The 71,202-nt window shown below is 47.6% G+C and overlaps 5 annotated features.

The window, feature by feature from the left end:
- Nucleotides 16,763-17,408: an enhancer, noted in NCBI's record as "H3K27ac-H3K4me1 hESC enhancer chr20:55450301-55450946 (GRCh37/hg19 assembly coordinates)". NCBI's record gives its function as "activates a minimal SCP1, AML or CMV promoter by ChIP-STARR-seq in naive H9 embryonic stem cells {active_cell/tissue: H9 hESC(naive)}" and the evidence as "EXISTENCE:reporter gene assay evidence [ECO:0000049][PMID:30033119]".
- Nucleotides 20,018-20,550: an enhancer, noted in NCBI's record as "H3K4me1 hESC enhancer chr20:55447159-55447691 (GRCh37/hg19 assembly coordinates)". NCBI's record gives its function as "activates a minimal SCP1, AML or CMV promoter by ChIP-STARR-seq in primed H9 embryonic stem cells {active_cell/tissue: H9 hESC(primed)}" and the evidence as "EXISTENCE:reporter gene assay evidence [ECO:0000049][PMID:30033119]".
- Nucleotides 43,939-44,084: a silencer, noted in NCBI's record as "fragment chr20:55423625-55423770 (GRCh37/hg19 assembly coordinates)". NCBI's record gives its function as "represses an EF-1alpha promoter that drives an FKBP-Casp9 reporter gene in an ReSE screen in HepG2 liver carcinoma cells {active_cell/tissue: HepG2}" and the evidence as "EXISTENCE:reporter gene assay evidence [ECO:0000049][PMID:32094911]".
- Nucleotides 59,209-60,002: an enhancer, noted in NCBI's record as "H3K27ac hESC enhancer chr20:55407707-55408500 (GRCh37/hg19 assembly coordinates)". NCBI's record gives its function as "activates a minimal SCP1, AML or CMV promoter by ChIP-STARR-seq in primed H9 embryonic stem cells {active_cell/tissue: H9 hESC(primed)}" and the evidence as "EXISTENCE:reporter gene assay evidence [ECO:0000049][PMID:30033119]".
- Nucleotides 60,003-60,796: an enhancer, noted in NCBI's record as "H3K27ac hESC enhancer chr20:55406913-55407706 (GRCh37/hg19 assembly coordinates)". NCBI's record gives its function as "activates a minimal SCP1, AML or CMV promoter by ChIP-STARR-seq in primed H9 embryonic stem cells {active_cell/tissue: H9 hESC(primed)}" and the evidence as "EXISTENCE:reporter gene assay evidence [ECO:0000049][PMID:30033119]".

Below are 71,202 nucleotides of genomic sequence, written 5' to 3'. Positions count from 1 at the left end.
CTAACAGGGGAGGGAGATTTATTTGGTGGGAAATGAAGTCCAACTCCAAAAACCCCATTAGCCCAGAGGTCCCTGTAGCCCTCTACCCATGCACCTGACTCTGACTTGGAGACGGCAGAGAAGTATCCCCAAAGCATGCACAGCTCAGGCTTTTCAGGGATTAATTTGCACCTCAAACATCACAGAGTGTGTGAGTTCAGAATTTGGGATTACTGAGCGGTTCAGAGGAGATGAGAATGATTCCCAACAACGCATAATTAATCATTATGTTGCAAATGACAGAAAACCCACTCAAATAATAAAGGAATTACTTGTTCAGAATCAGAAAAGTCAAGGATTAAATTAATCTCAGGCAAGGCTGGATCCAGCCACTCATGGTCATATCATGAAGAACTTTATTTCTCTATATCTATTCTTTCTCCCTTTTTTCTTTTATTTTCTTTTTTTTTGAGATGGAGTCTCGCTCTGTCACCCAGGCTGGAGTGCAATGGCAGAATCTCGGCTCATTGCAATCTCTGCCTCCTGGGTTCCAGCGATTCTCCTGCCTCAGCTTCCCGAGTAGCTGGAATTACAAGCATGTACCACCACACTCGACTAATTTTTGCATTTTTAGTAGAGACGGGGCATAGCCATGTTGGCCAGGCTGGTCTCGAACTCCTGACCTCAGGTGACCCACTTGCCTCGGCCTCCCAAAGTGCTGGGATTACAGGCGTGAGCCACAGTGCCTGGCCTCTTTCTTCACTCTTCAGTGTGAGCTTAATCATAAACTATACCTAGGAACTGCTAGCAGATCAAGTCTTCCCCTTTTGGTGGCAAAATGTCACAGTTACTTGCAAATTTCATATTCTTATGCCCTACACATGATCCCATGCAAGGGGCTTTATTTTCCCAGAAGTCCCCGTAAATAGCTGTTCATATCGGGTTTTTAAAATAATATTTTTAAAATTTTAGAACAATTTTAGATTTACAGGAAAATTCCAAAGAAAGTACAGAGTTCCCATGAACTCACACCCAGTTTCTTCCATTAACATCTTAGGTGACCATGGTACATTTGTCATGAGCTGACATTGATACAATATTATCAACTAAAGTCCACATTTATTCAAATTTCCTTAGCTTTTACCTAATGTCCTTTTTCTGCCCAGGATCCTGCATGACATCTAGTCATCGTATCACCTCAGGCTCCACTTGGCTGTAACTGTTGCTCGGATTCTCCTTGTCTCTAGTGACCTGCACCGTTCAGAGGAGGACCTGTCAGGTATTTGCAGACTGTCCCTCAGTTAGGATTTGTCTGATGTTTTCTCATGAATAGATGGGGTTATAGGTATCTGGGAGGAAGATCCCAGAGGTAGAGTGCCCTTCTCATCCCATTACGTAAGCATATATACTCTGAACACAACTTATCGCTGTTGATATTAACCTTGATCAGCTGGCTGGGGTGAGGCTTGTCAGGTTTCTCCACTGTGAAGTTACTCTTTCCCCCTGGACTCTTTGGAAGGAAGTCCCTATGTGCAGGCCACACTTCAGGAGTGGGAGCTATGCTTCCCCATTGAGAGTGAAGCATCTCCATACATTATTTGGAACATTTCTGCATGAGAGATTTGTCTACTTCTCCCTATTTATTTAATAATTTACTTATATCAGTATGGAGCATATATATTTATTTTGAACTCTGAATAAATATTTATTGATTTATTTTTATTTATAAGCTAACACTCCTTTACTTTCCTGCTCAAATTGCTCTCGCTTTGACCACAGGGAGCTCTTTCGGGTGGCTCCTGTGGCCTTTGGCCATGACCCCATGATTTGGGGTTATTTGTTTGTTTGCTTTAGCATTTCTTACTTTCTGAACTAGAAGATGCTTCAGGCTTATGTTGTATATTTTCTGCCCCAGTCCTGGGATCTGCCATTTCTCCAAGGAGCCCCGGTTCCTTTTATTGTAAGTTCTGGGCTCTAGATGTACTTGTTTTGTTGTGAGATTGGGTCTCACCCTGTCGCCCAGGCTGGAGTGCAGAGGTGCCATCTCGGCTCACTGCAACCTCTGTTTCCCGGGCTCAAGAGATTCTTCTGCCTCAGCCTCCCAAGTGGCTGGGACCACAGGTGGGCACCGCCATGCCCGGCTAATTTTTTATATTTTGGTAGTGACAGGGTTTTGCCATGTTGCCCAGGCTGATCTTGAACTCTTGAGCTCAAGCAATCCGCGTGCCTTGGCCTCCCAAAGTGCTGGGATTACAGGCGTGAGCCACTGCGCTGGCCTAGGTGTACTTGTTGATATCAAGGTGACGTTGCTTCTAGACCCTCTCAGTTAAGGGAGCAAGGAGACATTATTTGTTTTTCGTGTCTTTTTGATGTGGATTTGAGATACGCCTATTCACTGAGCCAGCCTCTGAGTCGAGGGAACATGCAGGCTGGTTAGACAATCAGAGTCTGCCCTGAGGCAGGCCAGATGACACGTTTGGACTCAAACTACAGGGCTAAGCCTACCAGTTTACCCAAGAGCGCTCAAGGTGCTGATAAGGAAGAGGGGAGATTGGTGTAGATTGGTGTTCAGCAGTAAGGACAAATATCCATTACCATGGGGGAATAATTAAATAAGAGTGGCCAGAGGCCGGGCGCGGTGGCTCACGCCTATAATCCCAGCACTTTGGGAGGCCAAGGCGGGCAGATCACTTGAGGTCAGGAGTTCGAGACCAGCCTGGTCAACATGGTGAAACCCCATCTCTACTAAAAAATATAAAAATTAGCCAGGCATGGTGGTGCGTGCCTGTAATCCCAGCTAATCGAGAGGCTGAGGCAGGAGAATCGCTTGAACCTGGGAGGTGGAGGTTGCAGTGAGCCAAGATCATGCCACTGCACTCCAGCCTGGGTGATAGAGCAAGACACAGCCTCAAAAATAATAAATAAATAAATAAAAATAAAAATTTTTTTTAAAAAAGGGGTGGCCAGAAAGAACTGCAGTTTCTTTGGCCTGATACTTTATTACAAATCCCCTTTCCTTTGGAGAAAGTGCTGGGCAGTAAGTGATTCAGGAAAATGATAAATTCTTTGAGCATCTATTCCCAAAGTCACGTGTGCAATAATGAAATATTTTTAATCTTGTCCTTCAAACCAGCGGGCTTGTCTGGTAATAGGTCCCAATTAAATCCTTTTTCTTAAATTACATTGTTGTTAAGGACTTTGTTATCTTCACAGGATATTCCCCCCCACCGCTCTCAGCCCAACCCTCTCAAAATTGCCTCGCCATCCTCCTTTCCTATTAAAAAATGGAAAATTGCACAATTCACCTAATTAGTCAAATTTGAATCTTCTGTGGCTATCACAGCCCAATGGTTGAATTTCACACACCATTTGAAAAGCTATGGTAGAAACGCCGTTGTTGATTCCTCCTCACACTCCAGTGGTACTATTCAATTACAAAAGGAATTATTTGACTTTCTGTCGCCACGATGCTCTAGCAATATGCTATTAACCTCGATTGATTTTTGCTTAAATGTATTCAAGATGGGCACATTTTTGTAAATCTAATGTGCTGGTATTTAAACGGAAATATTTCATTAAATGGATTTTCTTTTTAAATGAAATTTGCCAAATGGTTATAAATGATGGGAGATGAGTTTTGAACTTGAAGACGTGACGTGAAGGTTCTGGGAAGAGGCTTTCTGTGCCACCAAACAGGCTGGGGCACTTAGAGTGGATTTTGGGGGGAATGCACACAGCAGGGGAGGCAAGATTCTCGCCCTGCTGCGTGCCTAAGCTGGTGAACATAAAAGCACCTTCCTTGCAGGGCTGCTGGGGGCCTTGAGGCCAACACAGACCAGGGGTGTAGAGCCTTGGCAGGCAGGAAATGGTCAGCAAAGGTGATGGTGATGATGCTATGGCATCTATGAAGTATCAGTCACTCATGTCTATCATATATTATCACTATTAATGGCTTTAAGAGAAATGTTTACAATTTGGGGGAATCTCATGAAAGTATAATCTATTTTATTAACTAGAGACATAAATAAGTGAAGCCCCCTTGAGGCAGAGACCTCCCCTCTCCAATCCTGCTCTCTCTCCAGGCCTCAACTTACAATGTACATTCACAAAGATCTCTCTTTCTTTTTAAAAGCTTTTCTTTTTTTTTTCTGTTGTTGTCAGTTTGAGGGGAAGAGGAGCTTGTCAGTGTGTGTGTGTGTTTTGTTTTTGTTGTTGTTGGGTTTTTTTGATGATCAATTGCCTCTCATTGTTCTCTGGTTTAGGAAGCGTTTACCAATGAAACCAGTTCCACCCACCTGGGCATGGAGAGGATACAGTAAAATATTCTGATAGCTTTACACACACCTCCGCATCCCTCTATATCTTCTAAACACATCCCACTTTTGACTAGCTCTATCCAGGGAGGGGGACATTTATAGGAAAATTGCAGACGCCAGGTGACCCACCCCATTTCAAGTCTGTCCTTGGAATGAGGCGAGGATGGGGTTGGAGAAAGAGCCGCTTTTCAAAGTGCCCTAGAATAGGCACAACTTGAGCAAATGTGAAAATAAGTTTTAAAATGAAAAGTCAGAAGTCACGGGGATGCTGGTCTCGGACAGCCATCAGTTCTCGATGCCTGCCAAGAAAGCTCAGTTTTCCTCAGGTGTGGACAGAAAGTGGCTTCCTTCTGTATGTGGGACAGACTTTTGCTTATTCTTGCTTGATTTTTTTTTTTTTTTTTTTACTTAGCCTATCCAGTGAGCTTGAGACTTGAAGGAGCGTGGCCAACATCTTTACTGTTCTGCCACAATCCTTATAATAAAATAATTCAATAAGTTCCACCGACGGCACACTCACCCTGCACTTCACTCATGTTTAGGTAAATGGCTCCATTTATACCCAGTTAGACCAAATTCTTGGTGTGGCCATTGATTTCTCTTTTCTATAGGCTTTTATTTTTTATTTTATTTTTTATTTTTTATTTTTTAGACAGGGTCTTGCTCTGTCACTCAGGCTGGAGTACAGCGGCTGGCTCACTGCAGCCTCGACCTCCTGGGCTCAGGTTGTTACAGGAAGGGGGTCCCGATCCAGACCCCCAGAAAGGGTTCTTAGATCTTACGCAAGAAAGAATTCAGGGTAAGTCCATAGAGTAAAGTGAAAGCAAGTTTATTAGGAAAGTAAAGGAATAAAAGAATGGCTACTCCGTAGACAGAGCAGCCCTGAGGGCTGCTGGTTGCACATTTTTATGGTTATTTCTTGATGATATGCTAAACAAGGGGTGGGTTATTCATGCTTCCCCTTTTTAGATCATATAGGATAACTTCCTGACATTGCCACGGCATTTGTAAACTGTCATGGCGCAGGTGGGAGTGTAGCAGTGAGAAAGACTGGAGGTCACTCTCGTGGCCATTTTGGTTTTGATGGGTTTTGGCCGACTTCTTTACTGTGGCCTGTTTTATCAGCAAGGTCTTTATTTTATTTTTTTATTTTATTTTATTTTATTTTATTTCATTTTTTGAGACAGAGTCTTGCTCTATCACCCAGTCTGGAGTGCAGTGACACGATCTCAGCTCACTGCAACCTACGCCTTCTGGGATTAAGCAATTCTCCTGCCTCAGCCTCCCGATTAGCTGGGATTACAGGCTCGTGCCACCACACTTGGCTAATTTTTTTGTATTTTTAATAGAGACGGGGTTTCACCGTGTTAGCCAGGATGGTCTCGGTCTCCTGACCTCGTGATCCGCTCACCTCGGCCTCCCAACGTGCTGGGATTACAGGTGTGAGCCACCGCGACCGGCCCATCAGCAGGTCTTAATGACCTGTATTTTGTGCTGACCTCCTACCTCATCCCGTGACTTAGAATCCCTTAACCGTCTGGGAACACAGCCCAGTAGGTCTCAGCCTCATTTTACCCAGCTCCTATTCAACATGGAGTTCTGGTTCACATGCCTCTGACAAGGTGATCCTTCCACCTCAGCCTCCTGGATAGCTGGTAATACAGGCACGTGCCTCCATGCCCAGACAATGTTTTGTATTTTTTGTAGAAACGGAGTCTTGCCATGTTGTCCAGGCTGGTCTCGAACTCCTGGGCTCAAGCGATCTGCCCACCTCAACCTCCCAAAATGCTGGGATTACAGGCATGAGCCACTGTGCCAGGCCCCATAGGCTTCAGCCCATTTGCCAGTACTTTCTGTTGGTCACTTCTTCAAAATGCATGCAGAATTTGTGCCTCTCATTCCCTCCATCATCGCTGCCCCTCTCGAAGCTACCATCACTTCTCACCTGGACCCCAGAGCCTCTTGCTGGTTCTCCTGGGGCCCGTCCTTCTTCCCACATGCCTCCCTTGTACAGCAACATTGGCAAATCTCTCTAAGCTGGGCAGATCCCACCAGGCACCTGTCACAACCTCCAGCAGCTTCCCACCCCTCAGGGAACAAACTGCATGTCCCTGCCTTGCCACATCAGCACCTTCTCCAGCCTCACCTCCTACCCCAGCACCAGCCTCCAGCCTTGAACCTGACAACCCTGATCTGCTCTGTGGCTGTACCATTTCCTCCCAAATACCCACATGGTTCCCTCCTTCCCCCTTATCACCCTCCACCCCCAAAGGAGCATGCTGTGACCTCTCCACCTGAAATCGCATACACGACACCCTGCCATTCTTCTCAACTGTAGTTCCCTGACTGGCTTTTCCTAATAGTAGCTCATCGTTATCCACTGTAACATCAGGGGCAACACATATTAACTCATTTGCTCTTGTCGTTTACTCTTGTCAGCCCATATTATAGCTGAGAAAATTGAGGCCCGGAGAGGTCAGACAGTTTGAGAAGGGCCCTCCACCACCTGGCGTTTGGCCGCAGCGTCTGTGCTGTGAACCACCCAACACAACGTCCTTCCCGACGTTCGACGTTCTCTTCTAGGTCCATCTGTGGGCTGCCTTCCGCGACCAGGAGGGGACTTTGTCAGTTTCATTTTCAGCTGTAGTTCCGCAGGTGCAGAGCCTGGTATACAGGAGGAGCTCCTGAGTGCTTGTTGAATGAATGGCAGATGCCGTGCTAAGGAAATGACACACACTCATTCATTTCACCCTTAAAAGAGCCCTCTGGGAGAGGTGCAGTTACAGCTCCATTTTATTTTATTTATTTATTTTTTTGAGACGGAGTTTTGCTCTTGTCGCCTAGGCTGTAGTGCAGTGGCGCAATATCGACTCACTGCAACCTCCACCTCCCACGTTCAAGGGATTCTCCTGCCTCAGCCTCCCAAGTAGCTGGGATTACAGGTGCCCACAACCACGACCCGCTAATTTTTGTATTTTTAGTAGAGATGGGGTTTCACCATGCTAGTCAGTCCGGTCTCGAACTCCTGACCTCAGGTTATCCACTCCCAAAGTGTTGGAATTACAGGCGTGAGCCACCAAGCCCAGCCATAGCTCCATTTTATAGTCAAGGAAATGGAAGCCCAGGGTGGTTGTGTGGTTTGCCGTGTGAATGGTCACTGGGGTTAGAGCAGAATTGCTCAGTGAGATTCCTGACTTGGGCTCTGAACCAGGAAGCATTCTGCCCACAGGCCTGGGCCCGGGGATGCAGCATGACTTCAGTCCCTGCCCTCAGGGAGCTCCCAGTTGGGAGCAGCTGTGGACACTAGCAAACCATCTCAGAGAGGAAGGTGTTGAACCTCAAACTGAGAGAAATGGCCTGAAAAAGAAGGGCACATGGGCCCAGGAAGGGTGAGCTTTGGCAACTGAGCTAGACCAGGGGTCCCAGGGGAGTTTCCCTGCGGTCAGCACACAGGCAGGGACAGCGTGTGCAAAGATCCTGCAGCAAGAATGGGAGATGTGGTGGCTCATAAAGGGGACCAGTGTGTCAGAGGCGCGGGAACCCGAACAACTCCGTGTTGAACAGGAGCTGGGTAAAATGAGGCTGAGACCTACTGGGCTGCATTCCCAGACTGTTAAGGCATTCTAAGTCACAGGATGAGATAGGAGGTTGGCACAAGATACAGGTCATGAAGACCTTGCTGACAAAACAGGCTGCAGGCTGGGTGTGATGGCTCACACCTGTAATCCCAACACTTTGGGAGGACGAGGCAGGCAGATCACATGAGGTCAGGAGTTCTAGACCAGCCTCGCCAGTATGGTGAAACCCTGTCTCTAGTGAAAATACAAAAATTAGCCGGCCGTGGTGGTGGACGCCTATCATCCCAGCTACTTGAGAGACTGAGGCAGGAGAATCACTTGAACCTGGGAGGTGGAGGTTACAGTGAGCCGAGATCACGCCACTGCACTCCAGCCTGGGCGATAGAGCGACTCCGTCTCAAAAAAACAAAACAAAAACAAAAACAAAAAACAAAAAACAAGCTGCACTAAAGAAGCCGGCCAAATCCCACCAAAACCAAGATGGTGACAAGAGTGACCTCTGGTCATCCTCACTACCACACTCCCACCAGCACCATGACAGTTTACAAATGCCATGGCAATGTCAGGAAGTTACCCTATATGGTCTCAAAAGGGGAGGCATGAATAACCCACCCCTTGTTTAGCATATCATCAAGAAATAACCATAAAAATGGGCAACTAGCGACCTTTGGGGCTGCTCTGTCTATGGAGTAGCCATTCTTTTATTCCTTCACTTCCCTAATAAACTTGCTTTCACTTCACTCTATGGACTCACCCTGAATTCTTTCTTGCGTGAGATTCAAGAACCTTCTCTGGAGGTCTGGATCGGGACCCCTTTCCTCTAACAAGTGTGGCTGCAGAGTGTTGAGGAGATGAAGAATAAGACTTCGAAGAGCACTGAGAAGCCAACAAGGGGTCTTATAAACTGTGTTTAAGTTGGGAGAGGGTCACACCTTGAATAAGTTCCTGGTCCCTGCCTTGCACTTCTGACTGTGTGCAGCATCGGGGAAAAAGATCCTGAAAAGGGTGGAGTCCCAGTACCTAGAGCTTTGCACCCAGAAGGCTCTGCACTTCAGAACAGCATTGGGGTTCTGCTGATGGGAGAGATCCCTGTAAAAAAGTGCTCTTTCCATCCCAACTTGCTGCTTTTTACCCCAGAAGTTTTCCTGGAGCCCTGTATTGGTCGATTTTCACGCTGCTGATAGACATACTCGATACTGGGTAATTTATAAAGAAAAAGAGGTTTAATGGACTCATAGTTCCATGTGGCTGGGTAGGCCTCACAATCATGGTGGAAGGTGAAAGACACGTCTTACATGGCAGCAGGCAAGAGAGAATGAGAGCCAAGTGAAAGGGGAAACCCCTTATCAAACCGTCAGATCTCATGAGACATATCCACTACCACAAGGACAGTATGGGGGGAATGGGAGGAACTGCCCCCATGATTCAATTGTCTCCCACTGGGTCCTTTCCACAACATGTGGGAATTATGGGAGCTACAATTCAAGATAAGATTTGGGTGGGGACACAGCCAAAGAATATCAAACCCCTTTCCTCCAGATAAGAATTACAGAGATTGGCCGGGCACGGTGGCTCACGCCTTAATCCCAGCAGTTTGGGAGGCCCAGGCGGCGGATCACCTGAGGTCAGGAGTTCAAGACCAGCCTGGCAACATAGTGAAACCTGTTTCTACTAAAAATACAAAAAATTAGCTGGGCATGGTGATGCATGCCTGTAATCCCAGCTACTCGGGAGTCTGAGGCAGGAGAATCGCTTGAACCTGGGAGGCGGAAGTTGCAGTGAGCCGAGATTGCACCATTGCACTCCACCTTGGGCAACAAAAGCAATGCTCCATCTGAAAAAAAAAAAAGAATTAGAGAAATTGTTTGGAAGAGAATTGGAGGAGAAAAATGGGGCTCAAAATCAACTCCAGGGTGCTGGGGGATACCCAAGAAACAATCCCCTTTCCTTCTCATTTATTTCATAAAAGTCTTTTATTCTGAGTTGCAAAATAAGGGGCTGTCCGGTTCTGGGGAAGGCCCTGGAGAGCCGAGGAGGTGGAAGAGGCCCTGGGAACTTCTCCGAGTTATGTGTGCCTGTGTTTTTTGGGAGGCAGAAGGTACTGCATCAGCAGCCCCACCCCTGCCCCTTACAAGTGGCAGCAGATACAAAGAGGGGAGACCTCGGATCTTGGACATGTTTAAGCTACCATTTACTGAGAGCTGCTAGGTAGTTTCCATTCCTGGTGCTGACTGCTTTACATAGTGGTGAGGATAGCTGAGCATTACAGATTGGTCAGTGCCAAGCAGACCTGGGCTAAGAGTGACACACTGTGCTCCCAACTCCAGCTAAGAGCCTCTGGGCTCCTCTGTATGTAAGGGGCTGTGCTCAGCCTTTTACACGCAGCACCTCTGTGCATCTCTCCGTACCTATGACAAAGTACCGTAAACTAGCCCCTCCCAAAGCCAGATCCAGTGTAACAGCAGAAACACAGAATTGTGTGCTGATTCCTGAGATTTGATCAGAAGATTTCAGAGCAGATGGAGAGCCTAAAAGGTTAAAAATAAGCAAGATTTCTTTTTTTTCTTTTTTCTTTTTTTTTGAGACAGAGTCTCGCTCTGTCACCCAGGCTGGAGTACAGTGGTACGATCTCGGCTCACTGCAACCTCCGCCTCCCGGGTTCAAGCCATTCTCATGCCCGAGAAGCTGGGATTATAGACGTCCACCACCACACCTGGATAATTTTTATATTTTTAGTAGAGATGGGGTTTCACCATGTTGGCCAGGCTGGTCTCAAACTCCTGACCTCAGGTGATCCGCCTCCTTCAGCCTCCCAAAGTGCTGGGATTGCAGGCGTGAGCCACCACACCTGGCCAAAATAAATAATTAAATAAATAAGCAAGACTTCTATGAGAACAGAATAGTGAGCAAGGGGGTTGGGGTGCATGCCCCACCTGGGTCCCCGTCCCAGCTCTGCTTTGTATCAGCTGTGTGACCTCAAGAAAGTCACCTGGCCTCTGAGCCTCGGGTTCTGCATGATAAGTTCTGAGCCAGCTGTCTCCAAGCCAGGCACTTCTTTGAGTCCTTACAGCAACCCCGGGGCAGGTAAGCCCATTATTCCTGGGAGCAGATGACAAAACCCAGGCTCCCAAAGCAGTGGGTGGCAGAGCTGGATCCTGCCTGTTCAGGCACATTTAGAAGCTGGTGTCTGCCGGGCACGGTGGCTCATGCCTGTTATCCCAGCACTTTGGGAGGCCGAGGAGGGCAGATCACGAGATCAGGAGATCAAGACCATCCTGGCTAACACGGTGAAACCCCGTCTCTACAAAAAATACAAAAAAATTAGCCGGGCATGGTGGCGGGCACCTGTAGTCCCAGCTAGTCGGGAGGCTGAGGCAGGAGAATGGTGAGAACCCAGGGAGGCGGAGCTTGCAGTGAGCCGAGATCGTGCCACTGCACTCCAGCCTGGGCCACAGAGCGAGACTCTGCCTCAAAAAAAAAAAAAAAAAAAAAAAAAAGAAGCTGGTGTCGGTTCCACTCAGCCATGCAGCCCCATATCTGAGAATAATGCCCCCTAATAATTATTTTAAAAATCTAAAGAGAGCTGCAACCCCTGGTTTTGGGCCTCCCTTGGCCTCCCAGGGCTTCCCCTGGTTTGGGGCCTCCCTGGGCCTCTCCTAGTTTTGAGCCTTCCAGGGCCTCCCTTGGTTTGGGGCCTCTTCGGCAGCAGACTCTGTTTTGTTTCCTTCTAAGCCTCGTGGCTCCTCCTTCTGCCACCTGGATTATGGCCCCAAACCCACTGCACTGTTCACTCTGTCTTGTCACCTGTCAGAAGGCATTGGATCTCTTGAACCATTCCCTGAGCACGCAATGTAAAGGAGAAAGACAGCAAGAGCCAGAGAGGGTGAGGCAGGAAGACCTCGAGAAGAAAACAACTGCAAAAAGATCTTGGATGGGAAAACCAGACCTCTTCAGCTTGTGAGCCACACAAACACAACAAAATGACAACAATCAAAAAATTAAAAATGTATATATATTTCCCAGCTGCGTTACAACTGCAGACCCTAGATTCCAAGATTAGACTCTAGGGTGCTCCCTTAGAAAATAGAGACTCACCTTTGTTCAGGTGCTGGGAGCATATCCTGCCATAAAGTCATCTGGGGCATTTGAAGCCTTCTCTTTGGGCTGTGGTCCCCTGACCCACCCTCGTGAAAAAGTCTGGCTGTCATAAGTCCCTGCAGGACTCTTCCTCTCTCTGCCTGGGAATTCACACCTTGGCAGTGTTGTCAAAGAAAATACGGGAAGCCAGTTAGATCTGAATGTCAGATAAGCCATAAATAATTTTTTTAGTATAGATATGTCCCATGCAACTGCTCAATTCTGTCATTGTGGCAGCAACCAGAGGCCACAGGCAATCCAGAAACAAACAGGCATAGCCATATTCTGTAAAAGCTGATTTATAAAAGCAGGAGGAAGGCCGGATTGGGTTCATGGGTTCTAGTTTGAACCCCCTGTTCTAAGGGCCTGGGGGTTGGGTGTATGCCTTAAGGGGTTTGAAGTCACAGCATAAACACAGTGTTGAGTTGAATGGAAATGTCATGTTAAATTTTTTCCTTCTCTTTTGTTTCATAGTGCAGGAGAATGTCTTCCTATCATGTCAATTTTTAAGGCAATAAACACATTAGCTCAGACTTAGAATTAATATACTTATTAGCTTATGATATGCTGGGTCTTGATTGAAGAGCCAATAAAGTACAGTGGTAAAATTAGCCTGAGTTCAAATCCCAATCTTTGTTTGTTTGTTTGTTTGTTTGTTTGAGACAGGGTCTCACTCTGTCACCCAGCCTGGAGTGCAGTGGCGCAATCACGGCTCACTGCAGCCTGGACCTCTCAGGCTTAAGCAATCCTCCCACCTCAGCCTCCAGAGTAGCTGGGACTATAGACGAGCACCACTATACCTGACTAATTTTTGTATTTTTTGTAGAGACAGAGTTTTGCCACGTTGACCAGGCTGGTTTCAAACTCCAGGCCTCAAGCGATCCACCCGCCTTGGCCTCCCACTGTCCTGGGATTACAGGCATGAGCCACTGTGCCCGGCCCCCAGTTCTTTTCTAGCTTTGTGGCCCTGGACAAGCCACCTAGCCTCTCTGAGTCTTGGTTTCCTTATTTGTGAAATAAGCTAATGAAACAACAGTAATAATAATGCCCACTCCAGAGGGTTATTGCTAGGATTATATTAGCTTGCAAATGTAAAGTGCACCAAGGAATATTCAGCACATACATTCTTTTATTATTATTATTATTATTATTATACTCTAAGTTCTTGGATACATGTGCAGAATGTGCAGGTTTGTTACATAGGTATACACGTGCCATGGTGGTTTGCTGTACCCATCAACCCTAGCCCCCTACTCCCTGATAGGCCCTGGTGTGTGATGTTCCCCTCCCTGTGTCCATGTGTTCTCATTGTTCAACTCCCACTTGTGAGTGAGAACATGTGGTGTTTGGTTTTCTGTTCTTGTTTTAGGTTGCTGAGAACGATGGTTTCTCAGTTTCAACCATGTCCCTGCGAAGGACATGAACTCATCCTTTTTTAAGGCTGCATAGTATTCCATGGTGTATATGTGCCACATTTTCTTTATCCAGTCTATCATTGATGGGCATTTGGATTGGTTCCAACTCTTTGCTATTGTGAACAGTGCTGCAATAAACATACATGTGCATGTGTCTTTATAGTAGAATGATTTATAATCCTTTGGGTATATACCCATAGTGGGATTGCTGAGTCAAATGGTATTTCTGGTTCTAGATCCTTGAGGAATCACCACACTGTCTTCCACAATGGTTGAATTAATTTACACTCCCACCAGCAGTGTAAAAGCATTCCTATTTCTCCACATCTTCTCCAGCATCTATTGTTGTACTGACTTTTTAAACACATACGTTCTTAGTGCCTGACGTGTGTTGTCTCATTCAATTCTCTCAACCTTCTCTATGGGCTTAGAAAGAGAGGAGGAGCTCAAAGATTCAAGCCATCAGATTCTCCAGGCTCCTAAATCTTCACTTGGTTGCTGCAAAAGTGGTCCTTGGGGTTGGGTGCAGCTGGGAAGGCGATAAGTTCTAGGAGTGGGAGCACAGAGAAGCTGTAGAGGAAGGAGGTTGTTTTAGCCTGTTCTCACATTGCTAATAAAGACACACCCAAGACTGAGCAATTTACAAAGAAAAAGAGGTTTAATGGATTCACAGTTCCACATAGCTGGGGAGGCCTCACAATCATGGTGGAAGGTGAAGGAGGAACAAAGACATGTCCCACATGGTGGCAGGCAACAGAGCGTGTGCAGGGGAACTGCCCTTGATAAAACCATCAGATCTCATGAGACTTATTCACTATCACGAGAACAGCACAGGAAAAACCTGCCCCCATGATTCAATTACCTCCCACTGGGTCCCTCCCACGACATGTGAAGATTATGGGAACTACAATTCAAAATGAGATTTGGGTGGGGACACAGCCAAACCATATCAGAGAGGAAAGCGTCTGTCCCTGCCTGCTCCATGTCCTTCCTCTCGCCCTGGCTCACACGGCTGCAGCCACACAGACCTCCTCCTTCTTCCTTGAATGCAGCAATCCAAACTTGTCCCTCGTATAGCCTTGCTCTGGATGGTGTTCTGCACGGAAAGCTTTTCCCTAGAAATCCACAGGTTCATCCCTTCACTTCATTCTTATTTCATCTAAAATGTCACCTGCCTGACCACCAAACCAAAGCTGTCTCCTCTCCCTCACAGTCGTATCCTGGCCTACTTACCATCCTCCATGGTTATCCTATTTATTAGAGGGTTTACTAGCTTATCATCCAATTTTGCTACCAGTATGTAAGTACCCTGGGTGGAAGGACTTTGTCGAAGTAGCTCATGGCTGTGTTGCCAGGACCCAGCACAGTGCCTGGCAGGATGTAGACACTCAGCAAATATTTCTAAGAAGCTCATCACAGCTGGGAAGCACTGGGTGCTTTGCTTCACCTCTCTGAGTGTCCATATGCTCATCCCATGCAGAGGTGAAATGAGATGGTGTGGACTTCTGGCTTCTGGTGACAACCACAGATGCTGGACAAAGCATGAGTAACGATTCCCTGAGAGCACTGGGCAGTGAGCAAAACTAGGCAGAAACTGGAAGGCAGCTGACACTTGGAATAACCAGGGTGACTTTCTCATTGTGTAGTTTTTTGCCTTTGATATAGATCATAGCCCAAGACCCACTTCTAGAACAAGAGGGTTAAAGCTATGACAAAAAAGCCACAGTTTCACTGAGTTGAAGAACCATAGGCTGGAGTTTGGGACAATCACATTCTCAAATTACTTCAAAGGAAGGAGGAATTCCAAAACAGAGAGAAGCAGAGAGAAGGAGCCCTAACTTATTTGTTTAAAATTTGACCTGGTCTCTAGCTAATCCCTGAAAAGACTGAAAGTCAGAATCCAAGAAGTCCAGCAAGGTAAAAGAACTTAACAGATATTTTAGCCATGGACCACTGCAGAAGGGATCAATTTTATAGTTTGAGTCTAGCCAAGTTAACTGTATGCTTTAGAAAATAAATAATAAATAAATATTCTTCAGAGAAACACAACAGCATCTGGAATCTCTACATATACAATTCATAATATTTAGAATGCAACTAAAAATTAGTAAGCCTTCAAAAAAAAATAGGTAAATGTGACCCATGCTTAAGAAAAAAGGCAATTGATGGAAAACAACCTCTTAATAACCTAGAACTGAAATGACCAGACAAAGATTTTTTTTTTTTTTTTTGAGATGGAGTCTCACTCTGTTGCCCAGGCTGGAGTGCAATGACGCAATCCTCAGCTTGCTGCAACCTCTGCTTCCTGGGTTCAAGCAATTCTCCTGCCTCAGCCTCCCAAGTAGCTGGGATTACAGGTGCCCACCAACATGCCTGGCTAATTTTGGTATTTTTAATAGAGATAGAGTTTTACCATGTTGGCCAGGCTGGTCTTGAACTCCTGACCAGGTGATCCACCTGCCTTGGCCTCCCAAAGTGCTGGGATTACAGGCATGAGCCACCGTGCCCAGACCAGACAAGGATTTTATGCCAGTCGTATGCTCAAGGATTATAAATGACAGTAAGCATGTAATAAACAAGTAAGAAATCTCAGCAGAAAAACAAAAACTATAAAAAAGGAACTAAATAGAAATTCTAGAAATAAAAAAATCTGAATTTTTAAATTCACTGGAGGAGCTTAACAACAAGATTGGCAATGGCAGAAGAGTCACTTGTTTTGATGATAAATAAATAGAAATTATCCAATCTGAAAACAGGGGAAGAGGATTTGAAAAATTTGAACTAGAGCCTCTGCAACCTATGGGACAACATTGAAAGGTCTAACACTGACTCTTCTAGACCTAGAAGGAGATGACATAGAAAATAGGGTAAAAAAAAAAATCATGGCCTGGTGCGATGACTCACTTCTGTAATCCCAGCACTTTGGGAGGCCGAGGTGGGCGGATCACGAGGTCAGGAGATCAAGACCATCCTGGCTAACACGGTGAAACCCGGTCTCTACTAAAAAATACAAAAAATTAGCCAGGCATGGTGGCGGGCGCCTGTATTTCCAGCTACACGGGAGGCTGAGGCAGGAGAATGGCATGAACCCAGGAGGCAAAGGTTGCAGTGAGCCGAGATCACACCACTTCACTCCAGCCTGGGTGACAGAGCCAGACTCCATCTCAAAAAAAAAAAAAAAAAAAAATCATAAACGATATCTGAAATGTTGCAAATCTGATGAAAGACATACATTTACAGATTCAAGAAGATCAGTGAACCCCAAGAAGGACGAAAACAACAACAATAATTAGGCACACTATAGTCAAACATGAAGAGAAGATCCTAAAATCAGCCAGAGGAAAAACAGCCCGTTACATGCTAATTACTTCTAACTTCTCTTCAGAACCCATGGAGGCCAGGACATAATGAAATAACATCTCTAAAGTACTTTGATAAAGGAGGGGGTGTCCTTTTGGCCTTAGCCAAATTTCATAGATTTTCCAGTGACCTGTCTCTCTCACAAGGCTGGGAGATCCTTTAAAATAAGGTCTTCCAGAAACCTTGTTGAATTAAATGCAAGGAGAATTGCTTTTTAAAATCATGATTATAAAAATTAATAAGCACTAAGCACCTTCCATGAATTATCTCAATTAACTCTTGCAAAAACTCCTCAAGGAAAGTGCCTTTGATTATCCACAGGCTCAGGGAGGCTCAGTGACTTGCCCTGGGCCATGTGGCTGCTGAGAGATGGGCCTGGGATTTGAGCCCAGGCAGTCTAGCTTGAGAGTCTGCCTAGTGTAGCTTCCCTGGGAGCACACCCTCAGCACCATATTTTGCAGTTTGGGGGAGACCAGTTCCGTCAGTGAATTTCTCACAGCGTCCTAAACGTACTCTTGTCCTCTACCACTCCCAGGAAGACCAGGCATTCCAAATGAAGCAAGCAGCAGCTCAGGACTGTTTATTTTGCAGAATCAGCAAACCGGGAGGCTGGGCAGCCTCTGAGTCAGAAGTGACTGCACAACCTGTAAGGCAGCTGCAGCTGAGGATCCCCAGTGAGAGGAACTGGGCTACTGGACCACACACCCCACCCTGTCTGCAACAACTGGGTGGAGTCTCTGGCCAGACCAGCGGCTCTGCTAGCAGCTTTCCTGGTTGGTGCCGAGCCTGGAGACAAAGGCCAGGCCAACTCTGGTATGGAAGCGTCAAGGGGCTAAGAGACCTTGCCTTGCTCTGCTCTGACCCAGCGCAGACCCGCCACGCTGCTCTCTGGCATCGGGGAGGCAGAGCTCTGCAGTGGTAACAGATCCAGAGTCAGATCGGCCTGAGTTCAAATTCCTGCTCTGCTTCTTTCAACCTCTAGAAAGGGACCTTAGAAAAATCCTTTTATCTTTCTAAGACTCAATATCCACATCTGTAGAATGGAACAATAACAATGATAGAAGCTTCCTTTGAACTGTCGTGAAGGTCAAATGAAATAGCATGGAGTACCCAGCAAGTGTCTGGCCAGCATGCACCGGCTCTCTCTCTGCATTCTCTTCATCCCCGTCCCCAGGGCGCTCACCAATACTCTTAGAGCATATGCTCTAAGTTCCCTGCCCAGACGTCCCTCTGTAGACGGCACATGCATCCCCCGCAGCTCTAGGGCTGTGGATAAGAGCTTCACATGCAATCTTCCTAAGACAATTGTCCTTCAGGGATTGACGCCGTTTGCCTGGAGATGCCGGGGTAGAGAGACATGCTTTCTCCCCTGAGCTTTCTCCCCTGAGCACCCATGACCCGATGGGGATACAAAAGCCCGCTCCTTTGCCTCAAGGTAGGAAGACACCACGTGTGGCCATTCATGCCCCAGAGCTCCCCGTGGGTCAGGCTGGCTGTAGATTCCAGCTGAGCCGGAGCTGTGCTTGGCCTCTTCCTCTCCCTCTCCTGCTTCCTTCTCTCCCTTAGAGGTTGTTCTTCTCCTGAGAGCACCCCAACAAGCCGCTTGCCCTGTTCCTAGGGAACCTGATCTAAAATAGCTCCTGATATGTTTCTGCCTTTAAAGAGGGGCCCTTGTCCCTTGGCAAATGGTGAATTTCAAAGGGAAACTGCAATGCACGGAAAGGCGAGCCGGAACAATATTACAGGTCAGATGGGGCTAGAGCGGGTCCCCAACCCCTGGGCTGCGACCGACTGCTCTGTGGCCTCCTAGGAACCGGCCGCACAGCAGGAGGTGAGCGGCGGGCGGGCGAGCATCACCGCCTGAGCTTCACCTCCAGCCAGATCAGTGGCGGCCTTAGATCCTCACGGGAGCGCGAACCCTTACTGTGAACTGCGCACGCGACGGATCTAGTTGTGCGCTCCTTCCGAGACTCTAACGACTGACTGATGCTTCATCCCAAAACCTCACCCTCCGCCCTGGGCCGTGGAAAAATTGTCTTCCACAAAACCTGTCCCTGGTGCCACAAAGGTTGGGGACCGCTGGGCCACAAAGGTTGGGGACCGCTGGGCTAGAGCTTACAAAAAGAACTTGAGTTCAACAGTGGCCTGTGTCCCTCTGAAAGTTTCACCCAAGAACCCATTAACTCAGCCATGCTCTTGCCCGCCCAGTGCAGACTGTCCGTCCCGTGCTCGGGTGGGAAGAAAAATCAAGCCGTCTGCGTGGTACACCGGCTCACTGGCTCAGAGCCCGGAGCTGCTGAGCGGCACCTAGGGCCCCAGAGGGCAGGGAGCTTCTCCCGCTCCTGTTCCATGAGTCAGGGTGGGCTGCCCTGCTGTCACAAATAGACCCCAATGTATGATGGCTCCAACCCAATGCGGTTCATTTCGTGGCCATGTAACAGCCTCGGTAGATGTTCCTGAGGCAGGGACTCAGGGTCCCAGGCTCCATCGTGTGGCTATGAATTCTTCTAGAATCCAGTTCGCAGAAGGGGAGGGTATGGAAGAGGCACTCCACTCGCCCAACCCTGCGCCCAAAGTGGCACTTCGCCATCGTGTTCATTTCACTGGGGGATATATTCCTCACCTTCCTTCCCTTCCTCCTTTTCTTCCTTCCTCCCTTCCCTTCCCTTCTCTTCTCTTCCCTTCCCTCCCTCTCTCTCTTTCTTTTTCTTTCTCTATTTCTTTCCTTTTTCTTTCTCTCTTCCTTCCCTCCCTCCCTCTTTTCCTTTCTTTCCTTTTCTTTCTTTCTTTCTTTCCTTCTTTCTTTTTCTTTCTCTCTTTCTCTCTCTCTCTACTTCCCTCTTTCTTTCTCTTTCTTTCCTTCCTTCTTTCTCTCTCTCCCTCCCTCTCTCACTCTCTCTCTTTCTTTCTTTCCTTCCTTCCTTCCTTCTTCCTCTTCCCTCCCTGTTTTCCTTCCTCCCTTCCCTCCATAAGTATTTACTGAATTCCCATTCAGTGCCACACACTGTGGGAGGTGCTGTTGCCCTAGGCCAGATCATGTCCCTCCCTCTTGGAGATGACGGTCCTATTGCTCAGTGGTGGCTGCCTGGGGCCCTGTACTGAGCTTGGACAGTGCATCTGGACCAAGTAGGAAGGAGCTCTTGGGTGTTCTGTGATCACAAGGCTGGGGTGGTGGCCACCAGACCTAAATTCAAACCGTGACTCCACTCCCTCAACCCACATCTCTGTGACTTTGGTCAAGTTCTCTGCTTTTCTTTGCACTTTGGTTCCCAACTGTGGAAACATTGGTTCAACACTACTACCTCTTATGGTTATTTCATGTGTACATAGATAGAATGTCTGGAAAGCCCTCAGCACATTGGCCAGCCTTTGTAGGGATCACCAAGTCCCAAAAGATAACACAATGGGAGGAATGTGGCCACAGAAGCTGGAGCTGAGTCCAGCATGGGAGGGGTCAATGGCCTGGTGTCTCAGCGGCCAGGCCCACTCATGGAGGGCAATTGTTCCTTTCCTAGCTCTGCGTGCCTATGAGGACCTGTCTGTCTGGGCACACCTGGTAGAGACTCGTCTTTCCTGGAAATGATGTTCTTGCACTTCTATCCCAACATCTCATTTTGAAAAAGCATGTGCCCCTCCCTGGAGAGCAGCGATGTGGGCGGAGAGGAAGGTCAGCTGCAAAGGACATCTGCAGCCAGACGGGGGCTGGCTGGGGGGAATGTTGAGACTTTGTCCCAAATTGAGGTGTCATGCGGGGTTACAGAGCCCTGTGTGCCCCCTGGACAGAGTGTGGGCGGCTGCAAGGGTGGCAGCCGCTGGGGATGTGTTTTTTAATGGCTATGGACACCAGCGCAGACAGGAACTATAATCATAGTGAGCACTGACCCTTCCCAGGGGCCTCGGGGCAACAGAGGGCTCTGGTAGACAAGCACGGCCGAGCCAGCAGCCTCTGAGGACACCCGTGTCATCTCAATGTAGGCCAGGACCTGCCCGTGGAGGGAATTCCTGAGGGGAATCACAGGACATGGGTGATCAAAAGGAAGGCGGTCGCCTCTTGGGAAATGGGGCATCAAAAGCCCACACCTGCGTTTGAGGTGTGCTCTCAGAAGGAATTTTCCCTCCCTCACCACCTTTGTTTCCAGACACATCTCTCTTAGCCCCTCCAGCTGTTGCTGTGTTTTATCTTTTTTCAAAAAAAAAAAAAATATATATATATGTATATATATATGCTGGCACCTGTATCTGATAAAACCTCAAATATGATGCAAAAGGTTATACGAGGAAATGTAAGCTTTCTCCAGCCCCTGAGTCCCCAGGTTTCTCTGCTCGCTTTCCCAGAGACAAATAAGCCCCTGTTGCTAAGTTCTGAGGTGCCCCCACAAGATCACCCATGCTTCTTACAGACACGCGTGTTTCTTTTCTGTTTTTCCAAAGCACAAATTATCATGTGGTATACGCTCTATACGGCATCTGACTGTTGTACCTGATATATCTCCGCAGTCTTTTTGAATCAGTACCTAGAGGATGTCCTTGTTGTTTTTCAGAATATTATAGTATCATACTATGCAGGTGTTCCATAATCTAATTTAAGCATATTGACCTAATTTAAGCATATTGATGGCCATTTGGGGTGTTTTCACACCCTCGCTTTTCAAAGTCCTGCTGCAACAAATAACCATGCACGTGTATCATTGTCACACCTGTGTCCAAGGACATCTGAAGGGCGCTTTCCAGAAAGTGCTATTGCTGGGTCTGGGGGAAGGTACTTACCAGGTGCCCACAGAGATCTGTAGATACAGAGACAGACGTTCCAAGTGACCCACCAAAGATGTAGCCTATCGAATGCTCTAACCATCTCCTGCAGGTGCCTTTTTTTTTTTTTTTTCCGAGATGAAGTTTCGCTCTTGTTCCCTAGGCTGGAGGGCAGTGGCGCGATCTCGGCTCACTCCAAGCTCCGCCTCCTGGGTTCACACCATTCTCCTGCCTCAGCCTCCCGAATAGCTGGGACTACAGGCACCCACCACCATGCCCAGCTAATTTTTTTTTTTTGTATTTTGTATTTTTAGTAGAGACAGGGTTTCGCTGTATTAGCCAGGATGGTCTCGATCTCCTGACCTCGTGATCTGCCCACCTTGACCTCCCAAAGTGCTGGGATTACAGGCGTGAGCCACCGCGCCCGGCCCTGCAGGTGCCTTTTTAAAGCAGCTTCATTTGGACAGTCAAGATAGCTATGTCTCTGGAGGACACAGCGTAGGAAGTCCTGAAATGGGGCTGTGTGTCACTGCGGTGAACCCACTTCCCAAAGGGACTGTCTCAGTCCTGCCCCTTAATGCAGATGCATCTTTGGGTAAGTTATCTAACCTTTCTAGGCCTCAATGTCCTCATCTGTAAAATGGGGAAGTGGTACCACCTGCGTGGGGTGGTGGTGCGGATTCAGTGAGTTAGTCACCTAGACACTGAGATCCGGAGATTGGCAGAGTCAGGACTTGGATGTCAGCTACTTCTTCTTATTGGGGTGATGGTAGTGGGGGCTGGGGGCATTACTATTATTAGGACTATGTGCTGAGAAAGTGCTAGGTACTGGGCATGTCACATACTAGCCTTTCAAATGGAAACTTGTTCTCTGCCATGTGTGAATAGTGAATACCTAAGCGTGACTTGGTGGTGTGGGGAGGACTGTGAGCTGATGGCTGACTGTTGTTGGGGAAAACTAGAATCCTATGTCAAAGGGCAGAACTGGGATGCAGGTTCTACTGATTCCTCACCCCTGCAATGGGGAAGGTAAGTCTTGTCTCCCTTCCCTACTGACCCTAACTCATTTTTTTTGCTTAAATGTCAGTTCCACCGGAGACCTCCCCATTCCCACCCTTTCTGGACGAGGTTAATTACCCTCCAGTGCACTCTGACTGCCTGTATCTTCTCCTTCAGGGCCGAAAGGAGGATACCTTATAACGGAGGCCAAAATGATAAATATTCTCAGTGCAGCTCATCTAGTCATGAAAATCACTGCCTACTGCACACAGCAGTGTATGCCGGATGTGCTGGTAAGATTAAACCACGTCTTCTAAGGAAAAAAAAATTTGGAGACAGAGTCTCACTCTGTTGCCCTGGCTAGAGTGCAGTGGCACAGTCTCGGCTCACTGCAACCTCTGCCTCCTGGGTTCAAGCCATTCTCCCACCTCAGCCTCCTGAGTAACTGGTGTTACAGGCGCATGCCACCACTGCCGGCTAATTTTTGTATTTTTAGTAGAGACTGGGGTTTCACCATGTTGGCCAAGCTGGTCTCAAACTCCTGACCTCAGGTAATCCACCCACCTTGGCCTTCCAAAGTACTGGGATTCCAGGCGTGAGCCACTGTGCCTGGCCAGGAAAATTTTTTTGTACCCTGCAAAGTTGATCCCAGTCCTCATGATCTCAGGTATATTTGCCTCTAGTAGGGTCTAACTAACTTGGACACTGCTACTTTTAAAACTGCATTTATCTTTGGTCATAAACACCAAACTACTTCTCCTCTGCGGGCCACAGCAAAGGTGTTTAAACAGCAAAGGCAGAAACCCAGTCACCTTCGTGCACAGAATCACACCACACAAAGAAGCGTCAGGTCATGAGAATTCCAAGTCCTTGCGTGAAATTACCAACCATGCCCATCAATTGGGAAACCGTGACTGATTCCCAAACACGATCTCCAGTGGTCACGCCTTGTTTTTGACTGGTCTGCACATGCAGTCGAGGCTGACGAAAAGTTCACACTCTCACCACTTGTTCTGGCATTCTGAATAGCCTCAATTAAAAAAAGAAATGAGAAAATTATTTAAGTAGCTATAAATTGCCCTTCCTGGTTCTGCTTGGCATTGGTTATATTTACTTATTATTCCCATCTGTTTTCCCATGGCAGATTCTGTGTCTGGCAGTAGAGTTACTTTATAGCCTTTTGCCAGACAGATTAATTTCCTTTACTTCCCACTTTAATTATGAATTTCTATCTTGTTGTCTCAGGGACTGAATCCGTTTGAATTGGTCTCTCAGGTTGGCTCAGACAGAGGGCGAGACTTGAACAGCAAATTTCTCATGATGCAAGGAAAACTGCTTGAAGTGAGATAAACAAGGCAAAAGTATCAAATCCTAAACAAGCCGCCACTTTCCTGGCTGGGGATACTGCTCAGGATTTTGTTACTGATCAGCATTATTGATTGATTCTGGCTCAAGCAGGGAGAAAATTAACTCAGCCCATCTGACGGGCTTCGTAGCCCATGGTAGCCAGCCTCCAAGGTGGCTCCCAAGCAGCTTTGCCTCCTGGGCTTCTCACCTTGTTGTAGTCTTTCCCACACGGAATCATGCCCATCCTAGTGACCAGTAGAATACTGTGAGAGTGTGTGACTTCCCAGACTCAGTTATAAAAGGCATCATATCTTCAGCTTTGTTATCTGGGATCATTTGCTCTGGAAGAAGTGGCAGCCATGTTATGAGAACACTCAAGCGTCTCTGTGGAGATGCCCACATAGAAAGGTACTGAGGCCTCCTGCCAACAGCCAGCACTAACTTGGCAGCCACGAAAGTGGGTCGTTTAGAAATGGTTCCTCTAGCCCCAGGCGAACCCTTGGATGACAGCAATCTTGGCTGTCACTGTGACTGCAGCCATAGGAGACACCCTGAGCTGGAACCACCCAGCTAAGTTGCTACCAAATTCCTGACCCAGAAAAACTGTGAGATAATAAACATTCATTGTTGTTTTGGGGTGTATGTAAGTTTTGGGGTAATTTCTTATGCATCAATAGGTAACTAAATCGGAAACTCAGTAGTTAAATGGTGAGACTTTTTCTGAATCACATGTAAATCTGATAACTCATAAGTCTTAGTAGTTAGGAGGCAACAGAAAGGAGTGGAGAAGGAGGGGTAAAATGTGAGGAAACAGATGTTTTGCTCTGTTGCAATCACTACTAATAATAGTGATTGTCGAGAGTGAGCTCCTTTTGGTAGTTACTGTTTTCTCCTTGAGCCCTCTGCTTCCCTGCTTCGGGGACTTTGCATGTGCTGTTCCCCTGCCTGGAACAGCCTCCTTGGATCTGCAACTGTTCCCTCCCTCCCGTGTGGTTCAGCTTCAGTTCACATGGCACATTCTTCTCTCACCATCTTTGCTAAAGTAGCTTCACCTCCCACGGTGGTCGCCCCTCTGCCCTTGTGCTTTATTGATTAGATTAACATGTTTGGCTGCAACCAGGGTGGGAGCTCCCTGAGGGCAGGATCCTAATCTCTCCCGCTTACTGCTGGGAACCGTGCCTGGCATAGAAGGAGATAATAGGTGTTCACTGCATATAGCCGGTGCTCTTTTTGGCCAGGCATCAGCTCAGGCACTTGATAGGCATTGTCTTATTTAATACTTCCAAGACCCTGCTGGGTCAGTCCCATGTTTACCCCGTTTTACAGGTTTAAGAAAAAAAAATCTGAGCTTGGTCAAACAGCCAGTAAACAATAGGGTTGTCACTCCAGCTCCAGCTCCAGCCCCAGCCTGTCTGCCTTGCAGTACTGATGCTTAACCACCATGGTGAGTGTGTGCAGGGGCCACTAATTCGGAAGACAGGGGGCACCGAGACAGCCAAGGCACTGTGGGGGAGGCTGTCTCTTTGGGGTCCTTGGGGCAGGGTGTGGGAGTCAGGGGTAAGGTGGGCTGGCATGATGGAAATTAGCCTCCGGTTGTTGTTTTGATTATTGGCCCTTCCACAAATTTCCTAGTTCCACATGGTGTGCATGAGAACACCTTTGGCTTAAAAGAACTAAGATGGTTTTTATTTCCACACTGAGCTCCAACCAATGCAGTAGGGGTCAATAAATGTGCATTCACTCATTCATCCCGTCTATCAGCCATTTATTGAGTGCCTAGTGTGTGCCAGAGATACTTCAAGGCACTGGGGATGCATCGTTGAACCAGACAGAACCTCCTACCCTCGTGGAGTTTACCTTGAATGGAGGGAGAATGGAGAAAACAGTAAGTAACCAAATAAAACAAACAACCACTTAAATAAAATAGGATCAGATTTCCAAAGCTATTATGGAGGAAGCAAAAAGGCTCAGTGGAAATTTCCAGGAGAAATCTTTAGATGGGGTGATTAGAGAGGGTTTTTTGATATAAAACCTTTTTTTTTTTTTTTGAGATGGAGCCTCGCTCTGTCACCCAGGCTGGAGTGCAGTGGCATGATCTCGGCTTACTGCAACCTCTGCCTCCCAGGTTCAAACAATTCTCCTGCCTCAGCCACCCGAGTAGCTGAGACTACAGGCTCATGCCATCACACCCAGCTAATTTTTGTATTTTTAGTAGAAATGAGGTTTCACCATATTGGGCTCGAACTCCTGAACTCAGGTGATCCACCTGCCTCAGCTTCCCAAAGTGCTGGGATTACAGGCATGAGCCACTGCGCCCGGGCCATACGTTTTTGTTTTTGTTTTTGAGACAAGATTTCTCTCTGTTGCCCAGGGTGAATTGTAGTGGTGCGATCTTGGCTCACTGCAACCTCCACTTCCCAGGCTCAAGTAATCCTCCTGACCCAGCCTCCTGAGTAGCTAGGATCACAGATGCATGCCACCACACGTGACTAATTTTTATATTTTTTGTAGAGATGGGATTTTGCCATGTTGTCCAGGCTAGTCTCAAACTCCTGGTCTCAAGCACTCCACCTGCTTCAGCCTCCCAAAGTGCTGGGATTACAGGCATGAGCCACCACACCTGGCCAAAATTCTTACTTTGCATTAGAGTTCACTTTATGGTGTACATCTTACGGGTTTGGATAAACATATAATGACATGTGTCCACCATTATAGTATCATACAGAGTAGATTCACTGCTGTAAAAAGCTCCTGGATGTCAACGTATTCCCCCTCCCATCCCCCCATTTCCACAAGCCCTGGCAACCACAGATCTTCTGTCTCTATACTTTTACTTCTTCTAAAATCTCATAGAGTTAGATTCCCATAGCATGTAACCTTTTCAGACTGAATTCTCTCACTTAGCCATATACATGTAAGTTTCCTCTATGTCTTCTCATGGCTCAATAGCTCATTGCTTCTTTGTGCTGGATATTCCCTTGTCAGATGGTACCAGAGTTTGTTCATCCATTGGGTCTTTTTATAAAGAGCCCATGCAACTGCGTGAGAAGTAGGCAGTCCGCTACCCATTGGCTGATTGTGGATCCGCACTTCCTGAGAAGGAAGAGGGCAGGTTGCAGAGCAGCAGAATGAGTCCATGTCATGCTGTGCTCTTGCCCTCTGTGCCACTGTCCCCATCCCCCAACACAGCTCCATTCCCCAAAGCCATCACTACTGGGCGCAGCCAGGGACCCATAGGAGTCAGCCTGCAAATCCTCACAGACCGACCGAGGATGCTGGAGGCCCGACTTCACATGAGACCCCGTGGAATGGCAACACAATGAGAAATAAAATCACAGAAGCCGCTCTTCAGGAGGAAATTATCCTCGAAACCATTGCCACATTTGACAATAACACCCAGTCAATTTTTCCATGCTGGTGCCCAGCCCACAATCGTGTCCTGCTGGAAACCCGGCAGACCGGCCTTTGAAGATGCCTGTTCGGCTCTGGAGTGTGATTCAGAGTCGGGCTTGATGGCTCTGTGTGTGAGCATGTTCTCAGACAGGCTGCCAGAAGCTCCGCATTGTTTTAGGATCCCTTCAAACGCGGCCAATAAATCAGACTCATTCAAAATGTACACTGGGGAGAAGCTTGGCCTAACAGGGATGGTGCTGAGCAGCTCTCATCACCACATTTCAGATCAAGGGCAGTCCAGCCTCCCCCTGCTTTTCCATTTTGCTAAACTCAATTTTGAGAGCTCGGGTGTTTGCCACCCAAGCTGGGAAGTAGGGCAGGAATAGGCTGGTTTGCAGACCAGGCTCAGAATATACAGAAAGTGGGGAGGACACAGCCCCAGATGCCAGGGCTTTAGGTTTCCGACTGTAAAGAACCCACTCCTGGGTTGATGGCATATCAGAGCTTAGAACAGGGGCTGATGGAGAGGCAGGGATGTGGAGGGACTCAGAGGGAAGTCCCCCAGCCAGGTACCAGGCTGAGGACCCCAGTCCACTGCCTGTGACAGTGACCTTAGGGAAGTGGCTGACCCTCTCTGGGTCTAGATCTCTGGTCTGTGAAATGGAATAATAACCATGGTGCCCACCTCCCAGGGTTTGCTTGTTTTTTAGGGGGTGGATTTTGTCCTTCCTTCCTTTAAGAAAAAAACAGCTTTATTGAGGTATAATTAAGATATCATAAAAGTCATCCATTTCAAGTATGTAGTTCAATGAGCATCAGTTTGTGTGTGTGTGTTTGTGTGCGTGTGTGTGTATGTGTTTTTGTAGATGGGATCTTGCTATGTTGTCCAGGCTGGTCTTGAACTCTTGGCCCCAAGCAGTCCTTCCACCTTGGCTTCCTAAAGTGCTGGGATTACAGGTGTGAGCCACCGCACCTGGCCGAGCTTCAATTCAGACAGTTGTGCAGCCACCTCTCCAGTCCCATGTAGAACACCCCCAACCCCCGTCAAGTTCCTTCAAGCCTCTTTGCATCAGTGGCTGTTCCCACTCCAGCCTGAAGCAGCCACTCTGGTTTGTGTTCAGAAGGTGAAGCGTGGAGTGCCTTGTTCAGCCAAGTTCTCTGTGAATGTGTGTAGATACATTTTAAAGGCACCTAGAATCGGCAGGATCTTTTCTCAGGTAGAACCATTCACACTATCACCTAGGTTTGTGGAGTGCACAACCTGCACAATCATCCAGGGCAGCCTTGTTTTTTTGCTTCAGTCACTGTCAGTGATTTTTCTCTAAAAATCATATTTCCTGGGGAACATGCCCCCGATACAACAGAAATTGAAATGGAACTGAAAATTCTGAAAAAGTATGACCCTAATTTGCTCAAAAATGTGTATGTATATCCCAACAAATAAAAAATAAAAGACTTGAAGAAAATGTACCAACCTTTTTACAGTGGGGTGACAGATTTAGGTATGATATTAACTTTTTTTCTTTCCTGCATTTACCACATGTTCTATAAGATACATGAAATATTTATAATGGAATGTGTTATTTGGTTGAAAATGGCAATAATGCATTCATTCTTTTCTTCCGTTTTCAATACGGGTGGATTAATTCTTATGGCAACATCATAAAAAATATTTCGAATCCTCAATTAATTTTGCTTTTGGAGCAAAGCGAGAAATAATAAACAAAATGGTCCATGCCTCTGTTCTGCACGTTAGCATGAGTGTGTGTGAACACACACACACACACACACACACACACACGCATGCACGATACTAGATGAGACTTTTCCACAAGATGATTTTTTGAGCTTGGCCAAGTGAGATGCTGCAAGACAAATCTTAATTGTCAAATTGAATTAAATGTCCTTTTACTTCTGGCTTCTCCCTGACAAGTTCAAACATAAAAATTTCCTACTTCTTCAAAGGAGATCACCTCTCCATTTATAAGGAATTAGACATTTCCCTACTATAAATTCTCCGCATATGGCAGGCACTCGTAAAAATCAGTTGGTCATTGAATGAATAAAATACTTATTTTTGAACTGTCTTAAAAGCAGTCTCTTTCCGTGATTATTCTGGAACAGTTCTTCTTAGAGAGCTATTTTTGATTCATCAGCAAACATTCTTCAGGTCTGTTGGAAGGGCTTTCTTTATACCTGATATGAAAGAGTATCCTTCAGCAGGAAACTGATCATTGGATGAAAAAATAAAAACCCTAAATTTTTCAAAAGCATTTTTTAGTTAAATACAATTGGCAACATGGTATTAAATGTAATGCAATGCTAATTCTAATTAAGTGTAATGGATATTAAGAGGTAAGTACACACGCAGTCTCCAACTACAAGGAATAGAACATTAGTTGTATTATTATTGCTAGTCCTCTTGCTTGATTAGCTATTTTCTTAAAAAAAAAAAAAAACACCATTATGTGTCCAATCTCATAAAGTATAGTTTGAGTTCTGTTTATGCTTGAGGGGATGTAGGGATCCTTCTCCCTCCCTGGGACTTTCTGGGACAGTAGTTTCTCCTCAGGTGCTGATTTTGTCCCCTAGGAGACGTTTGTCCTGAGATATCTTTTGGGGAGAAGGGAGCCAGGGACAGCGGAGGAGAGGTTTCTGCTGGGATCCAGGGGGTAGAGGTCAGGGAGGCTGCTGCGGCTTCTACAATGCACAAAAAAATCCCCATCACAAAGTATGATCCAGCCCAAATATTATTATGCCCAAGTTGAGAAACCCTGTGTTAAACCAAATGACAATTAATATTACAAAACCCATTAAAATCATGATTTTACTACCAACATGCTCATTTCCTGGAAGACAAAAGCATGTACTCTTGAAAAACATCAAAAATGACAACTGGTTTGTCTCGGGGGAGGGTCAAAGTATGCTTTTGGGGACTCAGTCCTAGCGCTGTCCATTGATCTCATTAGAACTTCAACTTCATCCAAGTTCTCAAAAGACAAACAATCAAAAGCCCTCTGTTCTCTTCATACCTCATCTTTCTTTGCCCAACCAAACCAGGACCCCAAAGTGGGGGGTCAAAATTCTGAGGTAAGACCCCAGCAATCAACAAGAAACTCTGAGCTGCAGATGAACCCCATGGATAAGCTTATAACTCGGTTCAGGGGAAACTCCAAGAGTCTCTCATCGTGTCTGGACAGTAGGCGATGGAGGGTGTGGATTTTCTCCTTTCTAATTATCTGCATTTCCTAAACTGCCTACCACAAACATGTACTGCTTTGCTAAAAAGAGGAAAAGACCGTCAGCCTAAACCCCTCTTTCCATTTCCCAGCCAACTCAAGAAAGAAGGAAACTCCATAAAATATTGCCCCAGGCTGGTAGCAGAAGGGTTAATTTCCTTCCAGTAGGCAACAGGGTTAGCGCTGGCACATTCAAGTTCATCCTGCCAGAAGAGACCGGGCAGTAACACGGGCTTAGCCATTCAGGTGACCAGCTACAGAAAATCCACAGGCTACAGGGAGCTCTGCTGGTGTTTGGTTATCGTGGAAACAACGTGTAGGGAGCAGTCACTCACAGGCCTCAGACATGGCGCTGCTGCTTCACTGAGCTGTTCCTGGGGCCTTTCCTAAAACCATGCACAGCAGGAGTCATGCACTCCACTTTACAGCCAGAGGCATCAGGCTCAGGACAGAAATGATGTCTCTTGCTGAAGGTCCAACTGTTTCTGCAAATGCCTGGCACAATGTACAAATCTCAGCAATAGGTTTTGAGGAAAAAGAGCCCTTTCTGAATATGCTCCACATATTGAACACTGAGACAGCCCATGACGGGTTCCCCATCTCCACCCCTCCTACGAGGCTGCTCTGTCAAGCCAGAGTTTCTCCCATAGCCCAGCCCCATGAGCATGCCCTGGATGGCACGCCCCGGGGTGGGCTGAAGTCTACATCAAAGCAACGAGCTGTGTGGGTGACTCTGATGTGGCTGAAAGCTGAGGACCCCTGGAATATGTCGAGGTCTTTCCTTTTCAGCCCAGATTTCATAAGCTGGTGACATATCCATGTCTCCGTTTCCTCATCTGTCAAATGAGAACAATAACAGCATCTGCCTTAGAGAACTGCTGTGAGAACACAGCAGATGAACACACATCAACCCTTTACAACAGGACCTGGCTCACAGTAAGTGTCCAGGCAATACAACCGCTTTAATAATGATTATTATTCTGATAATCTCTTACAGGGAATCCACTGCCAGTTTCAAAGGGGGTCCTCTGGGCCCCTCATTTCCTCTCACCACTCTTCTTTCCTCCAGCACATTCTCTTCCTCCTTGCCTCTTTTTAACCGGGACTCCAGCTGCCCCTCCCCTAGGGCATCTAGATGCCCTTGTCTATCTCAGCTTTGGTGCCCAGGGAGGGGAAAAATTAAAAACCTTCCCCATGCAAGCAACCCAAAGGTCCATTGAAGGGTAGATGGAAGAACAAAATGCGCCCACTAATACAATGAAATATTACTTAAGCCTTAGAAGGGAAGAGAATTCTGACACATGCTAAACATGAATGAGCCTTGAGGACATTATATTAAGTGAATAAGCCCGGCACAAAAGGACAAATGCCGTATGATTCCACTTACCTAGAGTTGTCGAATTCATAGAGACAGACTGGAGAATGGGGGTTGCCAGGGGGAGCGGGAGGGAGGATGAGAAGTTAGTGTTTAATGGGTTTGCAGTTTCAGTTTTGCAAGATGAAAACAGTTCTGGAGATGGGTTGCACAACAATGGGAATGAGCTCTTCACGGTGGAACTGTACTCTTCAGAAGTAGCTAATGGCCAATTTCATGTTCTGTGTATTTCACAACAAATACAAATAAAATGAAGAAAAAAAGAACAAAACAAACTTCCCCACCAGATGCAAACCCTTGACTGTCAGCAAAGGGCCACAGTGCTCCTCAGAGCTTTATATGCATGTATTTGGGGGTTCTGGGGTGGACGCCGCCATGCACAGGCACAGACACCCCCAGTCTCCTCTGGGCAGCCTCCGGCCGTGGACCTGCTCTAAGGGGAATGAGGACACACTGACATTTGCAGGGGGCAAAGGAGGGCCCTGTGCAGGTGGGTGTGGAAATCTGGCTGAAGCTTTTCCCCACGAGGAGGGGGATGGGGACGGGAAGGCGAGGGGGACGGGGAGGGGCTGAGAGGGGAGGGGCTGGGAGAGAGCCGGCCTCTCCGGGTGTGCCCCAGGGAGCAGCAGTGTGAGGTGGAGCCTGTTCCAACCCTTTTTAGGGTTTGCCTGGGACTGAGGGGTTCCCAGAACCTGGGACTTGGGATGTAGAATCCAGAGGAGTCCCAGGCAAACAGGGACAAGTTGGTCATTTTCCTTGCTCAAGGCCGCAGCCCTTTTCCCAGACAGTGGTGACTTGAAACCGGTTCCCACCCACCTCCCTTCACTGTTCCCCCCCTCTCCCGCCCCCACCCCGAGGGGAATTCCAGTGTGAGAAGCTTGGGGTGGGTGAGGGGGAGTGAGCTGAGTTTCCTAATTCCTGCTGTCTTGAGAACAGCCTCTGTGGTCCTGGTTCAGCCTGTGCCCAGGCCATTCACTTCCTAATATGGTCCTTTTACATCTACTCGCTTCTGCGACTTTAATAAACTTAGCCTTGCCCATTAAAAAAAGAGATAATTGTTCGGTGAAAAAATAAGCATCCAGGGACACTAGCGAAAGCTCCCATGCCAGCAGCCCCCAGTGGCAGGGCCCAGAGAAGGGGCAAAGGAAACCGTGATCATCTCATTGGGAGGCAGCTTTGAAACTGATGAGATAAAAGGGAGTCCTGAGGCAATGAAGCTTGAAGGGCAGAAAAAGGGTTCGGGGAGGATGGGGGTAGGAGGAGCTGCAAGAAGGAGCAAAGGGGAGGGAAGAAGGTCCAGGGTCCTGGGAGTCACTGTGGCTGGGACTCCCCGCAGGAGCTCAGAACAAGTCCAGGTATTGGGGGTGCACCCCAGAGCAGGGTATCTCTTCCTTCACCACCTGCTCCCGCTGGAGCTCAGAGCTGGGGCTCAACACCCCACCTCCCCCAGGAGACACAGGAATATGAGACATGCTTGGCTGGGGAAATGGAGCCAGTTTCTTGACCAAGACAGGAGCTTCCGTGTGTGGGGGGCACATGGGCTGTGTCCTCAAGGAAGGAAGGCCCTTGCCCTCCCCATGCTCACCACGTGGTGAGGGAGGATAAAGAGTGAGCAAGGAAACCAATCAGGTGTTTCCCAATAGTGCTGCACAGGGATGAGCTACGTGCTTAATGCAGTCGCTGGTGGAGGACAGAAAGGCCTTTCTGAGGGGTGACGTCTGAGCTGAGACCTGAAGGATGAACAGGTCCCTCTGAAGGAAGAGGGGAGAAGCCCTACAGAGAAAGTGTTTCTTGGTCAAACACTGACATTCACTCAGGGCTTAGGGTCCAGTCAGCACAGAGGCAGAAGAGCAAAAAGGACAGAGAGAGGGAAAGGTCAGTGCTGAAGGTGTGCTAGGGTTCTGGCAGGATTGGCTACGTGATTTGCAGAGCCTCTCAGGCAAACTTAGAAAGAATTTCAAGACGAGACAAGATAGCATTAAATCAAGCATGGAGTCCCTCTGTGCAACTGCCCAGGTTGCTTGTCCATGAAGCTGCCTCTGGGTGCAGACCCTGCAGACCCCTGCAAGCTCAGGAAAGTGGATTTCATTTTAAGGACAAGGGGAGCCCTTAGAGGGACTGAGAAGGCAGGGTCAGGTCCTGACCAGGCCCTTTGGGTAAAAGGACCCTTATGGGTAAAAGAAGGCAGAAAGCAGGCAGGAGAGGGTGAGCTCTCTGGAATCTATGACCTTTTCAGGGGGTCTGACATGGTGACTTTGACCCTAATGGTATGCCCTTGTGAATCTACAGTTGTGGATTCTGTAGCCATGCTCAAGGGTGTTTAAGGAAGGAGCCCCTCTAGACAGCACCCGTGGGACCAGGGCCCCACGGGACACGCCTTGGGAAACCCTAACTTGGTGTAACGGTACTAAGAACCCCCATAAAGAACGTGCCATACAGGGAGAAACCAAGGCCCACGGAGGGACCAGAGGTCGCCCAAAGGCACCCTGCAAGTGTTTGACAGAGGCAGAAGCTGGGTGGCAGCCTTGGGAATTCCCACGTATTGGTCCAGGGCCAATACTCACAGAGCATGTGCAGGAACAGGGCCTGGAAACTGGCCAGGTGGCCCCAAATGTCACACTATATAGGCCACACGCTCAAATGGGGGCAGGGAGGCGGTGATCAGAACATCTGAGCATCAGGACTTTTGAGAACAAACAGATGCTGTTCAGAAAGAAGCTCCAGCCCGCTGCTTCTGAGCGAACTTGGGTGTGTAATTTAAATCTTATTAAATAATGAATCTGAATCTGGGTCAGTGGTAATTTATAGATTACCTTCATTAACTGGATAAAAATAATCACCAACTCAACAGTGAGTCATAACAGCAATTAAAAAAAAAGCTACAGCTTAGCACTAGTTGGGGTGTGAGGACATGTCTCCAATTATTTCCCAAAGATCCTGGAGATTGGCAAAAATCAACATGAATTTGGCTGGAGACAACTCCCTTTTTTCCCCTTTAACTTTTAAGCCCTTCAGGAGAAATGTAATCCATATGTTTCAGATTTGTTTACATTTAAACCATCAAAACAGTGTTTGTAAGAAACATTTGATGTCCAGGAACCCTTTCTCCTTTCTTTTTCAAGGCCTTTGGTCTTTGAACCAGGAAGTTGTCTTGTGCCAAGATGAAATGAGGCTGTCCCCGGTGGGAACACTGAATGGGTGCCCTCTCCCACCTTCTCATCTGCCCTCTGGCCATGGAGGTCTGTGGGGTACCAGGGGATCTTCTCAACCCTTGGGTCTCTCCAGAGGACGAGAAGACAGCCCTAAGGAGTTGGCCTTGCCAGCAGTGATCCACCAGGCTCGTGTCCCATATGAAATAACAGCAGCTCGAGATTATTGAGCACCTACTATGTGCCAGGCCCAGGTCTGAGACGGTGTCAACCACTCAGTGAGGGAGTGCTTTTAACATCCCCATTTTATAGATTGGAAAACAGAGGCCAATAGAAATGAAGGAGATTGCCCATGAGCACAAAGTGGAGTGCAGCTGGGTTTGCAGGTAGCATTTTAGATAAGGGAACTGAAGCTCAGAGAGTTTATTAAAACTGCCAAATGGGTTGGAATAAAGGATGGGAAAGATTTCGGAAGAGCTTAATTGCGATACACACCTGTGATGGCTTAATGTTACTGCAGCAGTAAGGAGTACTGGCTACTCCTGCGTCTCTTGTGGGCCTCCCTCCTTCCCGCTCCCTTCTCCTTTCCCTTCCTTTTTCCTTCCTTTCTCCTTCCCATATGTATGGATTTAAATTGCTTCCCTGTGACTTTTTTGTGTGTTTTCTTTCTCTCAACAGAAACGTGGTATTTATTTCTGCATAATTGTAATCATTCTGCACATACAATTTTCTATACCTCTTTTAGCCACTTAATGTTATTACCAAGAATGTTTCCGTATTATCAAAAAAAAATTTCTTTTATTTGAGATGAAGTTTTGCTCTTGTTCCCCAAGCTGGAGTGCAGTGGCACGATCTTGGCTCACTGCAAACTCTACCTCCCAGGTTCAAGTAATTCTCCTGCCTCAGCCTCCCAAGTAGCCGAGATTACAGGTGCACGCCACCACACTCGGCTAATTTTGTATTTTTAGTAGAGACAGGGTTTCACCATGTTGGCCAGGCTGGTCTCAAAGTCCTCACCTCAAGTGATCCGCCTGCCTCAGCCTCCCAAAGTGCTGGGATTACAGGCGTGAGCCTCCACGCTGGGCAAAAATGTTTTCTAAATGTCCCTTCAGTGGCTGCACGTGATTCCCTTGCACCATGAGGTCAGTGACCCACCCCTCGGGGTGAGCATTGGGTGGTTTCCATGTTTTTGTTGTTGTGCTGGAACCTGATGGCCCAAAAACCTCACTGTGCACAGAACCAAATGGAGAATGTGCTTTGACCTTGGTTTCGATTCTAACTCAGGATCTCTGGGGACACATTCTAGATTGATCAAAAAAAAAAAAAAAGTAGCTAACATTCATGGAGCACTTACCAGGTGGCAGGCTCCCAGATGAGTCCGTGTAGTTACTACCTCATTTAGTCTTCACCACGACAGCACACGGGTGTGGCTAAAGTCCCATTTCTCACATGGGAAGACTGAGGCTGAGGGGTAGAAGTAACCTGCCTAAGTGCAAGCCAAATTGCCCCAAATTGCCAAAGCTGGTATGTGGAGGTGGGCATACTATATTTATTTCTTGGAGTGGCCATAACAAATCTGGTGGCTTGAAAAAAAAATTGTTTTCTCGCAGTTCTGGAGGACAGAAGTTGGAAATCAAAATGTCAACAGGACTGGTTTCTTTCAGAGGTGGTGAGAGAGAGTCTGATCTATGTTTCCCCCGAGCCACTGCTGGCTGCTGGCTTCCCTGACTTACAGACGCATTGCTCCAGCCTCTGCCTCTGCGGCCCCACGACCTTTTCCTCATGCCTCTCTGTTTCTTCTCCTTTTCCATCTCTTATAAAGACACTCGCCACTGGACTCAGGGCCACCACGCTCCAAGATGATCTCATCTCAAGAACCTTGCCATTTGCAAAGATTCTTATTCCAAATGGGCTCACATTCTGAGGTTTCAGGTGGTCGTGTCTCTTGGGGGAACCCTTCAACCCACTGCAGATGCATGGTTTCAAAGTGGGCTTCTTGGAGGAGGGAGCAGCCCAGTCATGACCTGGAGGGTGAGAAGGGTCGGTCCTGGGAAGGCAGGGGGAGACGTTCTGGGCAGAAGGCCTGGTGTGATCCTGATGTCCCCCCTCCTCCCTTGCTCAGTGGCTGGACAAACAGCAGCAGCAGCAGCCCCGCCCTTAGGTGGCCACTCTCAGCTCTGACTGTGACACTGAAAACCAGTGGGCAGATGAGCACGCTGTGGCCACCAATGAGCCAGGCAGCTCGGAGTGCTATCAGTCTGAATTGTGGCCATTGTCCTGGGGTAGGGGGATGCTTGGGTTCCAAGAGCAAACCAGGACAAGCATCCCTAAGTGGGGAGCCTAGCCTGGCGACAACCCCCTCCTGTCCCTCAGAGCTCAGAGAGTCCCTGTGCTCTACCTACAAACTCTCAATAAGAACATCATGTCAGCCAGGCACGGTGGCTCACACCTGTAGTCCCAGCACTTTGGGAGGCCAAGGTGGGCGGATCACTTGAGGCCAGGAGTTTGAGACCAGCCTGGCCAACATAGTGAAACCACGTTTCTTTTAAAAATACAAAAAATTAGCCTGGCATGGTGGCGCACGTCTGTGGTCCCAGCTGCTCGAGAGGCCGAGGCAGGAGAATCGCTGGAACCTAGGAGGCAGAGGTTGCAGTGGGCCGAAATTGTGACACTGCACTCCAGCCTGGGTGACAGAGTGAGACTCTGTATCAAATAATGATAATAAAAATAAAGAACACCGTGTTATTGTGTGTTGGTGTTCTCATGTCTCTTCTACTAAAATGAATTCAGGACACTGTTGGAGGAAGTGCAAATTGAGGAGGGCTTCAGGGAAAGCTCTTAAGCACTGCACTCAAAATTTAAAATGCACGACTCTTTCACCCCCAACATGCAGAAAGTATCCAATGTCTTTCCTCCCACCAATGTGCAAGGATCTGTGGGATCCTGCATGTTCATCTTAGCAGCGTTTGAAGAACAAATCCTGCTCAGCTACCTAGAAAGATGTCACCTTGGCCAGCTACACCATAACCTTTTTGGTCTCAGTTTCCTCATCTGTAAACCAGGGTAATAATGGAACCCACTTCCCAGAAGTTTCAGGGGAATTACATGAGTTCATGGGTGTAAAGCGCTTAAAGCGAGCCTGGTGCACAGCAGGGCCTTGAAAATGCTGGCTCGGCACAGAGGTATTTTCTCATTCAACACACACTTGCTGAGCACCTACAGTGAACGGAGCACTGTCCTCAGCCAGGAAATATACAGAAGGGAACAAGACAAGGCCCTTGCCCTTGGGGAGCTTCCAATCCAGTGCAGGAGACAGAAAATAAATAGGGCCATGTGCTGTGCACTATCAGGGAAGGCCCAGAGGACAAGGGACAGAGAGTGCTGGCAGGGAAGGAAGGGCGCTGTTTCAGCAGCGGTCCAGGAATTGCCTCTTAGGAGATAACATTTGAGCAGAAACTGGAAGGAAGAAAAGAAAGAAAGAGGGAGGGAGGGAGGGAGGGAGGAGACAAGGAGGAAGTTCTAACCCAGTAGTTTCCTTTTCTTTTCTTTTTTTTGAGATGGAGTCTTGCTCTGTCACCTGGGCTGGAGTGCAGTGCCGCCATCTCGGCTCACTGCAACCTCCGCCTCCCAGGTTCAAGCAATTCTCCTGCCTCAGCCTCCCAAGGAGCTGGGATTACAGGTGCCTGCTGCCACGCCCAGCTAATTTTTTTTTTTTTTTTTAAAGTAAAGACGGGGTTTCACTATATTGACCAGGCTGGTCTCAAACTCATGACCTCAAGTGATCCACCGGTCTCGGCTTCCCAAAGTGCTGGAATTACAGGCGTGAGCCACCACGCCCGGCCCTAACCCAGTAGTTTTCAACTGGGTGACATTGCCCCCCAGGGGACATTTGCCAATGACTGGAGACATTTTTTGTTGTCACAACTAGGGCCCCCAGTAGTGAGAAATGTTGCTGGCAACTAGTGGATAGAGTCCAGGGATACTGCTAAACATGCCACACAAGACACACCCCTATAACGAAAAGCCGTCCAGCCCAAAATGTCACTAGTGCTGAGGCCGGCAAGGCCAGCTCCAACTCCCGTTTTTTTTCTATGCCTGTATATTTTTTAGTAACAAAAATGACATCATGCCATACATTATAATTTGTAAACTGCAATGATATATTGGAATTGTATGTATCAAAAAAGCATATCGATTTTATAACTCTTTAAAAACTGCATCACAGTCCAGGATATGCAATACTATATAGTAGAATTTACTGATTTACTATTGATGGGCTTTTAGGTTAATTCCAATTTTTCACTGTTGAAAAAAACCCTGGCCAGGCACAGTGGCTCATGCCCGTAATCCCAGCACTGTGGGAGACCAAGGAGGGTGGATTGCTTGAGCCCAGAAGTTTGAGACCAGCCTGCACAACGTGGCAAAACCTTGTCTCTACAAAAAAACACAAACAAAAACTTAACTGAGCATGGTGGCACAGGCCTTGGCTCCAGCTACCCTCGGAGGCTGAGATGGGAGGATCGCTTGAGCCCGGGAGGCAGAGGTTGGGGTGAGCTGTGATCATGCCATTGCACTCCAGCCTGGGTGGCAGAGTGAGACCTCGTCTCAAAAACAAAATCAAAAAACAACCCTCTGATACACAGCCTCATCCCAAATCTGCTTACCCATCCACAACTCTTTCCCTAGGATCAATCCTATAGAGACAATTGTTGGGTTGAGAGTAAGCAGGACTTGAAGGCTGTCACTGCAAACCGAACAAGGCTGTAGTGTAGACCCCAGGCAGCCTGGGTTTGTAGTTACCAGATACTTGACCTTGGGCAGGTTACTTCATTGTGCCTTAGTGGTCTTGTCTGTGAAATGGACTTAAAGATAGTTCCTACCTCTTAACGGTGGTTTGGAGGCCTAGCGAAAGAATGTAAGGCCCACAACACAGTGACCAGTGCCCAGCCTGGGTGTCGCTCTGCAGAGAGCCCCCTACCTCCACCTTACCCCCACTTTACACATTCAAAACAGTGAGGATCAAGACGGCCCTTTTCCCTCCGTAGCTGCCACAGCAGGAGTTATTGACCTCGTTCATCTTTGCCAATCAGATCACCAAAACTGATATCACATTTTAAAAACTGGTAATGTACCAAGGGGTCCCCAGCAGGCGTGTGAATAAAGGGGTAATTTGACAGGTGGCAAGGTGAGGTGGGGGGAGTTAGTGCAGGGGCAGCTGTGTAATGGGCAAACGTCCTGTCTGGAGTATCTGTATCTCCTCCAAGTAAATGCCTAAAAAAGCATCATCTGTCAAAAATCCAGAGTCTAACGTGATCACATCCGCCGGTTACATGGTTAAGACACACGGCATGCTATCTCTCAGTCACTGAAGGGCAAGTAGGTTTATGAGCTGATCTGCTCAACTGTACGTTGTAACATTTTTGGCTGCCTATTTTAGTCAAAGCAATGAGTTTTTCTTGGGAGTGTAAAAGTAGACCTATTGAATAAACAAACTGAGATTCTCGCCTCACCTCATATGGCAAAATGTATTCCTGGTGGACCAAAGATTAAAATGTTAAATAAGCAAGCAAACAAATAATGTAAATAGTGAAACTAAAAGGAATAGAAAAATAACTATGAATTAATATTTTATAATCTTGGGGATAAAAAGAGTCTCAAAGCATGGTACTAAGGACTAAAACCATAAAAAACATTTTTAATTACCTAAAAATTAAACTCTGAATAGCAAATAAAAAAGTATAAGCAAGTTGAAAAATAACTAAATTGGGGAAATATGAAAAAGGTGACAAACATATTGTGTAGAGCCTTAATATGTAAAGAGTAATTGCTAATCAATAACAGACAGTCAAATATACTAATAGGATGTAAACAAGCAAATACTTAAACAAGAGATACAAATGACAAAGGTACATGAAAATATAACCACTTCAATTAATTCAATGCCCACCACATTGTAGATGTTCGGTAAAATAGTTGTTTGTATGTGAATCTGTCCTGAGTCACATAATATAAGCTCACTGAGCCCTTATCTGGAGATCCAGAGAGTTAGGACAAGAACAAAGCTCAGCTCTGTTCCCAGGCCTGCAGAAAGTCACTGCGGCAGCCACTGAAGAAGTCCTTGCCACTTACTAGCTGTGTGACTTTGGCAAGTTCCTTAACTTCTCTTTGCCTAAGAAGTTGAGTAAATGAGAATAAACAGGGATAGTAATAATGCCTACCTCATAAGACTGTTGCAAAGATCAGCAAGTTAATACACGTAAAGTACTTAGAACAGCGCCTAGCTCATCAAAAAGACTCAACTGCAAAGTTCAGAAATAAAGCTAATTGGGAAGCAAGGAAACACCCATCCATTCATTGATCCGCTCATTCAACAGTTAGTCAGTGCCTAGCATGTGCCAGGTATTAGCATGGCTGTGATGGATGCTCATGCCACAATAAGACAGAAACTGAAGCAATCACAGTAAATGAGAAATGATCTCTGTTAGGGAAAACACCTTGTTGGTGAAGGAACCCCAGACTGGGTGCCTGACCTAGTCCCTCCTCAGGGGGAAACGTTCGGGAGAAGGAGCTTTTAGAACTGAGCCCTGAAAGTTAAGTAGGTGTTTTCCAAGAGAAGAATGTTCCAGGCATAAAAAGCAGTCAAGCAAACTCTCAGATGTGCAAGAGAATGCAAAACAATTTCAGTCCATGTCTTCTCACAGTGTAGACCTGTCATTAAGGGGGTGGGTTTGGAGTCAGACTGTCCAAAGTACATCCAGGCTCTACCAACTTTCCTGTGTGGTGTGTGTGTATGTGTGTGTGTGACCACAGACTCTTGCTCGGTTTTTCTCTGTCTCAGTATTCTCACCTGTAAAATGGGGATAAAAGTGGTTTGTCTCCTGGGAGTTGAGAGGTTTGCTGATTTCAGACATGTGACACACCTATCACGGGGCTGGCATGTCAGGAAAGCACTGGACAGGCCACTAGGCTGGAAAGATGACCTTTGGAGGACATTTTAAATCAGGTGTAAACTGACTCCTAAAGGCCACTGCTCATAAGTGAGGAATTTCCACAACCAGAAGCTGGCCTTCTCAAATCACCCTCGGGATGATTCTAATTCAAGGTTTCTCAGCTACCTCACTTCACTGTCAACATTTAGAGCCAGATTATTCTTTTTTTTTTTTTTTTTTTTTTTTTTTTTTGAGACAGAGTCTCACTCTTGTTGCCCAGGCTAGAGTTCAATGGCATGATCTTTGCTCACTGCAACCTCTGCCTCCCGGGTTCAAGCAATTCTCCTGTCTCAGCCTCCCGTGTAGCTGAGATTACAGGTGCCTGCCACCAAGCCTGGCTAATTTTTATATTTTCAGTAAAGGCGTGGTTTCGCCATGTTGGCCAGACTAGTCTTGAACTCCTGACCTCAAATGATACACCCACCTCAGCCTCCCAAAGTGCTGGTATAATGGGCGTGAACCACCGTGCCCGGCCAAGCCAGATTATTCTTTAACTTGGGGTAGGCTAGGGGTTGTCCCGGGCACTGTAGGATGTTCAGCAGCATCCCTGGCTTTACCCCAGCTGCCAGTATTGAGCGCACCACCACCACCACCACCACCACCACCAACAACAACGACCCAGTTTTGATCACCAAAACTGTCTCCAGGCATTGCCAAATGCCTCCTGTGGGCAAAACCACCCCATTAGGATCCATTCCTCCAAGCCAGTGCAGGATCTTCTGGGAAAAGCCCAGCTTGGTAGGGTAGTCCCTTCTACATCAGAAAGAAATGACCACAGTGGCGATCGACTGCTCACTGGATGTCCACAGGCCAAATTCAAGCCTCACATGTGTTTTCTTTGACCCAGGAGACATTTAACAATCTCCTTCAATGGGCTGACAATAGATTCTTAAAAATCAAGCCATTTCACATAAAAATCCAGCTTTCTGGCTTCTCTTGAAAAATGAGGATTCCTGGTAACACTGGATCCGCATTCCTCATGCAGCAGCAACGAGGTTGCATCTGCTGCACTCAGGGATACAGGCTTCCTGTTTGCCACAGTCCTCGGCACTCTATACCATATGTGCCCTATATTTGAAGGACCAGAGTCACTTTCTCTCTATCCCATCCCATTTTCACATTTATACAACCTTGCTGGCGGCTGAACATGTTTGAATTGAGATCTCCTGATCTAATGTGCTTGCCTGCACACACACACATTTGCACACATTACATATACACATGCACACAACCATATAAATATATAAACACATACACATGCGCACACATGCACATGAGTATACATATAACAACATGTATACACACATAGGCATACATGCATAGACACATAAATGCACATACACACCTACATATATACGCCTGCACACATGCACACACACATATACATGTGCACACATGCATACATGCATGTACACACATATACACATACACACGTGAACACTACCTACACATATGCACACACATACATATGCACACAAACGAATATACACATACATACATACACACATGCATATGTGCACACACCTATGTGTATAGACATATCTATATGCACACACACATGCATGCACGCAGACTCTCACACCCACGCAGACCCCATGGCTCACCTCCGCCGTCCACTGCAGCCCAGGACACACAGCATCCCTGATGCACACACCTGGATGTCAGGCTCTGACCTTTGAAGTCACGACTCCCACCACGGGGGCCCTTTGCATGTCACGCTGGATTGATGGATGGGACAGCTCAGCTCTCAGAAACTACCGCGTGTGTTTATTATGGCAATGAGTGTGGGCCGGGCCTGCTTCTGGCTTGTGTAAGTGTCAACTGGTGACAACCTGTGCTCTACAGAAGGCAGATGTCAAGGGGCTGGGGGCAGTGGAGTCACCGCCCGCACTGTGGAGACCACCCAGAGGCAGCACTCACACTGGCCCTGGCTTCCCCGGCCTTTGGCGAGAAAACTAAAGGATGGAGAGGGAGACATGGTGCCACCAGGACAGGCCTGCCACAAAGGCTGCAGCCCGTCGTGAGCCAGGCCAGGAGCAGCCAGACATTGCCCCCTGAGAGCTGCTTCTGCCTGGAAGACTCCACCGGCTCCGGGCAATAATTCAGTTCCATTCTCTCCAGAAGATTCCCAGGCCCAGCTCCTGTCCCCCTTGAGGCCACATGCTCAATCAGAAGGACAGTTCCTCACCTCTGCTTGAATAATAGTGACAATGTACTGAGGTCTGACAGGTACCAGGCACTTTCTGTTCACTTCAAATACGTGATCTTGAGTTTTCACCACAACCTATGAAGAAGGTGACTTATTATCCTGATTTTGTTGAAGCTTAAAGTGTTGTCATAACTAAGATTTATTGAACACTTAGTATGTGCCGAGCACAATATTAAGCACTTAGCAGACGTCATGTCAATTCATCTTTTCTACAACATTTTGAAAGATGATCTGTTATTATTCCCACTTTATTTTTTCTACTTATTATTTTGTTTTGTTTTGTTTTTTGAGGCAGAGTCTCACTCCGTCACCCAGGCTGGAGTGTAGTGATGCCATCTCATCTCACTGCAACCTCCCCCTCCCGAGGTCAAGCAACTCTCACGCCTCAGCCTCCTGAGTAGCTGGGATTGCAGACGTGCACCACCACGCCCGGATAATTTTTGTATTTTTAGTAGAGATGGGGTTTCACCATGTTGGCCAGGCTGGTCTCTAACTTCTGGCCTCAAGTGATCCACCTGTCTCAGCCTGCCAAAGTTCTGGGATTACAGGTGTGAGCTACGGCACTCAGCCTTATTCCCACTTTATAGTCAAAGAAATTGAGCAATGATCTCAGATCGTCTCTCTTTTTGTTGTCCTTTGTTTTGTTTTGTTTTGTTTTGTTGAGACAGGGCCTCACTCTATCACCCAGGCTGGAGTGCAATGGTGTGATCATGGCTCATTGCAGCCTCAGACTCCTGGGGTTAAGGAATCCTCCTGCCTCAGCCTCCCAAATAGCTGGGACAACTGGTGTGCAACAACATGTCCAGCTAATTTTTAAAATTCTTGTAGAGACCTGGGTTGCCCAGGTTGGTCTCGAACTCCTGGCCTTAAGCAATCCTCCCACCTTGGCCTCTCAAAGTGCTGGGATTACAGGTGTGAGCCACTGCACCCGACCAGATGATCTCTTTATTTTTATCTCTCCCTCATTTCCCCTTCTTTTCTTCCTCCTCTTCCTTATTCTCTTCCTCCTCCTCTTCCTTATTCTCTTCCTCCTCCTCCTCCTCTTTCTCTTCCTCATCCTCTTCCCCATTACCATTATGAAGGCTGAGACTTATGGAGCCTTCCATATAACAAGCACTGTGTCATATAGAAGACGGTGCCTGATACCTGACTGGCACCATCTCAGTTAATCCTCCCAACAGCCCTGTGAGGCAGACACTCTTGTCACCTAATTCTTAGATGAAGGAACCAAGGCTCAGCATCACACTTGGAAACCCCCATTCCAGCTGGGACTCAGGGGTCAGTGGAGACTGTGTGTGTCACTAGCCTCAGGAGCTGTGGGGTTCCCAACAAGCATGATCAACAGAGCATCCTCTGGACCCAGTCTAACCCCAGGCACCTCCTCAACAAACGCCCAAAGACCAGGAGCACCTAGGAAGAGTGCAGAGGGGTGCTGAAGCAGGCATCAGGCCTCCAGGAGGCATCTTCACTGCAACTTAGACCAGGAGGATTTCAGGAGCCTCTCCTGGGAAATCACCAGGGGTCTCCTTAAAAGGTGCTAAACCTTACATTGCAACTTCTAGAGTCTGTGAATTTGGCCTTGGAGAAGGGCCATGGTTGCAGAGAGACCAGATACCAAGCACTCTAGAGAAAGAAATAGAAACAACAAAAAACACAATGACATTTGTTAGTTTAACACCATGGGGCATTTTTCAGGTTCCAGAGCGTTGGGAAGACCTATACATTGCCAGAAGCTACAAACTGCCTTCCACATTCCACTCTGAGGATGTAGCTGGGATGGATCTGGCCAGGGCTGGGGGGCTGTATATGTGCCTCTCCTTTGGCCAAACCCAGATCTTTCCAGGAGGCAGGATATAGTAACCAGGCTCCGGAGTCAGCCAGATGAGGGTGTAAACCCAAGCTTCACCATCGACTTCCTAGTGGTGTGGACTTGGCAAATTATTTAGCCTCTGGAAGCTTACGTACCCCCAGGTGTAAAATGGAGCATAGCGTGGTCATGAAGATGCAGCAAGCCGAAGATGTCTCTCAGCCCAGTGTCTGACACAGGAGGCGGCTGATCATTGCTGGTCATTGTTCATGCTGGCTGAGGTTTCTCTCTGTCCACCCCTTTCCTGGGCTAAGAGGCCCCTGGTAGCATTCACAATTGGTTATAAGACATTTATGTTATTCTAAAGATGGATGTTTTCCATTTCCCACTTCCTACCTCTTCCCTTCAAATCTGCAGCTTTTGCAAAAACTCAATGTTATTATCATGAACATTGCCAACTAGAGTTTTAGGATGTAAAAAAACCGAACTAAGTGAACGTGGGCAAAGGAGGGAAACTTCTCCCTGAAAGATAGAACTGTTCAGAGAAAATTTTGGAAGCTTAACTTTATTCCTAATTGAGGCAGAATTTTCTCAGCTTCGCAGATATGTATCAAATAATTATAGCTCAACTGCTATAATTCAGCACCTGGGCTATGGTGAAATTATTTTTTATGCATCACTTGAGCTGTTTGATGTTTGATTTATGCCTGGATGTCAAGGCACTAAACAGAGATCTAACACAGCGTCCCTAAGGCAGCTGCTATTGCCAAGTTGAGGGGGGTTGGTGTGTTAGAGACTAGAGATCACTTACCAGTGGCATGACCAACCACACCAACTATCCTAGCTGCCTGGAACCAAGGAGTTTCCTGGGATGCAGGACTTTCAGTACTAAAACTGGGGAAGTTCCCGGGTAAACCACAATGCATCTGTCACCCAACTTACCAAATATGTAGTCTGGCCTTTTTCGAAACAAGCAAAACCATATGTTAATCAGGGCAACAATGCACCCTACTAAAAAGCTGGATTTCCCAGCTTATCTTGCTGCTAGAAATGGTCATGTGATACAGTTCTGGCCAGAGATATGAGTAGATGTCCCAAACGGAGCTTCTGAGGAAGCTCTTTAAAGGGGGATAATTCAGCAGGTGCCTCTCCTCTTTGACCTTCCACTTCCTTGTGTTCTCACCTAGAATGAGGGTATGATGACTGGAGCTGCTGCTGCCATCTTGGGACGATGAGGTGACCTTGAGTGTGGGTATTATGCCTCTAGGATAGCAGGACAGAAAGCAAGGAGCTCAGGTCCTTGATAGTATTAAGAAGCCACCTTCCAGTCCTGGCCTTTTCCTTTTACGTCATTTCTTTAAGCCACTCTTTTACAGGCTTCTGTTCACAGCAGCCAAATCTGTAAAGTGACCAACTATCCTGGCTTGCCTGCGATTGTCCCAGTTTTAGCACCAAAACCCCTCAACACCTGGCAAACCAGGACAGTTGGTTACCCCAGAATGCGATTCCTAACACATACAGTTAGGATTTGAGGACTGGGTGGATTCATGTGGGAGGAAGTTTCTAAGGAAAAGCTGATCCTGAGGAGGCCCATGGATGTGACAGGATGGGATGCCACCTCTCCTGCCCTCACCAAAGGGGCTACAGGCCAGGCCATAGAGAACACGCATTGCTCTGTGCTGGTATAAAAATAAACATCATGAGCAAGTGCAGCCTCTGACAGGTAGACAGCAGTTACTCAGCACGAAGCACCTGGAAAGCAGGGTACAAGACCGTCAGTCTCCTTCCCTCCCTGAACAAATGGTTTTCGAACATCTGCTATGTGCCAAGCATGGTGCTTAGCTCTGGAAACAGAGTGGGATGTGAAAAAATCAATGCTTCTTACCCTTCTTGGGGAGACAGACAATGAAAGATCAATAAGTAAATATATAGGTAATTGCAACTAGAATAATGGTTGTAAAGGAAAAGATGTAGAGGTATGTATAGGAAGCAGGGGATCAGGGCACCCACTTAGATGAGAACAGGTAAGACTCTTTTCTACCTAATGAGTGAGTAGAGATTGAAGAACATGAGTCAGTCTGAACAGTGCTCCAAGCAGAGGGACTGGCACAGGCAGAGGCCTGGAGGCCGGAAAGGGATTTCTGAGTTGAAGACACAGGAAGGAACCGTGGCTGACACTAGTAAGGGAGAGGACAGGGAGGGATGAGCTTGGAGAGGGAAGTGGCCACATCCTGCCAACTTGAAGGTCTAATTTTCGGTTCCCCCACTTGTCAGCTGTGTGACCCTCAGTCGTTAGTTAACCATGCTGAACCTCAGTTTTCTCACCTGTAAAATGAGATCATCATGGGGTGGTTTGAGGTGAAGAAACTAAAATACAAAGTACATGAGCCATAGAGAAAATGGTAGCTATCGTTACTGTCTATCCCCAAAAGGGAACAGTTTCCTCAGAGGAACGTTATTCAGTCAATGATACAGAGGAATAAAAGGAACACGACCTTGCCAAAGCAAGACTTCCTACAGGGAACCTCCTGGAAGCTGAGCTCATCTTTATGGTCCTGGCAAGGGCCTCCCCCAGTTCCTTCCACGCTGCTCTGCCCCCAGGTGGTGGGAGGCAACCTCTGAACAGATAATTATAGCTGGGAACACAAAGGAATGCCTATATTTCCCTTTTTCTTTATTTCTGGAATATTCCCCATCCCCTACAATTAGCCTTCCAGGCACCAAATGGGTGGAGTCTCTATCAGTTGTCAAATGGACACTGGGAAAGGCAGGGTGGAAGCCAGGATGTCCTTTTGATGACAACTCTGCTGGCTTAGGGGTCACAGGATCCTTAGGGGTCGCTTTTCCAGCTTGAAATCTCTGTGGCCCGTGGCTCCTTTGCCTGAGTTTTGCTCAGGCCTGCTGGGCTCGTTCCACCCACTCAGACTGGCAGACTGCTCTCTGCTCATGCTACTAGCCCAGATGCCACGTGAGCCAGGCATGAGTGGTGAGGGGTGTGTGAGTGAGCATGGAGTCCGGCCAGGCATGGAGTGGTGAGGGGTGTGTGAGTGAGCATGGAGTCTGGCCAGGCATGCTTGCTTCAGCAAGGCAGGTGCTCCAGGCACCAGCTCCCTGCGAGGCTGCAGCTGGACCAGGCGTACTGCAAGCTGCTTCCACTGTGGGCACTGGGAAACATGGTGGTGCCTGGAAACTTGGAGATGCCAGGAACCATACAGACTCAAAGACAGTGTCACAGCCCTGGCTTGAGTAGTTCCTACATCTGGGATCCCCAAAGAGCCACAGCTCTTTTCTTTTTCTCATTGCCTGCAACATGGCAAGTGGGGGGCATGTTTCAGTCCTGTTTGTGTTACAGATTTTTCAGTCCTGCCATTCCTCAGGTCCCAAGTGCTTATCCCATGCCCAGGGAGAATGAGGTATGCGGACAACTGGAGAGTGAGCAAAGCAGAGAGGAGCTTCACTGAGTGACAGAACAGCAGCTCTCAGGAGACCCAAAGTGGGTAGCTCCTATCCTCAGGCAGGTTGTCCTGATGTGTGTCCAGCTCTCAGCGGAGAGGAGACCCACAGTGGGAAGCTCCTTTCCACAGGCAGGTGTTCTGACAGGTCAAGGAAACCCAGAGCGGGTAGCTCCTTCCGGCAGCTGGTAGCCCCAAGTCTCTGTGAGTCCGGCTGAGTCTGGGTTTTTTATGGGCTCAGAGGGGAGGATGTGCATGTTGATTGGTCCATAGGTAGCCATGGACAGGCCCAGAAAAGCACCATAAGTTTTCTCTCCAGACCACGGACTCCACCTGGAGCTGGCAGCTTGGCCCCCAGGCTTCAGGCAGTCCCTGGCTTGGAGGTTTCACTGGGACCCACCCCTTTCCACCCAGGAACCTGTCTGCCTCTTGCCATCAACATGCCATCCACAACACCCAGGCTGTTTGCACTGAGGGGTGCCTGCAGGCCTATGCTGAGCTGCCCTCAGCCCCACACCAGCCTCCCTTCTGCGCTCATCAACACCCAAAGTCTGGAGGGGGCCGAGGTGGCATGAGGGGCTGGCATGTCAGCACCACCCCAAGCGTGTGCCCACCCAGCTGGGTTGTAACAGCACTCAGGCTCGGCTACAACTTTGCTCTGAAATTGGAGTGGGCACTAGGAGCAGGGAGACACCAGGGAGTAACAGCAGGCACTTCCGAGCCTGTGGGGGCAGGGGCGAAGGCAGGGGCATGGCAGGGTGCTTCAGAGGTCCCCAGGAGCACAGGAATGCCTGGCTATGGAGCTATGGCTGGGCAGCTGCAATTGCGCCTGGGAACGTGGGGCTTCCACACCGCCAACATGGTAGTGAGTGGGGCTCCCACCTGTTCCCGGCTGCTGTTGGCTCCGTGGAGCATGCGGCCCCAGCTGCACCTCCCTTGCTGCAGCTGGCATCCCCACAGTGACTGCTCTAGACAGGCCATGGCTGTCATCAGCTCTAATACTCAAGCCAGCCCTGCCCTGCACAGGACCCGCTAGTTTTCCCAGACACAGGATGGCATTAGCCCAGCTTCTCTGCAGAAACAGCTCAAGCAGCAGCAAGAGCTCACAACTTCACTCTAGCATTTTTCTTGTAGTCTCTACTGGACCAAGTGCAACCATGAAAAGTTTCTGAAATAAATTATAAGCCCAAACCTCTCTCACTTTTCCTCCATACAGGACTTTATGAAACCTCTGTAAATGTGCCTGGCTTGCCTTTGCATCTCAGAGGCTGGATTTTGCTTTCTGTGGAAGAAGAAGCCTGGATGGAGATCTCGCTTTGTAGTAACTCACCCCCAATGACTCCATGACTCTCAGAGCCCATGCTCAGCTGGACCTCTCACTATCCTGACTCTGCACGCCTCTGCCTCCTCCTCCAGACGCCTGTCCCTGGCTTTTCTCTTCATTCCATTGTGTCTGCCTCTGAACTCCTGCACATGGCTTTTGTCCTAGGCTGGGTTCCCCAGAAGCAGACCCTGACACCAAGACTCACAGGCAAGTGATCTATTAAGGACATGCTCTCAGGGGAGACCCCTGGGAAGTGAGGGCAGCAGGCCAAGAATGAGAAGAAGCCAAGCAAAGGCGAGACTCCAGGCAGCCCGGGAAGAGTGGCTGCAGCCTGACCCCTCAGGGACTCTGGGCCATAATTCACACCAGGGAGCTTTCCTGACCAGGCGCCAGGAGTCAAGCTCTCCTAAGCCCTACCAGTTATTCTCTGGGTAAGGACCACCCTGAGGGTATAGACTCCCAGGTACTTCTGGATCTCTGGACCTGCCCCATGTAGTTCTGATAGCCTGAATTAGTTCTCCGAAGACTAGTCACTGGAAAGAGAAGTGCAGAGGCAGTGATGCAGGACAGGTGAGCCCTAAATTGAGGCTTAGCCCACCAAGATTCTTGACTTCAGCCAGAAAAGTACTCAGTGGTGAGCCAGTGGTAGAGTAGAAGAAAACAGCTTTATTGAAGCAGCAGTGTTACCGCTCTGTGCCTGTTCCTGTAGAGCAGTCTACTCCATAGACAGAGAGTACCATCTCAGGGCAGTTCTGTAGTCAGATTCATACCTACTTTTAATTGCATGCAGATTAAGGGGTGGTTTATGCAGACATTTCTAGGAAATGGATAATAACTTCTGGGTTGTCAGGTCATTGCCATGAAAAGAGGCAGTAACTCCCGAGTGTTGCCATGGCAAAAGTAAACTGATGTGGTGCACTGGTGGGCGTGTCTCATAGAAAGCTCCTTCCACCCCTGTCTTTGTTTTAGCTAGTCCTCAATTCATTCTGGTGTCCAGCCCTGTCTCTGGAGTCCAGTCCAGCCTCCTACCTCAGCAGAAGCATGTGGGAACAGTAAAAGGGATCTGCAGGGTTCTAGGTGGAGCACCACTCCCCTCCAGCTTCCTCCCACCTGGACATTTCATGAGTGAGTATTTGCCCTCACCTCATGCAGATTGCAGGCTGTGAGCTCCATGCTTACATCAGACCATTTTATCTTCTCCATTCCAGAGCCCAGCTGACCCTCAGTCAGTAGTGAATGAGGAAATAAATTTGTCAGAGAGGGTGCTCCTGAGACCTGGGACTGGCTGGGGTCAAGGGCTCATGTTTTTGGGGGTGCACCTAGCCCAGGCCTGCCTTATTCCAACTGAGCTCTCCTCCCCACCTTCCCATTCTTTACGTGTTTCACAGCTGGACCGTGAAGGCTGTGGGAGAGCACCAGTGAGGTAGGAGGCAGGAGTTTACTCCAGACCAGATTGGAAACTGGCTGAAACAGGGAAAAGGCAAAAGCCCCTCTCCATAAGACATGCCCACCAGTGCCATGTCAGTTTACCATTGCTATAGCAACACCTGGAAGTTACCGCCTCTTTTGATGGCAACAACCCAGAAGTTACCACCCTTTTTCTAGAAATTTCTGCATAAACTGCCCCTTAATTTGCATTTAATTAAAAGTGGGTATACTATAACTGCAGAACTGTCCCTGAGCTCCCCACACACTGCCTGGGGGGTAGCCCTGCTCTGCGGGAGCAGTCACAGAGCTGTAACACTGTTGCCTCAATAAAACTGTTTTCTTCTAGCACCGACTCACTCTTGAATTCTTTCCTGAGCAAAGCCAAGAACCCTCCCAGGCTAAGCGCCAACTCTGGGGCTTGCCTGCCCTGCATCACCAGATGTCGTATTCCTCTAGCACTGTGGTTTGCTGGGTGGAGTGCCCAGATCAGCAGCACTAATATCTGGGAACTTGTCAGAAATGCAATATTTTAGCCCCACCCCCAACAAGGAATCAGAGATGCTGCGGGTGGGCCCAGAAGTCTAAGCTTTAACCAGTCCCCAGGTGATTAAGGACCATGGCTCCAGCACAGTGTCAGGGCCCCAACAGGGATAAGGGGGTCTCAGTTAAGATTGTTGCAGCTGAAGTATCTGCAGTGGTGGGTGTTGGGGGCATCTGACCCCACATCAGACCCTGCCTTTCCACATCCCCTCCAAAGCCCACCCATGCATCCACCCATCCACTTACCATCCATTCATCCATCTTACCCATCCATTCATCCACCCATCCATCTCACCTACCCATTCATCCATTTATTCATCTATCTATCTCACCCAGCCCCGATTCATCTTTATCCTTCCATTCATCCACCCATTCATCCACCCATCCATCTTACTCATCTCCCTACCCACCCATTCATCCATCTTACTCATCTACCCATCCATCCATACATCCATCCATACATACATCTCACCCATCCATTCATCTCATCCATCCATCCATTTATTTATCCATCCATCTCACTCACCCACCCATCCATCCATCTATCCATCCGTTTTACTCATCTACCCACCCATCTATCTATCCATCTCACCCACCCATCCATTCATCCATCTATCCATCCATCTGCCCACCTACCCATCTATCCAACCATCCATCTCACCCACCCACTCATCTATCCATCCGTTGTATACTTATGTGCCAGGCACCATCCTAGATGCTGGGGACACAGTGATGAACAACACAAGGGCTGGTTCCAGGTGTTCTGCTCACACCGATTTTGAAGAAGGAGCAGAAGACCACTCAATCCAGCTCAAGCTAAAGGGACATTGTTGGGGAATGCACAGATTCTGAAGGCAAGAAATACACTGCACCCTCTGGAACTGGGACTGGGGGCCAGGAGCCAACCTACTCTATATGTGTCTTAGGAGTAACATGTTCTCTCAACTCTGACTCTGTCCCTCCTGGAATCCTTCTTCATCTCTCTCTCTCTCTGTTTCTCTTTCTACTCTCCTTATCTCTGCCTACCTGCTTCATTCTCTCTTTTCCCAACTAACTTCCTCAACATATGCATCTTCAGCTTGATCCAGCCTTGACTTCCTAGACTTACAACAACCTAATCTTTCAGCACAAGGGTCTACCCTACATGGAATCTCTTCTCTGAGTCTCTTAGTTCAAGTTTCCATGACAGGAAATTTTATTGGCTTGGCCAGACTTATGAACAGGCGGTCTCGAAGTCAGGTGTTCACCCCTTGACCAGGTAGGTTGGAATGTGGGATTATTCAGACTAGTTGATGCCCACTCAGCAAGGACTGTCTCTGCTTCTAAGCTTTTTCTTTTACTCCCACAATCAGTATCTCTGTCAGGAGGCCTTTGGACACGAGTTTCAGGAACCCCTAACTTAAATAAAGGAATGTTATTATCTCCATGGCATGAAGTTGAGAGACAGGGTGTTTCCAGGTGCAGAAGGAACATCTCAGGGATGACATCAGACCCTGGTTCTTTCTGTTTCTCTGCTCTGCCAGCCTCGGGGTCTTGGCTTTGCCTTGGGCAGTGTTCCTCGAAAGCTGGAGTGAATTTGCCACTGACCTCTGGGTGGTCGTGAGATGGCATTTCATGGGTGGTCATGAGATGGGCATTTCAGGTTCAGTTCTAGACAACCACATTCAGGGGAAGGAGTAGACCTCTGCAGGCTGGCCCTCACAACTCATAGCAAAAATGGTTCAGATGCACTTCCTTCATCACACCTTGGAGGAGGCAACAGGGCCACCACAGCAAACCTGCCATAAGACCTAACCTGTTTCTCTGAGTGTTTTCCAAAGATGCACCTTACTTCCTCAGCCATCTCCTTCTTGTCATCGTTTGTGATAATGGCACAGTTCTAAGCAATCCTTCCTGCCTTCTGTCTCCCATCCTGCAAGGGGCAGTCAGAGCAGTCTTCCAAGGTTATTGTTCTATATGCCACTTTCCTGCTCAAGAACCAACTATGACTTGCTGTTACCTACTGCATCCAACTGCAACACCCCTGTTGAACTTTCAAGACCCTTCAAGACCAGTGACCCTCAAACACAACCTGTCTATTGGCAATTATTTCTGGCATATCCTTAGTTCTACCATTTGATCAAAGCAGACTATTCCTGGATAGTGACTAAACACTGTGCCAATTTCTACTTCCTTGGACTTTTCTCAATCTTTTCCTTCCACCTGAAACACCTTCTCCTCTCTTCTATCTACTAAAGACCTATACGCATCCTTTAAGTATGGTTATAAGAGGCGCTGGACACAGGACCAGCATCCAGGAGATCACACAGGGGGAATGGAAAAGACTTTGAGGCACCATGACTTGGGTTTGAGTCTCGTTTTTACCAGGACTGCGTGATCTAGGCATGTCAAAAACCTGAGCATAAGTTTTCTCATTTTTAAGACAGTGACACCATGATATATTTCATGGTGCTACCTCGCGGGTTAAAAAAGTAAAATACACATAATTAGGGAGTGTGCAGCACATATTAAACACTCAATAAACAGCAAATATGCTGAGAAAGCTCCCAAAGAAGCAAACTTTGTCATGATTGTCTCTGTTGCTATTTCTATTGGGAGCTCTCTTTTTCCCAGCCCAGTTCCTGATTTCTTATTTCATCTGCCTTGGAAGCTGGAGTGAATTTGCCATGCTTCTGGGTGGCTTTGTTCTTGGGTGTGAAGCAAAGAAGTTGCTGCCCAACAGATGCACCAGACCTGTATTCACACTTGGGCTTACCTGAGAGCCTGGCTAAGGCATGGGGTCTCCGAGGCTGTTTGACAAGTGAGATGTGTACCCAGCTTGGAAAGACCCAGCTTCTCCACACTTCCTGGCAATTTGCTCCCCTTATATGATTGTCTCTGGATGTCTTTTGCCCATGGTCTGCCTCCCAGGTCTGCTCAACCGGGTGACAATTGCAGGCACCAGCTCTGAAATTCACTACCGATAGCAACAAGGAAAGACTCATCCCTGGGAAGCAACACTGAGCAAGAGCCCTGCTCAGCAAGGCAGGGTTCTTGGTTCAGGTGGCATTGCCAGCCCTGACCATGCTCGACCCTCTGCAAAAGAAGACAGAAGCTGTCCATCTCTGGGACATCCCGGGGTGGAACAAAGGCTTCCGGTTCTCACTTCTCTCACTACTGCCCACAGCCCACCTCAAACTCAGAGGCCAATGAAGACAAGCACTTTGGTGCCATTAGCCCTTAACATCAAAAGCTAAACATTACTACCAGAGATCTTGCCTGAATGGGAAGATTCAAGACTTATGAAAATGCCCTCAAACCAAAAGATCCCCTTGGGGATCCTCCTGGCCTCAGCATCCTAAGCCCATGCTGAGAGCCTTTCAGCGTGGTTGGAAAGGAGGTAAGCTGGGCTGGGGAGGCACAGTTGATACAGGGGTGATCCAGAACACAGCCCAAGGCTTCTAGCTCTCTGGGAGACCATGGGCTTGTTGTTTCAGCTGGCAGAGTCTGCATGGTTGGATCACAGCAGGAATGGCAAGCAGATTCCACCTCCCCTTCCAGCTCGGATTCAACAGTGACTGTCTGTTGCTCTGGGCTGAGAAGATTTCTGTAGCTGAATCTTGGATTGGCAGCACTGCTGCTATTGCTGCTAGCTACCACATATGGAGTTGTACTAGATACCAGACAATATCAAGTGCTTTACACATATTCCATTTTACTCTCACAACAACTCTGTGAGATAGCATTTTGTATGTCTGTTTTGTAGATAAGGGAATGGAAGCTCAGCCAGGTTAAATAACCTGCCTTAGGACACATAGCTTGAAAGCGAAAGATCCTAGATTCAAAGCCAGGCAGTCAGGTTTTGGAGCAGAACCTTTGTAACCTCTGCACCCTGTGGAGTGCTAGAATTGATTAGTGATGTCTACCACAAGTGCCTACACGGCAGTAATAGAACATATGCTGTGAATTTGGCATATCTAGATTTTTCAGTCTCTGATTCAGGACTCAAAGGCCCTAAGACTTTGCATCACCCTTAGATCTGAGCCACCATTTCCATCATCAGCTATTTCTTCAGTAACTCCATTTATGTTCAATCCAAATGTCATTTTTAGCATTACTGCTTTTCATTTCTTAGCTGCACTTTCATCTTTGTCCCTGATTCTCTCTTTGGATTCCTCACTTTTATAAAATGCATGTGGGCTTATCACGGGGAAACAAGGAGGCAATGCAACTTCAAGCTTTGCTGTCTGTGTATGAACTGAATACAGATGGGCAGTGACCAGTCTTTGACAGACTTTGAAGTGGTGACATGATTGGTCATGGATCGCGATGTGCACCTGTTATTACATAGTAATTTGTGGGCTGTCAAGCTAGCAGGGAAGTTTGTAATTTATGCAATTATGCACAGTTAACATACTGTGGTAACTTAAAATTGAACCGTGTTGTTGGAGAACTGGAGTTATTTGACCAAAACGTTGTGACCGACATCTGCGCACATTGGAACTTCACAAAACGAGGACCTTCCCAAAAGGAGCCCGTGGAAAAAGACCAGCCCGCAGAAAAAAATCTGACAAGGAAGGCTTGCCTTGCCTCTCTCTGCCTGTCCACACTCTGCCCTGACTCCAAGATCACCTAAGCCCTGCCTCCTTCAGGAAGGCTTCCTGGCTTTCTCTATGATGTTTCCTTTTTCACAGCCCTGCAACTACTTCCATTCGGAAGCACTTGGTGTTCTCAAGAGCAGCCTCATTGTCCTCTGTCTCCTTAGATCAAGGCACACCTTCATCTGGCACAGAGGGTGGTATTCACACCAATGGGCACATGAGTTAATTTCTAGGTGTACCCTGATTAACAACTTGTTTTCGTTTTAACAATTTTTCAAATTTATTTTTATGGCTATCTTATATTTGTGGGAACTGATGCTGGTTTTACATCTATGGTAGTGATAGAGTAGTTCTTTTCAAAGAAATGCATTTATCTGAGAAAGGTGAGTCAATTATTAGACTAGGTTGTATGAGGATACCGAGAAATTCCTGAAATTCTAAGTGGATGGTAGAGGTGGGGAAATATGGCTCTTGACTGATTATGGAGGGGAAGGAGTTTGTCTCATGCAGGATTTAGGATCAGTTCCATCATTATCACGCTCTCTACGACCTCCTGGCTCAGTGCTACCCACCCCCGCAACAGGCCCAGCTGGAGCCCCTGCTAGGGTGACCAACTCATCCACGTTTGCCCAGGACTTTTCTGGCTTTAGAACTGAACGGCCAGCCACAGCCCAGAAAAGCTCTGAGCCCTGAGCCAGCAGGGATGGACGGCCACCTGAGCCTTTGGCTTTGACCCTCCTTTTCCATCAGTTTCTCGAAGCAGCTGGGAGGCTGACCTCGCTGTGGTGGAGAGTGGAGACTGAGGAGTCCCATCATCTCAGTCTCATCCAAGTGCCCTGTGTGATCTCAGTAGGGTTACCAGATTTAGCAAACAAAAACTCAAGACGCCCAGTTAAATGTGAGTTTCAGATGAACACAAATAATTTTGCAGTATAATGATTTTATAAATTGTATTTGTCCTATATTTTATCTGGCAACTCTAGGAGTGTGCGATCTCACAAAGCTTCCTCTCCGTGATCTAGAAATGTAAATTAAGTAAGTGAATTCCTAATCTGGTGAAAAGTAAGTGACGTGACCCTCTAATCTGGCAAACAGTAAATTCCTGGAAAACAGTAGATGCTCAATAAGTTACTGACTTTGATAGTTCTGCCACTCCCTGAAGGTGTGAATAAGTGCCTACAGGTTGTGAGTGGGTTTTATCGCCCTTCCAGGCACAAACAAAAAGTTCATGCCGCCTTTATTGGTTGACTCACTGAGTGGTTTGCAGCAGGGTTGGGGATCACAGCCTTTTGCCTGGCTAGAATTTAAGGAGACTGAAATAAATTGTAGTTGAAGAGCTACCAACACATTTTTCTCATTACATGCATAGAAACCCGTCTTCCTAGGACCCGGCCAATGACCACATGACCAAAATGATCACTTCACAGGGCATGATAAGGTCGGGGAAGATGTTGTGGGAGCAAGCACCTGATTATTAGCTCCCTCGCCTTGGGCAAATCATTTCAACTTCTACGGACTTGTTTTCTTATCTGTCAAATGGGGATAAAGGAGGGTTGCCCAGCCTGCCTTGTAGCTTAGAAGAGCATGATGAGGACTGCCCTAGAGGGAAGAAGTGAAAGCACTTTGCAAAATAAATGTTTTGACAAACACCACTTCCCTCCTGAGAGAGGCAGGCAGAAGGCACGTGGCTTCAGAGGGCTGATCACTCCTATCTGCTTCGTGAATCTCTATTCTTGCACACATAAGACTCAACTTAACGAAGGTCACTGTTGTTTGTTCCAGAGCCTTGCACTGTTTCTGGCACTGTTGAACAAATGAATGAAATCTAGAATCAAAGATTCAGTGGCAGCACAGAGAGATCCACCCAGGGCCTTTGAGGTCATCTGTTCCCAGGCACTGGCTCTGCACTGGGAGAAACCAACACCTGGAGCAAGTGGCCTGCCCACTCAAGAGGACCCGTCTAGATAACAGAGAGCTCCTGGCAGCATCCTGGTGCACAGGATGGTGTGGCTTTAGAATCAGGCAAATAGTAACAGCAGGAGTTCCCCGGGGTGTGCAATACTGGGGAACCAGCCCACTGTGAAGTGCTTGACATAGGTGACCTCACTGGAGCCTCATAACCCCACAGTGAGGAAGGAACTATTATTATCCTCATTTTGTAGTGATGAACTGAGGCACAGAGAGGTTAAGTCATTGCCTGAGGTTGTCCAGCTGGGATGTGGAGCCTCACTTACTGGAGATGCCCAGCCCCCTGGGGCTCCTATTCTCCACTGCATTTTTGTGCCTCCTCCTTCCTGGAGCTGGGGGCCCATTCTGTATGAAGGTTCTGTCAGAGGCATGTAAATAAGAGCAACTCCATGTTGAATAGGAGATGGGTAAAATGAGGCTGAGACCTACTGGGCTGCATTCCCAGACAGTTAAGGCATTCTAAGTCACGGGATGAGATTGGAGGTCAGCACAAGATACAGCTCATAAACACTTGCTGATACAACAGGTTGCAGTAAAGAAGCCAGCCAAAACCCACCGAAACCAAGATGGCGATGAGAGTGACATCCTGTCGTCCTCGCTGCTGCACTCCCACCAGCGCCATGACAGTTTACAGATGCCATGGCAACGTCAGGAAGTTACCTTATATGGTCTAAAAAGGGGAGGCAGCCGGACACGGTGACTCATGCCTGTAATCCCAGCACTTTGGGAGGCAGAGGCGGGCAGATCACGAGGTCAGGAGATCGAGACCATCCTGGCTAACACGGTGAAACCCCGTCTCTACTAAAAATACTAAGAATTAGCCAGGCGTGCTGGCGGGCGCCTGTAGTCCCAGCTACTCGGGAGGCTGAGGCAGGAGAACGGTGTAAAACCGGGAGGAGGAGCTTGCAGTGAGCCGAGATTGAGCCACTGCACTCCAGACTGGGCAACAGAGCAAGACTCTATCTCAAAAAGAAAAAAAGGGGGGTGAGGTATGAATAATCCACCCCTTGTTTAGCATATCATCAAAAAATAATCATCAAAATGGGCAATCAGCAGCCCTCAGTTTCTCTTACTCCTTTACTTTCTTAATAAACTTGCTTTCACTTTACTCTGTGGATGCCTCCTGAATTCTTTCTTGTGTGAGAGCCAAGAATCCTCTCTTGAGGTCTGGATCTGGACCCCTTTCCTGTAGCAGCTCCACTCCTTCTTGCTGCATGGCCTCCAACTGGGATGGGATGCTCTGAGTCTCCCTGTCCTCGCCTGTACAATTGGGCAATAATAATGCTACCATGGAAGGGGGCCCAGGTTCGAAGCCAAAAACATGAGCACTGGCTGGGATCCAACCCTCCACTGTCCTACACCGGAGCCTGGAAGGTATCAAATCCTGGTACCACCATTTGCCTGCTGTATGACTTTAGGCACATTACTTAACCTCTGTAAGCCTTACTTTTCTCCTTTATAGAAATCAGAACAATCATAATGTTACAGGAGATGGGTCCCGATCCAGACCCCAAGAGAGGGTTCTTGGATCTTGTGCAAGAAAGAGTTCAGGATGAGTTTATAGAGTAAAGTGAAAGCAAGTTTATTAGGAAAGTAAAGGAACAAAAGAATGGCTACTCCATAGACAGAGCATCCCAAGGGCTGCTGGTTGCCCATTTTTAATGGTTATTTCTTGATGATATGTTAAACAAGGTGGGGGGAATTATTCATGCCTTTCCATTTTAGACCATATAGGGTAGCATCCTGATGCTGCCATGGCATTTGTAAACTGTCATGGTGCTGGTGGGAGTGTAGCAGTGAGGACGACCTGAAGTGTCTCTCATCGTCATCCTGTTTTGGTGGGGTTTGGCTGACTTCTTTACTGCGGACTGTTTTATCAGCAAGATCTTTTTGACCTGTATTTTGTGCTGACCTCCTATCTCATCCTGTGACTTAGAATCCTTAACCATCTGGGAATGCAGCCCAGTAGGTCTCAGCCTCTTTTTACCTGCTCCTATTCAAGATGGGGTTGCTGTGGTTGAAACGCCTCTGACAATAAGCGTGCACCCCATGGGCAGATGTGAGGATTCAGTAAAACACTGCCACATCCAGCAGCAGTGTTGGGGCTGGAACGCAGCTTGGACAGGGCAACAGGCACACACAGTGGACTTTGGAGGAAAAAAATGTCCGTTGCATCCCCCGCCTTTTTGTTTTTTCAGATGGAGTTTCACTCTTGTCGCTCAGACTGGAGTGCGGTGTCATGATCTTGGCTCACTGCAACCTCCACCTCCCGACTTCAAGCGATTCTCCTGCCTCAGCCTCCCAAGTAGCTGGGATCACAGCCGTGCTCCACCACGCCCAGCTAATTTTGTATCTTTAGTAGAGATGGGGTTTTGCCATGTTGGTCAGGCTGGTCTCGAACTCCTCACGTCATAATCTGCCCACCTTGGCCTCCCAAAGTGCTGGGATTACAGGTGTGGGCCATGGCACCCGGCACCCCCCTTTCCCTTTTCAGGCTTCTCAGCTAAAGCTCTTTCCTCCTAGCACCCTGTCTCCCCACACAAAGGAGGAGACTCCCCTCTACCTCTTCTGCTCAGTCTGTGGACACAGATGTGTCTTTCCGTAGATCAAACACACGTTCCCTCTGCATCTTCATTACAATTGCTATAGAAGAAGCAGTCAGATACCTTTAAGTACTCTAACAGGAATGTTTAGAAGATTATTTTCTAACACATTTTAATATGTCTATGGTATTCTATCGACCAGGTAATTTTAAGAACAAAACAAAGTATTTTGCTGGAAATGCAGCACCCAGGAATGAGAGAGGTTTTTTAATCTGAAGGCGTTTTCATTCGAATGGGAACAATAAGTGCCTCTTTGGAAACTGTTCTCCATCCCAGCGCTCAGCTCTCTTCTAATTAGCACCGAATAACAAAAGTATAACAGTAGCACCTCTCCTCCCAACTTTTCTAACAGCCTGTCAGAGACAGGACAGTGTGAAAAACAGCTCGATTTATGAGCGACTTTGTCATTTTTTTCTGTTTAAAATAAAATGTGCCCACCCTGGGGGAAAGAAAAAAGTCCCTGAGGATTTAACTGCAGACAAATGAGCCCGGGGTGGAAACCGGAAGGTGTGGGGGTGGGGAGGGAGGTGTCAGGCAAGGGGCGGGGGGCGGGTCACCTCTTGGATGTGCTGAGAAAATTCTCACTGGCTGTGTGACCTTGGACGGGTACCTTCCTTCGTGGAGGAAGCTTCCTCCTCTGGAGCGAAAGGAGGATGGATGCAGGGATGTGTGGAGAAATGGAAACCTATCACGCCTCTCTGTGGCAGGCATGATAGGACAGTTCTAAGCGTGTTACCTGCTTTGCTCCAGTTAACGCTCATTCCGCCCTATGAGGGAGGCCCTGGTGTGTTCCCCGCCTTAATCACAATGTCAACAGCAGACCTGAGGCTCCGACCCTGCCCTGTAATCCTGCCGCCGATGCTGCTGAGACAGGAGGTCACTTCAGCAGTGGCAGATGCCCTGAGGAGGCTGAGAGATGCAGCCCCACACTGAGCTTTCTGTTGCTTTGGGTTCTTCAGAAACTAACATCATCTTAAATATTATTCATTCATTCAACACTCATGTACTAAGGTCTTATTTGATGCCTTATTTGCATTGAGTAGAAACCTGGGGGTTCAAAACAGGTAAGACAAGGTGCCTGCCCTCCAGGGACGGAAGCCAGATGTGTAAATAACTCATTCATTCGACAAATATTTATTGAGCATCTACTATGTGCTCAATCTAGGGGCTGAGGACATGGCAGTGAGTGAGGATTAAGATCCTGTCTCTATGGCGCTCACACGGTGGCAGGGTTAGCAAGTGGGCAGGTCACTGTGGATGGTGATAGTAGCCCCAAGTGAAATAAAGCATGGGAGCATGATAGGAAGGGCAGCTGCTGGGACGATGAGGGAGGGCCTCCTGGAAGAGGTGGCATGGGAATGTGGATCTGAATAGCAAGGAACGAGCCACAAGCAGAACTTGGAGAGGGTGTTCCAGAAAGGGTAAACGCCCTGAGGTGGGAGCTGGGTTTGGGGGTACCCAGCTTGGAATTAGTCACCGTGCAAAGGTGGCTGGATGCAGAAAAGGGGGAATCACTGCAGTGATCGTTCATGAAGAGCTTCTCAAGGAGGAGGGTCTTGCTTGTTTTTTTTTGCATCCCATAATGCCCTTTGTCAATTTGCCCATGCGTCTTTCCTTCTGTATAGCCGCCCATCCACCCCTTTATTTAGTCGTTCTGATTCCAGCTCCCCAGGCGTCTGGTTTACCCACGAGGAAACCAATGTGAGGGAAGATGTGGCCTCTGAACCTGAAGACATTGTAGTTCCATTGAAGAAATAACAGCAGCAGAATGTTACAATCCTACTCAACGTTTACTGAACACTTAGAGTGGGCAAGGCGTGGGGAAACCATCTCACACGTGAATCAGCTGGGCTGCTTGTGCCTTGTGTGGCATAGACCCCCAACTCCAACCGATTTGGGTAAAGAGAGAATGCATTGGTTTAGGCACAGAAAAGTCCAGAGGAGGAGATGGCTTTGGGTACAGCTCCATCAAAAATCAACCCTGTCTCAGCTGTGCTTGGCTGGGTGGCAGCCGCTCTGATCTTACAGCTTCCAGGCTCAGTTGCGGGGATCAGGACAGGAGCCTCTCTCTTAAAGTCCCAGCAAAAGCCACATTGTCTCTCATTGGCTCTGCTCAGGTCACATGGCCTCCCTCAGCCAATCCCTGTCTCTAGAGAAATATGATTCTCTGATTGGTCAAGAGCCAAGGGTGCGGCCCCCACCCACCTCCCACACTGGAGTCCAAATGGGAAGGAGCGAGCGACCCCCCGAGAGGCTCGGGCTTGGACAGGGCAGGGACTGACGGACTCGGGCATTCACCTGCACAGTGGCAGCTCACTCTCATTGGATCCTTTTATTGATGAAAGGGGACAGACATCATGATCCCATTTTACACTGAAGAAAGAAAGCTTGAGGAATTTAAACGGCCAAGAATGGGGTGGACCAGAAACTAGACTTGTTGTTTCTCCTAAGTCAGTGGCTCTCCTATGTCTTTTGCAGTAGAATTGCCACATTTAGCAAATAACAATACAGGGTGACCAGTTGAATTTGAATTTCACATAAACACCAAATCCTGTCTTACTATAAGTGTGCTCCAAAGTATGTAAGATACAAGACAGAAGAAAAGTATTTGTTGTTTATCTGAAATTCAAATGTAACTGAGCATCTGTATTTCGTCATTCAACTCTACTCGCGGGGGATATTCAGCAATATCTGGAAACGTTTTCTATTGTCCCAAGTTGGGGAGGGGAGGGTGCCCCTGGCATTGAGGACGTTGCTACACATCCTGCTCTGCACAGGGCGGCCCCCGCAGCAGAGAATTCTCCTGCTCCAGTTGTCACTGTTGCCCGTAAGTGCTACGATCACCATGTATAGCTCTAGCATGGAAGACAGAAAGGCAACGGGCAAAGCAGCCCCACGCCGGTGGCCTTGCGTTTGCTGTGTGCATGCAACAATTCATGAGGCGCTGAGCAAACCCCCGCCGCATCATGAATGGGGCCTTCAGTTGAATTATTTGGGTTTCAATTTGGAAACGCTCAAAGGAAGCTAACGAGAATCTTTGAACTGGGCTTAGGCATCCACACCCAGGCAGGCTGAGATAAATCGGATCTGCTGATACTCACTGGAGAAAGGAGAACATTCAAAGGGAATTTTAAAAGTTGTGCCTTTCTATTTGTTGTCGACATCTCCAAGAGACGGCTCTGAAATGAATCACCCTCTGCTGAGGAACGTGCCCCGACCTCTCCCTCCTGGGCTCATCACAAGCCCCTGTGTCAGCACCAGGCAGTGGATATGCTCAGCCTTGTCCCAGGCCGGGCGGGCGGGGGCAGGCGGCAGGTGAGGAGGATGAGGATGGTCGGGCCCTCCCTTCCAGACGAACCCACCTGGCCAGCTTTGCTTTGGGGAAGAACAAGGGAGCCGATCTTTTAGGCTGGGCTGGTGAGTATCACTCTCTCAAGGGCTGGAGAACTATTTATCATGTCTTCCATCAGACTTACTAATTTTGCCTGGTGTTTCACAATGCACAAAAGCCTCGTGTTGTAACTGGGGCTGTGACACAAGGTTTCAAACCCACAGAGCCATCCCTGATTTGCTAAGCAAACTTTTATGAGTTTGGATTCTGTTTTGTTTTGTGCTGGTTAGGTTGTATCTGGGGAGAGAGGGGATGGAGGGACATACTGGTTTTGTGTGCACATGTTGCATAGATGTAGCTTTCGTCTTTGAAGTTTAAGACCAGTTGTAAATTCCTTGAAGTTCGTCCTATTTCCTTTTATATGAGCGTGTTAACAAGCTTTGGAAAACTGACAGAGCTTACAGGAAAGCATAGCTGGGTTGCTCCCTGAGCCGGGGCTTTAATTCAAACCAGAACCGGGGCCGGAGCACTGTGGCCCGGCTGGTGTTTACAAATGCAGCAGGAAGAGCCCGCTGCACAGTGATGAAGCCATCAACCTCAGATGCTTTCTGTAGACAAAGCCCCAGTTGGGATTAATTAAGAAAGGAAATGCCGCAATACTCCAAATCACTTCTCTAGTGGAAATCTTTGCACCAGATGAAACTCAACAATAAAAATGGAAGAAGAAAAAAGCAAAAAAATGAAAACACCTCCCAGAAATGTGTTGAACGGACACTTAGGTTTTTGTCAGTGAGGGCAGCCGAGGAAATCAGCTTCCAGTTCCTTGCACTGGAATCATGTGACATTTTCTACATACCCAGGAAGGAGAAGGCACCGGATAGGAGGCAAAGCTCTCCACTCCCAATTGGAAGCAGACCTTCTCATCCAAGAATACACTCTGAGCTCCCTCATCAAAAGCACTTTGGTGGGAGAGAATCAAGGTGCAGAATCTCCGTGCCATATGACAAGTCTAAAGGAAGGGCATTCTCAGCTGAAGACCATGTGACCAGCTGACATGTCAGGGGGGATTTAAGAAAAAACGTGGTCCCACTCATGGTTTGTCTTGGGTGCACGGTGAGTCTGACGGTATCTGGGGACAGATACATATGAAAGTGAAATACTTGGCATAAGCTGTGGAAATTAAAGGTAAAATTTTTTATTTTTATTTTTTAGAAATGGGATCTTGCTCTGTTGCCCAGGCTGGTGTGCAGTGGTGCGATCACAGCTCTCTGCAGCCTTGACCTCCTGGGCTCAAGTGACCTCCTGCCTCAGCCTCTCGAGTAGCTAGGACTACAAGTGTGAGCCGCTGCACCCAGCCTAGGTCAAAATTTAAGGGAGGCATGAAACATGGATCCCACAAGATTTGCCTGACTCCACTTGACAGTCGGTCTGCTCCAATCCGCTGTCTCTTGGACACTTGCTCTTCTCTCCAGAGGCCATCTGGGTTGGAGGAGAGAAAGGCCCCCTGCCTTCCTGAGAATGGTCCATGCACCCCACCTAGCCCCGCTCTGCCACAAAGTGCCATTGTGCTGCTCTTTGTCCCCCAGCTGTGAATTACATTCAGTGTACCTCCCACACATCAGTGAGGGCCTCGGGGCAACCTGGTTGATTTTTATTTTGATGAGATTTCAGGAAAAATAAATAAGTAAAATGTAAATCCTGTTGGCGAACATATACTTTCCATACAGCCCATCTTAGCCAAGCACATGCTGAGTCTCATGAACCCTTGGACATTTTGATTGTTACTAAAATTCCATGTGCACCTGGTTATAGGGCCAAAATATTCCACCAGAAATATAAACAATGGCAGAGGAGAGTCAAGCTCATTGGAACCATCTTGTTGAACAGGGACCTCATCTGGGAGAAAGCTGTGGGACTGGAAGTATCTGTGTGACAATGTGTGTCTCTAGCAGAGGAGGACTTCATGTTCAGGCGAGCAGTTCCCTTTGTAATGGCTTCTACCCTGAGGATCAGGAGCGAGTGGTTCAAGGCTTGGGCCCCCGAGTTGGACAGCTCTGAATGGAGCCCAGACCTTCCCTTACTGGCTGGGTAACAAGTAACTTTCCCTGGGTCTCTCATGTAAAAAAGTAGTGGTGACAAAATTTACCTTGAACATCATTTTGAGGACTAAGGGAGGGCGTGTGTGGGCCCCTCTCTGGGTTGGCCACGGAGGGAGTGTTTGGTAAATGGCAGCCACTCCAAAGCAAGCCATTGGATGGCTGCATAGTGACAGCATCCACAGATGCTGGTCAAATGAGACTTTCTAAGGCTGGGCACAGTGGCTCATGCCTGTAATCCCAGCACTTTGGGAGACTGAGGTGGGTGGATCGCTTGAAGCCAGAAGTTCGAAACCAGCCTGGCCAACATGGTAAAACCCCGTCTCTACTAAAAATACAAAAATTAGCTGGGCGTGGTGGTGCACGCCTGTAGTCCCAGCTACTCAGGAGGCTGAGGCAGAAGAATCATTGATCCCCAGAGGCAGAGGCTGCAGTGAGCTGAGACCATGCCACTGCACTCCAGCCTGGGCAACAAAGTGAGACTCTGTCTCAAAACAAAAACAAACAAACAAGGAAAAAAAAAACAAAACAAAAAAACAAAATCAGACTTTCTAGAAATAATGCCATTTTTATGTGCCCAGAAACCTGAGAGTATTCTAGTTCTTCCATGCTGTTGCCTCTGAATTATGAATCAAGGGAGATGAATATGGTACCTATTTAGGCAAAATGATTCTGAAGCAGACAACTGGACTTCCTCTACCTTCCCCCAGCACATCATGGGGTTGCTTTTTCACCACGTGTGTCTATGTGTTTGAAATATAGTTATTGAAAATAGATATTGTAAAAGCCTTGCACATGCATAGAAAAAACTCAACATTGACTAGTAGTGTAGAAGATCCCCTCCCAATACTTATTTCCCCTCCCAGGTCTTGTTTTCACTGCAAACACCCAAGGTAACTCTTATGATGCAAAGGGCATCTTTTCAGACCCTGTCTGTACTTAAAGAAACACACACACAACTTTGTTTTACAAAAGTGAGATCACTGTTTTCATTCAATCATACATCTTGAACAACCCTCACATCCATCCGTAGACTCTACCTCATTTGAAAAATAGATTGTAATTCTAATTTTTTTATTTATACACATATTTTTAAAGAGTTGGGGTCTTCCTCTGTCTCCCAGGCTGGAGTGCAGTGGTGCAATCACAGCTCACTGCAGCCTCGACCTCCCTGCCTCAGGCAATCCTCCCACCTCAGCCTCCCAAGTAGCTGGGACTACAGGTGTGCCCCACCATACTAGGCTAATTATTTTTTAATTTTACTTTTTGTGGAGACAGGGTCTTGTTATGTTGCTCAGGCTGGTCTCAGATTCCTGGCCTCAAGCAGTCCTCCTGCCTCAGCCTCCCGAAGTGCTGGAATTACAGGCGCCTGGCTAAATTATAATTTTTAGATCAGTTTTGGATTTACAGAAAAATTACAAAGATAGTACCGGGAGTTCCCATGTACTCCACACTCAATGTCTCCTATTATTAACAACTTCCATCAGTATGGCACGTTTACTATAACTAATGAACCAATATTGATATATCATTATTCACTAAAGCTGTACCTTATTCAGATTTCCCTGGTTCTTTTTTTTTTTTTTTTTTTCTTTTTCAAATGGAGTTTCACTCTTGTTGCCCAGGCTGGAGTGCAATGGTGCGATCTCGGCTCACTGCAACCTCCGCCTCCTGGGTTCAAGTGATTCTCCTGCCTCAGCCTCCTGAGTAACTGGGATTACAGACATGTGCCACCACGTCTGGCTAATTTTGTATTTTTAATAGAGATGAGGTTTCTCCATGTTGGTCAGGCTGGTCTCGAACTCCTGACCTCAGGTGATCCGGCTGTCTTGGCCTCCCAAAGTGCTGGGATTACAGGCGTGAGCCACCGCGCCCAGCATCCCTGGTTCTTATCTAATGCCCTTTCTCTGTCCAGGATCCCATCCAGAATCCCACATGACATTTGGTCATCACATCTTCTTAGGCGCCTTTGGGCCGTGACAGTTTCTCACACTTTCCTTTTTTTTTTTTTTTTAATGATCTTGACAGTTTTGATGAGTACTGGTCGGCTTTATTGTAAGATGCTGCTTTATTGAAATTTGTCTAATGTTTTCCTCATGATGAGACTGATTGTGGGTTTGGGGGAGGAAGACCACAGAGGTAGGGTGTCTTCTCATCAGATCATTTCAGAAGTACATGCTATCAATATGACTTTTCACTGTTGCTGCCCTCGATCAGCTGGCTGAGTTCCACCTTATTTTGATGCAGTTGCAAAGTGTCTCCTAGTGTTGGGAGGTATAATCATCTTTTTAACCAATTGAGGATTAGTTGAGGTATTGTTTTTTAAGTATTAGAAATTATGCCAAAGTGTACATCCTTATATTACCCTATTTGCTCAGTATTTCGGTTGTTTCTGTGCTATGATTCCTAGCTCAGTTTTGAGGTGTAACCTTATTTTAATTTTTCAGCAAGGCTTGTTGGCTCATGCCTATAATCCCAGCACTTTGGAAGACCGAGGTGGGAGGATCATTTGAACCCCTGGAGTTTGAGACCAGGTTGATCAATAAAGCAAGGACTCATCTCTACAAAAAAAAAAAATTAAAATTAGCTGGATGTGGTGGTGTGCACCTGTGGTCCTAGCTACTCGGGAGGCTGAAGTGGTGAGAGAATCACTTGAATCTGGGAGATTGAGGCTGCAGTGAGCCACGACTGCACCACCATACTCTAGCCTGGGCAAAAGAGGGAGACCTTGTCTCTCTAAAAAATAAAAATTTGCCATATCCTGCCAAATTGCCATCAGAAAAGATTGTTCCAGTTGGCCCTGCCTTGAACAGGTGCAGTTTCCCTTTGTCTTCCCCAACGACGAGCTTTGCCATCCTTTAAATCTTTGTCAGTGTCATAGAGGGGGAAAGACATACATTGAACTCAGTGACACTACATGCTGAGACTCTTTGCTTTACATCCATAGGGTGGTACCCCAAAGTCTATTTTTCAGAAAAGATTAGTTGCAGGGGCCAGTCCCAAAAGAAAATATACTCAATGCTAAACACCTGGAAGAGGTAGGAGAAACATGGGAGCTAAAATCAAAGTGCATTTTAATCTGAGAGTTTCAAAGCACCAACTCTCTAAGAGTTTCTTGTTTGCTAATGGGATGATGTGTCTGTTGGGCGAAGGACACATTTGGTCTTCCTTCCTTGTCCTCATTAATTCCATCTCGTCTCCACCTTTGGGATGCAGTTCCCATCTGAAAGGTCTGTGTCTTCGAAACCCTGGCCTCATCCCTAGGGTAGAGAGACTGGTTTTCCATGCGTGCGGCCTCTACTCTGTTTCAAAATTTATACAAATCACAGGGAACCAGTCCTTTCAAAACTGAAGATTTGACAACTATTTACATGCTGAATGAGAGCCAAGCTGTATCCACTTTTAAATGTTTATATCGGCTCGACAGCCGCTCTAAAGCAAAGGGAGCGTGGGCACCCTAGAGGTTTCAGCCCCAAGACCGCCAGCCCCGACATCCCCTTTCTCCACGATTTGACACGTGCCACTGGGGGAAACAAAACTAAATTCTTGCTGCTCCCCCAGTGCAGACCACCATCATCTCAAGTCTTCGAGATGACCCCTCAGGCCAAAACAGCTCTCGATCCCACCATCACCTCTGCCCTTACACTACGATATGGTCCTTTAGAACACTCACTGAATCCTGTTTACTTTACTGAATATATGTACTTGTTTATTTGATTACTGCTTGCATGACTACTAGAATGCAGGCTCCACGGGGAAAGGTACGATGTTTTGGTCACTCTTGAATCCCCAGTGCCTGGAACCATGCCTGACACATAGTAGGTGCTCAATAAACACAC

The sequence above is a fragment of the Homo sapiens genome, chromosome 20 (genome assembly GCF_000001405.40).
Source record: "Homo sapiens chromosome 20, GRCh38.p14 Primary Assembly".
NCBI classification, from domain to species: domain Eukaryota; kingdom Metazoa; phylum Chordata; class Mammalia; order Primates; family Hominidae; genus Homo; species Homo sapiens.
Note: the sequence above shows the minus strand (reverse complement) of the source record. Positions and strands in the feature narration are given on the sequence as shown.